Source organism: Arachis stenosperma, chromosome 3, assembly GCF_014773155.1.
Source record: "Arachis stenosperma cultivar V10309 chromosome 3, arast.V10309.gnm1.PFL2, whole genome shotgun sequence".
Classification (NCBI taxonomy): domain Eukaryota; kingdom Viridiplantae; phylum Streptophyta; class Magnoliopsida; order Fabales; family Fabaceae; genus Arachis; species Arachis stenosperma.
In genome coordinates, this window is record NC_080379.1 from 3,636,425 (window position 1) to 3,695,324 (window position 58,900).

Below are 58,900 nucleotides of genomic sequence, written 5' to 3' on the forward strand. Positions count from 1 at the left end.
TTTTATTATTCAACTTATACCTATCAAAGAGAAATAATATTAACATTTAAATCATATCTATCTTATATAAAAATAAATAGTAAGAGACTATAAAAAACAGAGTAACCTAAAAAAAATAAATGACATAAGAGCGAAAAAAAACTGAACAAGAATCCCAAATTGTAACATTATATAATAACCATAAGAAAGAGTGAGTATAAAAGAGGATGAATTATGTTTATAGCTAATAAAGAGAAATAATATTAACATTGAAGACATATAGTATCCTATATAAAAGTAGAGAAGAAAAGAATATGAAATTATAGAGTAATCTAAAGAAAAATAAATGTCATGAGAGTGAGAAAGAAAATGAAAAAAAAATCCTAAGGTATAATAATAAGGCACGTGAGAAATATAAATAAAATAGTTAAAAGTAATTCAATTAAAATCAGAAGGATTAAAAAGTAATTTAAGTCAAGTCTTCTTTTTCATGGTTGGTTGAGTCACTATCATTTTTTTCTTCATTTTTTTCCTAATAAATACAATTATACAGTCACTTACTACATATATTTAGCAAAAGCGGTAGGAAAAAAAAAAGAGATATGAAATTATGTGAGGAGGGATGAAAAAATTATATAAAGTGAATGTTGATTTATATAGTGATATAACAATAAGTAAATATAAAATATGAAAATAAATTAAAATTTAACTCAATTTATACCTATTAAAAAGAATTTATTAACATTGAAAGAATATAATAACTTATATAAAATTAAAGAATAAAAAAAATATGAAAAGTGATGTTTAAAAAATCCCATTAATATTAAAAGCATAGATTAATCTATATAATATTAAAACACAAATAAAATTGATATATTACGTATCAAATACAATTTAAATATGTAATTATAGTCCAATAGTAAAATTTATCTTTGTCAAGGAGAAGACGCAAGTTCGATTTTCACTATTTGCCCTTTCCATTACTCAAAAAAAAATTCGGACACTTTCTTAAACCTAATAAAAAACTATTTGTTGCATAGCGGTTCTATAAAATCGCACATTGATATCTAGAAAAAAACTATATTAGATGCATGGACTCGAAAGAAAATTCTGACTCTTTCTTAAACCTGATAAAAAACTATTTGTTACATGACGGTTCTAGAAAACCGCACCTTGAGATCCAAAAAAAACTATATTAGATGCATGGATCGCACCTCGAGATAAAAAAAATAAACTATACTAGATGCGTGGCACCTTGAGATAAAAAAAATCCTTGGATAGCACAATCACTATCACTGTCACTATATTACATGCATAACAGTTCCAAAAAATTCTTTGTAAAAGGAAAGGTTTTTGGATAACGCAATCACTATCACTATATTAGATGCGTGACAGTTCTAAAGAAACGCACCAAGGAAAGGTTTTTCTACGGCGCAATCACTATCACTATATTAGATGCATGACAGTTCCAAAGAAACGCATCTCGAGATAAAAAAAAAACTCTTTGTAATAGAAAATGTTTTTGGACAACATTGAAAGCTTATTCATTACCGCAATCACTATCACTATATTAGATGTATCACAGTTCCAAAGAAACGCAATTTGAGATTAAAAAAATCTAAAAGACTCTTTGGAATAAGAAATATTTTTGTACAGCATTAAAAGCTTATTCATCAATGCAATCAATTTCTACGAGAAATTTAAAAAGTTTTTTATATAAAAAAATATAAACGTTGAAATACTCTGAATTAGTTGGATTCTATTCTCTAATAGACTATAGAATTTGTATATAATATTAACTAAAATAGTTTTAAATAGTTATATTTTTTAATAAAATCAAAAAAAGAGAATTTTAGAATTATTTTTGTTTAATTTTAATAGAATCTTTAAATAAAAATAATTCTATTAAATAAAAATTTTTACTTATAACTCATATAAATATCTATTTTGGAATCTATTTATTTTCTAAAAAAATATTTTGAATAGAATACTAAATTGGTGATCTAAAAATAATAAATTTTTGAATTTCAAATCCTGTCATCCCTATCTCTGACTAATAGGTATCGTAGAAAAAATAATAAAGGATCAATTGAAACCAATTCAAATCGAATATATATATATATATATATATATATATATATATATATATATATATATATATATATATAGTATTTTAAGAATTTATTACTTCATATATATGTTTATCAAATTAAAAAAAAAAAAGAATTGTGGCTATCAACTGAATTCTTTAAATATTTGTGCAAAATATTAGTAAAAACAGAGGAAAAAAAATAAGTGGTATGATATTGTGTGAAAGAGGAGATAAAGAAGAGGTGTCAAGTAAATGTTGATTCATATAAAAAATATAAGAAAGAATAAGTATGAAATAAGAGGATGAATTATATTTTATTACTTAATTTATACCTATTAAAGAGAAATAACATTAACATTAAAATCATATCGTATCATATATAAAAATGAATAGTAAGAGACTATAAAAAATAGAGTAACCTAAAAAAAATAAATGACATAAGAGTGAACAGAAAAATAAAGAAGAATCCTAAATTGTAACACTATATAATAACCATAAGAAAGAGCGAGTATAAAAGAGGATGAATTATGTTTATCTATAACAATATATAATGCCAAAACATGGAGGTTTGGTGTCCAATTTTCTATTTCCTGTTTTAACCCTACTAACATAATTCAAAAATATTTTACAGTTACTTATTTCACTAACATATTTTACTAACAGTTACAAAAACTCACGCGTAACTTCTATTTAATTTTTACTCCCACAATCTCTCTTTTTTTTATTTTTTTTATTTTGTTCTGATTTTCCTTTATCTTATGAAATATTCTCTGTACTGCACAATTATTTATCTATAACAATATATAATGCCAAAACATGGAGGTTTGGTGTCCAATTTTCTATTTCCTGTTTTAACCCTACTAACATAATTCAAAAATATTGTACAGTTACTTATTTCACTAACATATTTTACTAACAGTTACAAAAACTCACGCGTAACTTCTATTTAATTTTTACTCCCACAATCTCTCTTTTTTTTAATTTTTTTTATTTTGTTCTGATTTTCCTTTATCTTATGAAGTCTTCTCTGTACTGCACAATTATTTAAATAAGTTTTTGTGACATCTTAAACTAGGTAAAGACGATGTCAAAATATTTATTTTCGAGGCCATATATGAAATGGAGAAAAAAAATTAGAAGCCAACAAGTGTTTAACCAGTAGTGATAGTTTTTTATATAGATCTTATTATATTTGGAGGTATTCATTTAAATTATGTTTTGTTTAATTTTATATTAGTCTTTGTTTGTATAGTAATGTTTTAAATATATCTGAGAGTACTATATTCTGATGGTCTGTCCAATAGTTTAGCCTCATTATAATTATTTTATTAGAATTTTTTTAATCATAAAAACTATATTTTTTATTTTTTTTATAATTTCATCTATTTTACTGGTTCTTTTTTTACCTCCTAATACACTTTGTTATATTTCTCTTGCTGCCATTATGCTTTTTACCTTCAACGCTATCGATTTTATCACATCCATCGTTACAAATTTTATTTAGTTTTATTGTAGTTACTACGTTTACATATAACTTTTACCTATATTTTTTTCTCTTTAATTTACTTATCCAATTAATATTTTCATGGTTCTTTTACTTTTTTTTTAATTTATTCTCAATATTTCACCTACAAAGATAGTGTTCTATCTTTTTCTCTTACCAAGGAAGAACTAATTTTTTTCATATTATATGTATTTTTTTAAATATATCTGTACCTATTAATGATGAATTGAAAAAGTCTAATATTTTGTTAAATTTATTTTTTTTAAATCAAGATAATATTATTTTTTAAATTTTTAAATTATTAATTATACATAATATTATATTTAAAATTTGAGTACATGAATATTTATTTTTAAATTAAACTAAAAAAAATAAATTATATTACAAAAATATAATTTATTTTGACTTCTATAATATCATTTGTTTGGCATATGGCACTGGTTATTTGATTAACATATAAAAAATGTAACATATAAATACTTGCTGATAATTAATTACGATGGAGTGAAAAGAATGTAGAAGGAGAAGAAAAAAACGAGAAAGAACAAAGTAATATAATAATAACGATTAGACAATGATAGATATGCGTATAGAGAATAATAATAAGAGAAAGAATAGTGTTTGATATAGTAAGGGGATATAATAAAAATTATAAATTAATAATTTAGAAAAATAATGAAATTAAAAATATTTAAAAAATTAAATATAAAATAAAAAATAAAAATAAAATATTTAAAAAATTAAAAAAATTTTAAAAATTAAATGTTTTATGTCTTACTTTTTTTTAGCAAAACTTTAACAACTCATAAAAGTTAACGAAATATATGGTTATAAATTAAAGTGATAGACAAGATTAAAATTTGCGATAATAATACTTGGTGATAATTAATTACGGACGGTCAGATGAAGAGAAGATGGAAGGAGAAAGAAAAAACGAGAAAGGAGAACAAGGTAACATAATAATAATAACGGCGATGAGACAATGACATACAGGTATGTGTATAGAAAATAATAGCAAGAGAAAGAATAGTGTTTGATATAGTAAGGGATATAATAAAAATATAAATTAATAATTTTAAAAAATAATAAAATTAAAGATAATTAAAAAAATTAAATATAAAATTAAAAAAAATAAAATATTTTTAACAATCGAAATTAGGCATGAAGATAGAGAATGCTTTGAATATAAATTTTTATCTCGGCTTCAAATTAAACACTAATTAAAAATAAATAATTAAACTTAATAACGTTTATAAATAGTTAATTTGTAAATAATGTTTCTAAATTTTTATTTTGATTTTATTACACATCATTTTTAATTGAATAATCTTGAAGGGTTTATATATTTATTTTCATGGTCAATAAATCTGACAGTTTTCCAAGACTAAAGAAATTATTGATAAGAAGATGTATGCTGAATTACGAAGGATTTTTTTTAGATACACAATTTTTATACTCTTCTATTTTGTTTATTAATTATTCTTATATTTTGATATTTAAAAACGAAAAAAAATAAGCATTCTCATTTATTCTATTTTTTCAGTATTTATAAAAAAATAAAGACCTTTTTGTATGTAGATTTATATTTTGGCCTACCACTTAAAAAAGATGAAGACAAATATAAATATCCATGACATTTAAATAAAAATTATCTTTTATAAATAACTAACATGTATTTTAATTTATATATACTTTTTTGATTCAGAATAATGTTATTATCATTATTTTCTGAATGATATTTTAGTTTATAATAATTTTAATTTTAATAAAATATTATATAAATAAAGTCACATCAACATTAAAATAAAAAAATACTTATCTAATAAATTTAAAAAATAATAATATATTAACAAAAAACTAACATTAATTTTTTAAAAACAATAGAAAAGCGGCTGAACAGAGTGCCTGTTGAGCCGCTAGTAGCTAATAAAGAAAAATAATATTAACATTGAAGACATATAGTATTATATATATATATATATATATATATATATATATATATATATATATATAAGTAGAGAAGAAGAGAATATGAAATTATTGAGTAATCTAAAGAAAAATAAATATCATAAGAGTAAGAAAGAAAATGAAAAAAAAATCCTAAACTATAATAGTAAGACACATGAGAAGTAGAAAAAAATAGTTAAAAGTAATTCAATTAAAATCAAAAGGATTAAAAAGTAATTTAAGTCAAATCTTCTTTTTTATGGTTGGTTGAGTCATTATCATTTACTTTTTCACTTCCTTCCTAATAAATACAATTACATAGTCACTTGCTACGTATATTTAGCAAAAGTGGTAGAAAAAAAAAAAGAGATATGAAATTATGTGAGGATGGATAAAAAAATTATATAAAGTGAATATTGATTTATATAGTGATATAACAAAAAGTAAATATAAAATGTGAGAATAAATTAGAATTTAACTCAATTTATACCTATTAAAAAAATTTATTAACATCGAAAGAATATAGAAACTTATATAAAATTAAAGAATAAAAAAATATAAAAAATAATATTTAAAAAATCCTATTAACATTAGAAGCATAGAATAATCTATATAAAATTAAAACACAAATAAAATTGATATATTACGTATCAAATACAATTTAAATATGCAAATGTAGTCCAATAATAAAATTTCTCTTTCTAAGGAGAAGACGCGGGTTCGATTCCCACTATACGCCCTTTTCACTACTCAAAAGAAAATGATGACTCTTTCTTAAACCTAATAAAAAAACTATTTGTTGCATGGCGGTTCTAAAAAATAGCATCTCAAGATCCGAAAAAAAACTGTATTAGATGCATGGACCGCACTTGAGATCCAAAAAAAAAAAATTATATTAGATGCGTGGCAGCTCGAGATATAAAAAATAAAAATTCTTTGTAAAAAGAAAAGTTTTTGGACCGCAATCACTATCACTATATTAGATATATGACAGTTTCAAAAAAATGCACCTCGAGATAAAAAAAAAATCCAAAAGACTCTTTGTAAAATGAAAGATTTTTGAACGGCACAATCACTATCACTATATTAGATGCATGACGGTTCCAAAGAAACGCACCTCGAGATAAAAAAAATCTTTGTAAAAAGAAAGATTTTTGGACAGCATTGAAAGCTTATTCATTAGCGGAATCACTATCACTATATTAGATGCATGATAGTTCTAAATAAACGCACCTCGAGATAAAAAAAAAAAAAAACCAAAAAACTATTTGGAATAGGAAAAGGTTTTTGGACAGCATTGAAAACTTATTCATCAACGCAATCAATTTCTACGAGAAATTTAAAAAGTTTTTTGTATATAAAAAAATACAAACGTTGGAATATTCTGAATTAGTTAGATTCTATTCTCTAATAGAATATAAAATTTTTATATAATATTAACTAAAATAATTTCAAATAATTATATTTTTTAATAAAATCAAAGAAACGGCATTTTAAATTTATTTTTATTTAATTTTAATAGAATATTTAAATAAAAATAATTCTATTAAATAAATATTTATACTTATAACTCATATAAATATCTATTTTGGAATCTATTTATTTTATTAAAAAATATTTTGAATAGAATACTAAATTGGTGATCCAAAAATAATAAATTTTTGAATTTTAAATCTTGTCATCCCTATCTCTTACTAATACGTATTGTAGGAGAAGTAATAAGGGATCAATTGAGACCAATTCAAATCGGATATATATATATATTATTTTAAGAATTTATTAATTCTTACATATGTTTATCAAACTAAAAAAAGGAATTGTGGCTATCAACTCAATTCTTTAAATATTTGTGTAAAATATTAGTAAAAACGAAAGAAAAAAATAAGTGATATGATATTATGTGAACTAGAAGATAAAGAAGCGGTGTCAAGTAAATGTTGATTTATATAAAAAAATATAAGAAGTTGTAAGTATGAAAGAAGAGGATGAATTATGTTTTATTACTCAATTTATACATATTAAAGAGAAATAACATTAACATTAAAACTATATCACATCTTATATAAAAATAAAATAGTAAGAGACTATAAAAAACATAGTAATCTAAAGGGATAAGTACTTTTTTCGTCTCTAAGATTTGATGTCAAAATCAAAATCGTCCCTAACATTTTTTTGTTATTAAAATCATCCTTAACGTTACAAAACGTTATAAAATCATCATTTTCTACTTCAATTTTATTTTTTTGACCAAATTACCCTTCATTATTAATACAAATAATATTTAAAAAAAAAAAAAGCAAAACCCCACCCCACCCACTCCCCAGCATCTCTTCGGTCTCTCCCCCCACCCCTCCCCCAATCCCCTTCCTTCTACTATTCACCATCACCCTCTTCTTCTCACCTTTGCCGCGGCAATTACCACTGCCGGAGGATACCCACCCCTCCTCCCCTTCCTCTTCTCACTCTTCCCTAGTTTCCTTCCAGCTTCTCACTCTTCCCTCCTCCCCTTCCTCTTCTCATTCTTCCCCAATCCCCTTCCAGCTTCTCACTCTTCTTCATTCTACCAGGCAGACAAAGCATAACAAAAGGTAGAAGTCAGAAATTAAATTAACAGCAACATAGCCATCACCTTTTTCCGTTTACACCTCCTCACTCTTCCTTTCCTCACCACCATCACCACTACCACCATAGCCAAATCATCATCATACAATTACTATAATCACAAGCAATTACTAATTTACTATAATCAAAAGCAGTATCACCAATAATAAATTAACAACAACAATTATGAAGGTGAATCAACAATGAAAAAGCAAAAATAAAAGCAGAAGCAGAAGTAGAAGCAAAAGGCAGAAAGTAAAAGCAGAAAAGCAGAAGTAACAACAGGACTCGATGGCGACAGGACCTCACTCCAGTGGCGGCGACGGTACATGGCTCGGTTTCTTCCTTGGGAGGCGCCGAACCCGCAGATAACCGCCACTGATGACAATGTGAGGAGCAGAGCCACCGTCAGTGATTTCGCGGAGCGGAAGGGAGAAGTGCATGACTAATCCACCACCATTCCTGGTGGAAGTCTTCCCTTGGAATCGAGACGGAAGACAAAGCGGCGAGGGCTTGCAGGGGTAAGTGGCGGCTTCGGAAAGAGGCAGAAAGAACTCGAACAGCGAACAGCGGAGGGTCGGGAGCTGGACGGCAGCGGCGATGCCTCCATGCAAGCTTGCGACGGCCGGTGGCTGCGGGTTGGACACAGGGGCGGCAGGTGCACCTCTGAGGCAGCCTAAACGATGGCATGACCTCCCCCCTTCCCCTTCCCCCTTCTTTTTCCCTGCCCCCACCCTCTGCGTGATTCCCCTTCCCATTTGTTTTCTTTCTTTTTTTCTTTTTTATTTTATTTTATAATTTTTTATAATTTGTTTTAATTTTTTAATTATTTTTATTATTTAATATGGATAATTTGGTAAAAAAAAAAATTGAAGTAGAAAATGATGATTTTATAATGTTTTGTAACGTTGAGGATGATTTTAATAACAAAAAAATATTAGGGACGATTTTGATTTTGACCTCAATCCTAAGGGACGAAAAAAGTACTTATCTCTAATCTAAAAAAAAAATGACGTAAGAGTGAAAAGAAAACTGAACAAGAATCCTAAATTGTAACATTATATAATAACCATAAGAAAGAGTGAGTATAAAAGAGGATGAATTATATTTATAGCTAATAAAGAGAAATAATATTAATATTGAAGACATATAGAAGACATATAGTATCCTATATAAAAGTAGAGAAGAAGAGAATATAAAATTATAGAGTAATCTAAAGAAAAATAAATGTCATGAGAATGAGAAAGAAAATGAAAAAAAAAATCCTAAGCTATAATAATAAGGCACATGAGAAGTAGAAATAAAATAGTTAAAAGTAATTCAATTAAAATCAAAAGGATTAAAAAATAATTTAAGTCAAGTCTTCTTTTTCATGGTTGGTTGAGTCACTATCATTTTCTTCTTCACTTTCTTCCTAATAAATACAATTACATAGTCACTTACTACATATATTTAGCAAAAGTGGTAGGAAAAAAAAAGAGATATAAGATTATGTGAGGAGGAATAAAAAAATTATATAAAGTGAATGTTGATTTATATAGTGATATAATAAAAAGTAAATATAAAATGTGAGAATAAATTAGAATTTAACTCAATTTATACCTATATTAAAAGGAATTTATTAACATTGAAAGGATATAGAAACTTATATAAAATTAAAAAAAAGAAAATATGAAAAATAATATTTAAAAAATCCTATTAACATTAAAAGCATAGAGTACTCTATATAAAATTAAAACACAAAAAAATTGATATATTACATATCAAATATAATTTAAAAATACAAATTAGTCCAATAATAAAATTTTTCATTGTCAAGAAAATCCAAAAAAAAAACTATATTAAATACATGACAGTTCTAAAAAAATGCACTTCGACATACAAACAAAATTTAAAAAATTCTTGAAAAAAGAAAAAGTTTTTGGATAAGCATTCAAAACTTAATCATCAACGCAATCAGTGTCACTATATTAGATGCATGTAGTTCTAAAGAAACGCACTTCGAGATAAAAAATTATAAAAAAATTTTTGGAAAATAAAAGGTTTTTTGATGCCATTGAAAGCTTATTTACCATCGCAATCAATTTCTATAAAAAATTTAAAAAGTTTTTTTGTATAAAAAAATACAAACGTTAAAATACTCTGAATTAGTCAGATTCTATTCTCTAATAGAATATAGAATTTGTATATAATATTAACTAAAATAGTTTCAAATAGTTATATTTTTTAATAAAATCAAAGAAACAGAATTTTTAAAATTATTTTTATTTAATTTTAATAAATCTTTAAATAAAAATAATTCTATTATATAAATTTTTTTACTTATAATCAAATAATATTAACGAAAAAGTGATTTGTCTGGCATTAACTTTAAAAAAAGAGCTTAAAAATATTTTTGAATTACAACGTATGTCTATTCCCTTTACTTTAAATGGTTTTTGAAATTCCCCATCCATTGGTACTTTTAAGATTAATTGTGATGCTAGTTATTTTGGTTCGGATGATAGTGTTAGTTTTGTTTGTATTATTAGATATTGTAATTGGAGTTGGCAAAGGGATGTTTGAGAATGATTGAGAGTAATAGTATTCTTCAAAGGGAATTATTTGCTATTTGGAGAGGATATCTCTTAGTTTGGGATGTGGATCAACGAGATGTTATTTGTGAGACGGATTGTGTGGAAGCATTTAATCTTGTTACTCAAGATGGTTTTGGGTTTATTGATCCATTAGTGCTCAAAATAAGAGATATCATGCATTAGAATTAGCGTATTGACTTTCGTTTGATTATGAGAGATGCAAACATGGTGGCAGATACTATGGCAAAGATGGCGATGAAGTTACAACTTTCTCATGTAGAACTTCCTTCACCTTGAGAAAAGTTTAAAAATAATTTTAAACAGGACCCTCTATTTAAGCAGTTTTTTTGTTTTTTGTTTTTTGTTTAATTTATCTCGGTCAAAAAAAAAACCAAAGAAACTAACCTCACTTTAATACTTAAATTTGACTTGCAATTTAATTTGGTCCCGAATTTGACAGAATGTATCAAATTATTCTTCAATATACTTTTATCATTAAGCTATTAATTGAAGATTGGTTTGAAGTCTAGACTGATGTTTATCGTGTTGGAATAGTGAAAATAATGTTTTTGTTTTGAGAAAAAAATGAGACTAGAAATGACATAAATGACTGCCAAAACCAAGGCCAACATCATTTCCAATAATTTAAAAGAAAGTAAAAAGGAAAGAAATAAAAAAAAATTAAATAAATTTTTATTTTTTTAAATATATTTAAATAAAAATAAATAAAAAATTATTACAAAAGAATAATTTCACTCTTATATTATAAAATATATTAAAAAAAATAATATTAAAATTAGAGAAACGTAATAAGTTTTTTTTTTTCATTCAATATTAAAGAAAAAAAATTGGTAGATCACTGAATCTCGTCTACTTTTTTATATTATCAATTTTTTTTCTCTAATTTATAATTTTTCTCCACAACTAAATAATAAAAATAATTATTTTCCTTCTAATTTTCTTTCTTCCCTTTTTTTTTCCTTCTCATTTCTTCTCAAACAATATTAGCCTTAGAGTAACTGAAATATACTTAGGTGAATAGGTGCTAACTTTATATACGAAACTAGAGTGAGATTCGCGCCATGCGTGGAGAGATAGATTATTTATACTATATAGTATATTTTAATAAATGTTATATTAAAAATATTTTAAAGAACATATTATAAATAAATTTTGAAATTATTTATTTTAAAAAAAGACATAAATTATTTATATTAGAGTTATATAAAACTGTATTTTCATTTTTTTTCATTTCTCAATTTACATTAATGGCTACACTTTATCTTTTTTTGTAGTTTTTTTGTTCGTAAATAATTAAAAAAATAAATGAATAAGAATGAAAAATATATAAAAATGTTATATTAAATTTAAGGAATTTTTGACAATTAGTATGAGAGATTAAGAAATGAAGAGTAGTAAGAGTGTTAATATGTATAAGTTGTAGAATTTGAATATTTGTAATTGAAATTTTTTATAATTATTATTATTATGACACTTTTAATGTATGCATGTTTATTGCATTTAATTAATACTTGATGTTTCAATTGAATAATAATAGATAAAAGTTTTTTGTTTTAATTTTTTAAAAATATTTTACTAAATAGTGATTGATTGATTTTCATCTTTTGTCAAGTCATTAGAATTGCTGATGTGGCATCATTAGCAAAGAAAAGACGGCTTAAACTCATTGTGGATATTATATTAAATTTAAGGAATTTTTGACAATTAGTATGAGATATTAAGAAATGAAGAGTAGTAAGAGTCTTAATATGTATAAGTTGTAGAATTTGAATATTTGTAACTGAATTTTTTTGTAATTATTATTATTATGACACTTTTAATGTATGTTTATTTCATTTAATTAGTACTTGATGTTTTAATTGAATAATAATAGATAAGAGTTTTTTGTTTTAATTTTTTTAAAATATTTTATTAAATAGTGATTGGTTAATTTTCATCTTTTACCAAGTCTTTAGAATTGTTGATGTGGCATCATTAGCAAAGAAAATATGGCTTAAACTCATTGTGGAGAGAGTTGATATCAGCTTTTAAATAGATAGATAGATAGATAGATGCAAAAGATTTCATTTTCATCCTACATAGCAAACAATTACAACAAATTATACGATTTTTTTTCTATTAATTAGCTATGAGTAGCAACAATTAGAATAAACATGTTATAAAATAATTTGTACTCACCTAAAGTGAAAATTGAATTGGCAATACTTCTTAATCTAAGATATAGCTTTCTCTTCAAGGATTATAAAATTATTATTGAAGTAATTTTTTTTTCTAAAATTATCCCATGAAGTATTAAAAATACAAATAGACTTCTCAATTTCTTTCTCAATAATTTGATTTAACTAATGGATTGGACAATCTTATTACACAATAAAATTGAAAAGATATCCATATTTTTTTACAAACTACAAAATTACTATTCATGTGATTTTTTGACCCAAAAATTATCTTTTTTTACCGATTTTTATGATTTTAAATATAATACAAAATATTTTATTTAAATCCTACGATTCGTAAACAATTACAAAAGAATTTTTTTCTATTTGTACCAAAAATCAATAAAAAAAAAGAACAGAATATGTTATAAGACTCTTTTGTACTAACCTGAACTGGAAGCTAAATTGGCACTCCTCTTCGATCGGAGATATTGCTTTCTCCTCATTCTTGCTTGTCTAAATTGGATAGATCTAAGTGTTTCAAATAATTGTATTTCTAGATTTTTAAAATAGGCATCAAAATCACCTTATGAATCAATTTACAATAAAATAAAGAAAGTGTAATAAAAATTATGTTAAACAAACCAAGCTGCAGAATCATATGTTAGAGGCACATATCTTCTTGTCTTCTTTTTTTTGAAAGGATTGCTCTACGCCTCTTTAATCTAGCAATTTTGGGTATTAACTCTTCTAGTCTGTACCACTGCAAATCCTTCTACAACAAAGAGAATAAAACATGATCAAAGAATGATAATCCATTCCAAGTAAATTGTGGAAGCAATATTGCACATGTGGAATAACAATTTGAAAAAGAGGAACACATAAATGTAAATTGTGGAATAATTTTAAATGCACATTAATTTTAGTTCTGACTGTTGGACAGAACCCGTTAAAAAAAGAGAAATACGTAAACCTGTGCTACTTGCAATGATTTCACAATTAAAATATTATTTATAACAATAGAATGAGAAGAGTAAACGACAAATTTAAAAATCTTTAGAAAAATATATGGGAAGAATGGTGACGTTGGCCTGAGATCGAGAATCGAGCTCCGACAGAAAACCGCAACAGGAGGAATGAAGTTTGGTCTGGTTTCTGTAATTTATGTAATGCGGAGAGGTGCGAAGAGGAAGAGGGTTTCTAGAAGTATGAGAAAGATAAGGGGTTTTTTGGGTAAATGTTAATTTGTGTTTTTGTTGTTTTAGAAATAAGGATTGATTTGGAAAAAGTTAAGTTGTTCGTTTTTATTATGTTTTTTAGTTTTGTTTTGTATTTTATTTTTTGTTTGAAAATAAGAGTTGATTTGGCAAGATTTTATTGGTTGATTCTAATATTTTATCAAGTAAGTAATATTGCTGACATGGCGTTCGTAGAAAAAGAGGAATAACTTTAAAGTAATGTAAGTAAACTTGTGTATCTACTTTTATATACTAAGAATAGATTGAGACCAAATTAAAATGCTAGTAAAATTTGAAAAACCAAATTCAACTTTTGCTAACCAATATGGATGTGCCAACACTTTATTAATAAATAATATTATATACACTATTTGTGCGTACACATCTTTTATATATCTTTTTTAATACATCTTCATTTGATTAAAAAAATAAAAAAAAATTATCATTTATACTATAATATATATGTGAAATTATACGAGCGTCATTTTAATTTTTAAACAACTATAAGCCAACAAAAGTCTTCATCTTAATTCCTCGCCCCATCTTTAATATCCTCGGTTTTATTTTGTAAAATTAGCATATTTTGTAAAAGACGTATTCCATGTCACACGTTCAATTTTCAATTGTAAGGATAAAATTGAGTATCCTATGACGAAGCATTGAATGGTTATGTTTACTCGAGTCTTCTAACATGTTTTGTCATATTTCAATGAACTTTCCTTATGCTGACACTTGGTGTTTATAACATATTTGGTTTCTATTTTGGAACCTCAAGTCAAAACTATAGTTTGGACAAAGACAACAGAATCAGCATTATTCCAATTGCACAAGATCATTGATGTCAAATCAATGAACTATTAGATTAATGATTCGCCAGTTAAAAAGAGTACCACAATAATGTCAAAAATCAGAAGCAACATCTCCAGCCTAGTTCCCCAGTCCGGTTTGTCTTTAAAGAAAACTGGAGAGGCCATTCCAATTTCCTAAAAGATGTTTACATCTCTGCCATTTTCTGTTTTTCTTTTGGGGAAACAACTCTTGCCTACAAGTAACAGAAAGCCAAAAACTCTTATGACTATCTTAGTTCCTTTACTTCTGGTTCCTTGTAAGACCGAGCCTTGCCAAATTTTTGCAGAAGACGCGAAGTCAAATCAGATAAAACACGCATCAAGTATCTCATGAGTGCATTCAACTGAGCGAAAAGAATTTCCGCTAATAAATCAATTTCTGATTGGTATTGCTCGTAAATAAAAAATGCAGTGAATGCAAATACCAAACCTGCATAACACAATTCAGACTAGGTAAAAATGAAAGCTCTGGAAGCCATCAGAATGTTCTAGAGTTGCAAAAAAAGAATCCCATACCTATCCCTACAAATGTTGTCAACTTATGCGCTGACAAGATCAACTTCAGAAAGTAAAGTGGAATTGCAATCTGCATTGGAAGATAGAAAAGTTAAACCCTCCACCAAACCAAAAGATGGAACCAAAGCAGAATACATGCATCCTCAATAAAAGGATAATGCTTGCATAACGTCAACATATAATAACAACAACAACTACTACTACAAAATAAATTGCATTAAATAAGGAAGAATTTAATATCCATTTTTTTTAAGGAAAAGGAGGTCATAATTTTTACCTTGAAGAACGTCAACCAGTCTTCCCCTTGACGCAGTCTCCTTATAGTTTTATAATTGTTGTTCCACTGATTCACTGTAGTTGTAATTGAACCCTTCATTTCTGAATTAGATATCTTAAAACTAGAGGAGGATATCCTTTTTGTTTGAAACCCAAATCTGCCATGAAAGTGCCATAAAGTTAGTGCTTGTAGAAAGTTTTCCCTTTCCACAATTCTACCCCAAGACAATTTCAAATTAGTTAAATGTAGAAATATGGATCAACTCCTATGCTTGGCACTAATTGTGGTTAGACATGACCAGCTTATATCTTTATGCTGAGATACAGACCATATCACTCCACAATACTAATAATCCATGACCAAAAAACAAAAACGTTGTTTGGGTAGAAACTGAGGGAGGACCAACTGATGAACCATCAATCAACAAAGAAACAGACTAATTAAAACAATTCTGATATGCAATGCCAGGTGATTGAAAGCAGCATGAGTAATTTTCTAAGAATCAGACAGGAATATAAGAGCCTCAGTCTTTATGAGAATGCACTTACAGGTTTGCTGGTAGAGTACCCCATCCAAAGAGAAGAAATGTGACAAGCATCAAGAATTTCGCAGCAGATGATATAAAAGTGCTTCCAGAGAGGAAAAACCAGTAAAATAACAAAACCATCACAATGAAACATGCAAAGGATGTCTTTTCATTTCTCCACAACAAAACATCAGCCACTGAAACAAAAAATGAAAACATTATTTTGGCTTGACAAAATGTTATTGAAGACGATTCAGAATAGTTTGCAAATTACAGGTGTATCAACAAAGATTCAGCTTAACTATGTGGGGCACAACTTGTGATTGTAAGAACTTATTCAGAAAATAAACCCATTTGCTCATCAATTTCAGAGTTTGTCATGAAACTGTATTCCAAGTAACAATAAGTATGGAAATACCAAAAGTAACAATAAAGGAAAAATAAACTACTAATGCAATCTGGAGGATGCTGGGAAGCAAAGGTGGCAAAGTATGCAAGGGAGTGAAGAACAAAGGTTTTCATCCTACCTTTATATTAAAGAGAAACAAACAAACAAAAAGTTTTGGGGTGTGCTGCCAAAATTTTGTTCTCTCACGTTTTTGTTGCACCATAATTTCATAAGATCCTAAAGTCACTTCTCATTCTAAGTTTCGGCCAAGGGCTAAGCATTCCCTTTTAAAAAAATAAAAAAATAAAATGAACTACACAATTTAATAGGCATGATGTTTATTGTTGCAGGTGGTGCACTACAGCACTAGTACTGATGCCAGGGTTAACATAACTGGTATATGTACATGCACTATGCACATCAAACCAAATTTAAACACCCATAGTTGTTAATATCAAGTTGAGAGGAATTATCAAGAACTTTATTTTTTAAAATATTAATAGTTCTCAATTTCATTATTAGATAGGAAAAGCTTTATACAAATCATGTACCATATTATTTTCTAGTGCTAATATGTATGATTTTTTATTTATTTTGAAAGAGTAATTTTCCATTTCATATTCATTCACCATCTCTTTAAGTTATGCATGGATGCAGTTCCAATAGATCAAACTTCTGGGTCATTTTCAACAGTTTTACAGTAGGAAAGAATATAGATTGGTAGCGTCTATTCTATGAAGGAAAATGGAAATTAATTTAGATTGGAGAGGGTCGTACCATAGTTATAACTAGAGATAACACATTTTAAAATAAAATTGACGAGGAGGGCAATTTAAAATTTGCAGAAGTTCAAATCAGTTTGCTTTTTGGAGACAATTGATTGTAATGAATTAATGTTGTGGTATCAGATAGAGAAGAGAAGGAAGCAATACTAATGCTAGTCTATGTATGCCATAATGAGCTTAATAGTGAAATTCAGCTAGTCCTGATGATGCATGTTTCACTTCTGTTATATGCATGTAATCACTTCCTCTCTTTCCCCATACTATGTGCTTTTTGACAAAAGTAAGCACTTCTCTTCACTCACATGAGACATTCATGACATGGGAGCTCCATCATACCATAACATGAACCATATGAACACCATCAACCAACGCTTGACACTTGGCTCAATGGATTGCTTTCTCTTCAATCTTTATATTTTAAGAGATTTGCAAATTATGACTTCACTATTCTAACATGATGGGCCAGAGGTCCATGCAATGTGCCTCAAACCATTCCATTTAATTCAACAGTTGCTTTGCTTAGGTATATAATAACATTGTAAAATAAGAGAATGCATTATGTTCCAACCTTTTCCACCTCCAAGCAGTTTAGCTGCTTTTGACTGTTCAGTGGAATCACAGCATCCTGAAATAGATAGCTCTCTGGCTAGATGAGAGAACGAATCTATGGTTAATGTGATCCCTTCCTGTGTTATCCAATATCAGGGAATATTAAAGAAAGTAAGAGAAAAATTTTCAATACCATAGATGAAAACTTCCAAATAGAACATCATATCTGTTAGAACAATTTTAAACTTTAAAGCATCATAGAAATGAAAAGAAAGTGATTGCTACTGGTTGATCAAGTATACTGTTTACAGCATTCGTAACTTGTCAAATACTATCTAAAAAAAAGTGATTGATCAATTATAAGAATACATCTTTAATTAATGTCTTAACAACAAGATTAACAAAAATAAATGATAAAAAACTGAGATATATGTAAGAAGACCATCTACTTTAATTTTCTTGTTTCTATTGTCTGTGCATGCAGGAAAGAAGTGGCCACTTTTCTTCAGTAAGCCATCATTCCATTGCAACACATTTTGCCTCTTTGAAGGTTGCAGTCATACCCCGACATAATTCATATTAAAAAGGCCAATAATGAAATTTAAGAGAAAAAAATATAAAGAAAGGAGATGGTGATATATACCTCAAGGGAGATTATTGGTAAGTATGCAAGTTCTCTCCGAGCGGCGGTGCAGCTGAAAGTTCTGGTGTGTGTTGCTAACTGAAAAAAATGAACTAACAAAGGATAACTGAAGCCTCCGGACCCCAACTTGTCATGCATCCACTTTAAAACTGAGAGAACGAATTGCACCAAATTGACAGGAAGTTTGGTGAGTGGCCTACAATTAATGCAAGTAATTATGTGTCTTGGTTAAAAGCATAAGAGGCCATAAACCACCAAAAAAGAACAACCAGAAATAGTTTCTTCTGCCTCCAGCAGTGAATAAAGCAGCAAGCCAGAGATATAAATATCCCAAAGAATGTCAATAAGACAACAAAGAGATAGGCCAACTTTGCTCAGTGCCTTAATGGAGGAAATATACAAGACCTAGTTTTACAAGACACAGATTATCTAGAGGATATGTGACATATCCTAGATTGGCAGGAAAGAGCTAATTCAATGGTTTTTGTGATAGCACTTTTCCAAAGATATGAACAGAGGAAATCTTATGTTACAAAGTCATTCCCCCCTTCCCAAAACTCCCCCGAGTGAATATTGTTAAACATAAACAGAAAACATCAGAAGGATTCATAACAACCCATATATGATATATCAGAACAGGTTGCTTATGTTACCTTTGATATCCAAGACCTTCCAACAAAAGTGAGAGAAATTCCCAGAACTTCATAGGCTCAAAATTAGTAATAAAAAATGCCTGAAGATCAAAAGTAAACACCGTTATACATGAATTGAACATCGAATAACAGTGGATAATTGAATTGTATTATACCTTTCCAGCCACAGAGACTGTTTGAAAGTTTAAGGCTTCTTCTGCACATATATGGGCATGAGCAACATTTTCATAAAAGGTAAAGTCTGACATATTATCGCCAGTCCCTATAATATACTGAAATGAGAAATTGTTACCGAAAGAAAAATGGATAAATAAATGAGAACATGACAGCCTGCATGCCAACTAATATGAATACACTATTTCAATAAAGATAGTACGTACAATATTATGTTTACAAACATATGCATATGAAATGGGTATTAGCTCAAACAGGTCTAAGTCTTAAAACTTCAGTACAAAAGACATGACAGAAATATCAATCACAATCACTGATCCAGTGATTCACTAGGTCAGGTAAGCTTCAGTAAAGACACTAAGTTGAAAGGCATAGTGCAGATTTAGCATGAAGGTCTTTCGTTTTCCCTGGAAATGTTAAAACCCTTGGCTTTTAGAAAAGGAAAAGGATGGGGGGGAAAAACTTGTTTTCATTTTGCTTTTTGAAATGACAATATCTCGGTCCTTCTTTTGGAGAAAAATAACCAAACAAACATGAAAAATAGAATACCAAGATGTTCCATGAACGCTAATTTGGTCCATTTGGCACAGACTTGCAAGGAGAAAATATGGAAAAGGGGGACATTTGTTAAACTAATTAGCAATTTTCATGTGTTCTGCAAAAGTGACACAGGGTATTCATTTCAAAGTTCACACTCAATAAAATGCCGGAAAAGATATTTTTATAAAGTTTATCATTACTAGTGAGAAAATTTTGTTCTGCACATTTCAGAATATCTTCTATAAAGTCCAACAAATAACTAAGACAAATTGGTGAAAGAAGTAAAACACCTTTGCAAATCCAAATCTTGCCAAGTCAAGAAAAAATGGCACAAACTCCGTGTCACCAGGTCCAAAAACATTACAAGGACGAAGAGCACATGTCAACAAGCCATCAATGTCATTGGCACTAAGGATCAATGCCTCTGCTTGAGCCTTAAAGTCACTTAACACGTTTTCAATCTGCAATTCACATCCACCTATTAACACTCATTTGTTTGTAAATGGGAAACATCTAACCCTTTTTTCATTAAAAAATAAAGTGAAAAGCTGTCTCAACAAAGCCATACTTTCCATGGATATGGCAATGATTCATCTCCATTATGTATATCATGGAAACCATCAAATACTACATCCGCAGAGCTGTTATAAATCAGGCGTTTCACTTTACATTCTCTGCAAGCACTAATGACATTCTTGGCACCTAAACGAAATATCAAAACAAGTCAACTTCCAGCACAAAAATTCAAAAATTACACCATAATAAGAAATTTACCAATGCCAATAAACAGGAAGATGTACCTTGCACTATAAGAGTATAGCAACTATAGAAGTCATTCGGATTCAAGCCAGCAACATCCATATAAAAGACAACCGAAGCACCTTCGATAACTGCAGAATTTGCATTTCCATAGCCGTCAGCAATATAATATATCTAAATTGGCTCTGTTTATTTTCGTATATATGATTACAACATGTTATCAATATTTTACGTTCGAAACATATCATAATCATAAATCTAAGAAATAAGCGTTTTGTTTTTCCAGCTACAACTGCATGGCAAACGTAATTCAAAATCATGAATTAATTGAAACAGGTATACTAATAATTAAGAGAAAAAAAAAACAAATCGATGTAAAGATGAATTACGATCACGTTCCTACATTACTATTCGAATCAACAGAAACATAAAAGAGGAATGATTGAGGCGTCTTGTTTTTATATATACCTTTGGCTACGTTGAGTTTATCCCTAAGTTCGAGGTGAAAGTAAGAGGCGCGAGCAGAAGAGAGAGCATCAGAGAGAAGAGACTCGGAAGCGTGGAGCTGAATTGACTCGGCGGAATCGGCGACTCGGACGATCCAGTTACCGAAATTGAGAAGCTTAAGTACCAGCGATCTACCGAGGAAGCCTCTGCCGCCCAAAACGACGCACGTCTTAGGGTTCTGCAAATCGGCGAACCTGTCGTCCACCGCCGCCGCCATCGCCGATAAAATGAAAAACTATGAAGAAATCGTTAACGTCAATGTCGTTTCATGGTTTAATTTGTCGTTCGATTCAATGCGCAACGCATAATGAAGGAAACAAAAGAAGAGAAATAAAAAATATGTGTATATATATTGGAAGAGAGAGAAAGAGAGAGAGAAGAGTTTTGTTGAATGATGGCGTGAGAAGCATATAAGCGGAAGCGTATACCCGTGGTTTCTTCTTCTTCTTGTGGTTTCTTTTCTTTGGCGCGGAAACTGTTGCTCCGCTTTATCTTTCGGAAACAGTACTCTAAACTAGTGTCTGAAAATAAAATATCGTCCTTTAATTATTCGTAATTAGATTTTTTTCTATCAAAAAAAATATTTAGTTAATTTTAATAATTTTTATATTATAAAAAAATTAATTTTTAAATTAAAAATAATATAAAAATTTAGTTATAAATTTAATAGAATTATAAAAATTAACTAAATAATTAAATTTAAAATATTAATTTAGACTTAATATATTAATAAATTATAAATTTATCACTAATTCACTATTTATATAAAATTATTTTTATGAAAATATAATAATTGGGATTAAATAATTTGATATATTTAATTAAATTATATTTTAGTTAAATATGTAAATAATATTTTTATATAAAAATATTTGTATGTGAATAATTATTTTAATAGATATTAAAGTGACTACTAGTTGTTATTTTTTTATTTTCAAGTGAATTGTTTTTTGGATTCTTGTGTAATAATTATCTAAATTATTGTTCTAAAATGTCGTTCATCTTTAAATTTTGTAAAATTTAAAATAAACGACTTTTTCTTCTGTTTAAATATATCTACTTAATTTTTTAAAAAAATAAAATTCTGTGCTAATTAAATTAATATAATAGAAGAGTGAAACGAAGGATGACAAAACAATGATAATAGAAAAAGCAGAGAGAAAAAATAAAGCATCTCTTAGACAAGGCAATAACGCAGCTAAGTGAGGAGCTGAGGACCTATGAATCTTAATTGTTATTATGCCATTAATCTTATAGATATGATTACAATTTTTTTTTAATTTATTCTCACTTAAACATAATATAAAGCATCCTTCATTACTATGTGAATTACTACAAAGCCACACTAATATATCATTGTGAGAGAAAAATTGAACATAACAATGGTTAGATGAAAATGGGTCTTTTCAAAATGATGATTATAATAATATTCACATCCTGATTAAAGTAAAATTTGTCTAAAGTCACTACTATGATAAATCACTTAATGACTTTTGTTAGTTTGTACTTTGCCTCATTCTCATTTCTGAATAAAGTTGTTGGCCTTCTTTTGCATTTATATGGATAAATTTAATTTTGATGTACTTTTTAGTATAAAATAATTTTATACGTTTTTTTAATTACGTAATGTTATATCAATAAAAATAACTATTTTTTATATTAACTATGTAAATAGTCATCTAAAAAAATAAATATGATACGACTGTATGAACTATTTTATAATATCAATGTATTAAAATTAAACTTTTACATGATATCAACCATCAACCATAATAATAATGATGCTAACACTAATGGATCAATCAACTACCATTACATTTAAAGTACATTACATAATAAAGAGATACATTTTGATTTCAAACTTAATTATAGTAGCTAGCATCATGACGTGAATAGGCATATGTTAATGCAATAGTTAATATTAAGAAAGAGATAGTAGTTATTTTTAGATTGATAACACAACCATAATTGAGGTTTTAAATTTTAATACTCTGTTTCCGTTAGTTTATAATAAAATTAGCCAAATTAACCGTTTTTCCTCTAATGAATTAATTTCTATGTATATATTATATTATCTTCTAATTTATAACTTGATATGATTTTCCAGATAATAAATACTCAAATATTTTACTGTTGTCATAATATATTATTATTATTAGATGTCCATATAATTCTTTTTTCAAAGTGTCTACAAGTTATTTTTTTAATATTTTATAATTTTGATAAATGCAACCAATACTAATTAGGGATAAATTACTATGTGTTGCCACCTTATCTTGCAAATTTGTACGAGTAATGTCAAATGAAATATATTCGGAATATTGTATGGTTACTCACATGGTGTCAATTATTAGATTATATTTAAGTAAAATTCCCACTTAATTTAACTATTGATATCATATAATAAGTCCTCAGTAGGCCTAAATATTTGCTGAAAAATCTAAAATTTTTTTACTAATAATAACTAGAACTTTTTAATTAATGCTTTAAAGACACAGTAACGGGCATGCATATCCAACACCTAAGTAGTCACCAAAAAAAAAATATCCAACACCTAAGTAGGAGTGGTTATCCAACTATTCTCATCAATAATAATGCCTCCAAATATGAGATAAAATGGGGGCAGGTGCATAAATAATATTAAATATTTTCTGTTAACAGAATAGAAGATTATATATAGCACATAGTAAAGTAAGTGTGTCTTATATTCTTGGAAGATGTTGATGGTGGCATTTGTCAATTGTCATTTTCTTTTGAAGAGATGAAAGCAAAGGTGGTATGGTGAGGGGGATGGAGATGTCCAAGCAACCAAAAAAAAAAAAAAATAATAAATATAAATAAATAAATAAGGAAAAAAAATATTTTGGTTAGGTGAATCAATCCATCAACTTTAAAAGGTGTGAAAGCTAGTTCCACCATAACATGAGTAAGGCATATAGTGCTACTAGTCCTAAAGTTTCATAATATGATTATAATACTCCACATCAATTTGTCTTCCTCTAAAGTTACTCAAGTCACTTCTTAAATTGAAAGGACAAGGAAAATTGAATGATGGCATTATGGCCAACGGTCAATATATTGTAACAATGCTTAATTAAGTAAAGAATTCAGCTAACATGTACTTTAAAAATATATGATAAAGTTATTAATTAAATTTTTTTATGAAAAAGATACAAAATATAAATTTTTAATATATTTATTCTGTATTTATTAAAATAAATTATTTAAAAGAACTAATTTGCCCAAGATCTGAACTCCATTTCAAGGTCTACCGCTGGCCAATGGATTGCTGCATGCAATGCGGGCAGAATTCAAACCCCGACATTTGCTTAAATGGACGAATAAGTTGACCACTCGACCAACCTAAATTGGTTAGTAAAAATTTAGTTGAATACATAGATAATGGTAATTGTTTCACCATTGATCAATTCATTTCAAGACACATGCATTTGAATTCAAATTTTGATTGGTTAAATTATACATTTAATATTTTAAAATTATATTAAAAATATAAAATCTTAAACTTTTAGTGAAAACTTTTTCTTTTGTTTAAACACATTTTAACCAAATTCATCAAAATACTATATATCTCTAGCCCTGACATTTATTGTTTTTTTTTTCTCCCCCTTGTATTTACTACCATTAATTAGTTTATGTTGGTAGCTAAAGAAACAAGAATGGCCCGCATTTACTAATGTGACAAATGGTCTATAATTAAAAACTAGAAAAGTCAAAGACTAGTATTTAAGTATTTAACAAAATGATCAAATCAATCTGGTGAACTATTTATATCAGCAAACCAACTTGAGCTGGTCGAATGGTCAGCTCATTCATCTGTTTAAACAAGTGTCAGAGATTGAAATCCCGTCTTGTGCATATAGCAACTTATTGGAATGAAAAGTAGAATCGGATTAAAAATGGCAATTTTTCTATTATAAAATAAGTCATTTTCACTCTATTGAAACACACAATGCATCATAACATTATATCTTGAAAAAAAAATATCAACTGTATATAAAAGAAATTATAAAAAGAAGTGCATAAAACATTTCTTCATATGATCTAATGTACAACCTGGTATTTATGTCACAATAACACTATGGATCAAATCATCAAAACAGAGTTTTCTTAAGCAGCAAGCATATGCTAACATGAGGAGAGTGATGACTAATGAGATTCTTCCATTCATGATCATTTTGTGACACCAAACCTTAATCTAGTTTACAAAGATAACTCTCAATTTAACCCAAAAGAGAATTATATAATGCAAAATTATATTGAGAAGATAGCATCAAGTAAACAATATTCCCTGATGGATGCATCACCTCTAATCTATACAGCATAAGTATCCTTAGCATTTGAAAATTTATAGATAAGATATATATATATAAAAAAATTTTCTAAAAATTATCCTTCGCTTGCCGGATAATTCGCAGCGCTTCTGCATCATCTGCCGTGACTGCAATATTTAACTTCCGCCGGATTTTGGTGCTAAACGTGCGAAGGAATGGATTGCAAGCCTTTTCTACCTTCAACGTAGTTGGAATCTGCAGTAAAATTATCAATTTTGTCAAAGCAAAATACAAAGATCCAAAGTATACTAATAATGAACAATAGCGACAGATTCGCGAAAAGAATGCACTTCGAAACTCTGAATTACCGTCGGCAAGCCTTTATTCCTAAGGTGTGCTACATGTGCAGCATACAATTGAAGTTCCTCGTTTTCGGGTTCTATAGACAATGCAAACTCAGAATTACTCTGCAAAATTTCAAAGAACCAATGTCAAGGACTTAAGGTTTCACCACACTTAAGCTTAGAAAAGTAGCAGGGAAGATTTAAGATGAAAGCAGGAGAAACTAACCAGTGTGTGCTCATGGCCACAGTATATATTTGTATTATCTGGCAAAGACATGATCTTTTTAAGAGAAGATAACATCTGTAAACATGGATAAAATTATGGAATTGTCGAGCAAAAATGAGTCAAAAAGGCACCATACTTTTAAAACATGCAATTGTATATTTGTATTCTCAAGTTGCAGATTATTGAATGAAATACAAGCTTTGAAATGAACTATGGATCAATTATTCTCGAGTTTCCAAATCATATACTTCCGGAAAAGGGATAAAGCAAGATATACAACAACACACGAAATATATATTGTGAAATGCAATGACTTGTAACAGAAGAAAGAAATCCAAATCCTAAACAAAAAGGATAGAAACTAAATATAACTCAAATCAACCTGTTCAGCGGTTCCTTCAAAGAGCTTGCCACATGATAGGCTGAACAAGGTGTCTCCTGTGAAAATCGCTCCGGATCCAGGGAAGTAGAAACTTATGTGACCTGCTTATAATATACAAGTCAAGCTAAACTATTAAAAACTAATGTGAATCGAGGTGCAAATTAAGAGTTCATTCAATACAAGAGCAAACAAATAACAATTTAGATTTCATGGAGTCAAAATTTCAAATTAGATGACATGGGGAAACTGGTCGATATAAAATCATATTAAATAGACAAGTAGACTGAAGAAGACTAGAATAGCCAAACAAGAAAACATTGAGCTGATTTTTTTTTTCTTTTATCAATCGATCTTAGAAAAATAAAGTAAATAACAATACAAATCAGTTATGAATGTAACCTTGGGTGTGACCAGGTGTAGCCATTATAAGGACCTCATGGCCTGCAAACATCCATGTATCTCCATCACTCAAAGAGATATCGATTCCGGGAATTTTGTCATTGTCTACTTCCGAACCAATTACCTGCAATGCAACAGGAGAAGACTTAGAAATAGTCGAAGTAAACCTCACTTGAACTCTGCCCATTACATATAGGTGGTTCCTTGTTCAGAAGGCTATACTTTTTAGGTATATCAGTGGCAATGAAGTTTGAACAAATCAATACCTAAATCTATCACCAACAACATGCTCGGTGTCCCTTGTTCAGAAGGCTACATTATTTAGTTAAGACGATTTTAACATTTTGCAAAAAGTGCTTCTAGAAACGTTTATTGAAAATATAATAAACTTCAGCAGAAGAAAAAGTATCATACCTTTGCCCCATACCTTTCTTTCAACTCTGTATTTCCACCAGTGTGATCATGATGGTAGTGAGTGTTCAGTATATACGTCAAATTTCGATCTTTCTTGCTCAAAACATCTATGATAGGTGCCGCTTCAGAAGGATCAACGACACCAACTGTCCCGGTGTCTGTATCATGTAAAAGGTATGCATAATTGTCCCCAAGGCAAGGCACCTGAAAAATTAAAGGAAAAAATAAGATAAGACAGGTTAATTTTCAAGCATGTTGCCTCGAAACATCTTACTAGATTATGTGACTAAATAATACTAATCCAATTGCATCATGAACCTGAAAAAGTAATAAGAGATATCTCACCAATTCAATCTGCAATGAGGAGGAAATGTTCACTACACTGCAAAACTGGTCTACTCTCAGTGACCGACTCGCTCCGCGCAGTGTTTTCAATGGTAAAGAAAAGAGTCTCATAACTCCGTATAGAAGACTCTTTCGAATGCAAAGTTGTCTCACATCTGGCCACACGCAGAAGCCATTTCTATCCTAAACCACATAATAGTAAACAATAACAAAACTATTACAAATAAATATCAATAGTCATCTCTTTTGGCCAAAATAAAAGTTAAAATGGAATTAGAACAGGGAAACTTGATAGAGATTAGCTTTTTCTTATAACATAGAGACATAAGTGTTAGATTACAAGAACTAATAATCCACCAACAATGACAATAAATGCAAAAGGGTAAGCCATTATATATAAACAAACCGATCAAAAGTAATGATATAACATCCTAAACACTAAATTAAGTAAAATATTGTTACAATCAATGAAACTAGCAATGTCAGTATGAATAATACTGATGCCACAGTTAGATAAGAATTTAAGAAGCTGCATGACAAAAAGGCCTTAAAGATAAGAACCCAATCACCTTAAAAGCTAAACTACAAAAGGAAATCCAAACACTTCCAAAGTTACAAAACTATAATTGGAGTAAAATCAGTTCATCTTCATTGCTACCAAGTGCCAACCAAAGTTATAACCCTTGTAAGAGGCTATAATACAATCAAAATAATGAAGTAGATCATCATCAAACTCTCAAACAGAGGGTGCAGTAAGTCCCTCATAAAGTAAAGGGAAAAAATTCCCTATTTTTTTATTTTTTTTTAAAAAGACTTCTTCACGTATATTATCTTTTTCATGAATTTACCTTCATGGGATGTAAAACAATTCCAATCTAAGACCAAAAAAAAAAAAAAAAAACTTCATAACTCATCAAATGTGGTACCACAAAAATAACAAGAAGGAGAGACCAAAAGTTTTTTTTTTTTTCCTTCTAGTGACAAACAAAAAGGAAGAACTGTTTTAGGTGTTCATATTCTCTTGTTCGTCCATACAATTCAGCACAACCCAGAGTTTTTTTCTTCCAAAAAATGAAACTTTAGTCATAGAATTCTCCAAATTTTGTGAAATAAAGAGATAGAAAGAAGGGAAGAGAATTGACAAACCTCAGAGGAAGAAGGGAAGGTGGGCATTGCAGAAGAAGGCTTAGAGAGCATCTCACTGCATCTGAAATTGTGATTGAATTGAATCGGAATTGAAATGAATAAATGAACGAAAAGAGAGAGAGAGAGAGAGAGAGAGAGAGAGAGAGAGAGAGAGAGAGAGAAGCAGTTATGTTGTAATGTTGGCACACTCTTTTAGTTTACTGTTGAAAAGGAAATTGCTTTTTCTTCCTACCACCCTTTGTCCTCCACCATCTTCATTTAAACCCCTCTTCTTTTTTTTTTCTGATGAATAAACACCCAAAATTTAATTCTAATTTTTTATATTGTAAACTTTGATCTCCAATAAATTTATTTAATAGTTCCTTTTTTTTATTATTTTACAACCGTTCTAATTTATTTTAGAATGTGTTTGTAAAAATTTAATTTTCTCATAACAAACTATTATAAATTTATTTATTTAAAATATATTTTTTAAAAAATTTTTATAGAATAAAAATTTGTCAGAAATCAAAATATCTTTTCTAAAATTCTTTAACATTAATTTGAGTTTATTCTTTTTTAACTTATTATTTTTTTATTCTTTTAAAATTAAAATAATACTATCAATATAATATTTTTTATAGTATTTTTTTGTCTGATAAGTCAAAAATTAATTTATCATGAATTTAAACTTTATTTAAGAATCTGTAAATAATTAATAAGTTATTATATATATATATACAAAATAAAATTTAAATTCTTAATACTTAATTACATAGATTAGTAAAATAACACTAGAAACTACTCCTACTACTACTAATGAAGGTTTAGTAATGAATCTAATGATGATCAATGATCAAATTTAATTTATTGCGTCACACGTGAGACGCGTATTCTTGTATTTCACGTGGACAACTAGTCCCCTTTTTTTTTCTCTCTTAAGATTCCAATAATTATTTTGTTTTTGGAATGCAACCCACTCAATTTGATGTTAACCAACCGGTGTTCCTTTTTTTTAGGTGAACCAACAAGTTTAATATGACTAAGAAATAAGTAATGCATTGATTGATACAATGGTTTCATTTTCAACATCCAAAATAAACTATAAAGAGAACAAAGAAATTATATCTTGAAAATTTATCAACCTAATCATATAGGGTAAAAAACCATATTAAGTCAAATGAGTCAAAAAATAACGTAAATACGCCAAAGCAAAAATCGTTTCAGCAATAAGCCAGACCGTATTTTTATATAATTCGAACCAGCTTGGTTCGAACTCTAAATGGTAGTAAATCGAACCTAGTTAGTTCGAATTAGTTTTTTTTTTTTTGTAATAAATCGAACCAGCCTGGTTCGAATTAAGAATGAACGTAATTCGAACCAAGCTGGTTCGAATTATAGAGAGAGAGGGTTTCCGTGTAATTCGAACCGGGCTGGTACGAATTACACCAATCATAGTTCGAACCAGACCGGTTTGAATTAGTGTGAGACTGACTGAGCTGTGTATCTATGGACGAGGCAGATCCGAATCGGCCAAAGAGGTTCGGCCTATGTCGCCAACCCGGCCTATGTCACCAATCATAGTTCGAACCAGACCGGTTTGATTGTTTATGAATAATGCAACACTTTCCGTAGATGCACAATTTAATAAGAAAAAAATAAACACTAAACTGTTTCAAGATTCGTTGATCATACAAAGTGAATGTCCCACAAGAGAAATAAAAAAAAAAAAACATAGGTGAACAGACTATAACATAATAAAAAAAGTACAAACCACTATCATACATGATTGAACTTTAAAGAAAAAAATACATGAAACGTGAATCATCTAAACAGATGCGACCCAGTACCACAGCGACGGGGTACCCGTGCCCTCTGACCTCGGCGGATAAACGGCTCCTCATCCTCGATGTCATCCCCGTCATCCGGTGGGGCAGGCTGTGCTGGTGGCGCAACATGCAGGGGTGCCGCCGAAATCCCTGCGACAGACTCTGATGCAGCGGTGAAGGCGGATGGAGGAGTACCTCCGAGACAGAACTGGTGACCAGCGGATGAGGATGGAGGCTCATTCAGATCAACATCTAACGGGGCCTGTGTGCCTGAGGTCTGACCACCACTGCGCGGAGTCGCGTCCCCCTGCATGATGGCGGTGATCTCCTCAAGGAAGCGTGGACTCCCAAAGTCCCCAACAAGCGTGTCTGACCCAATGAAGTCTGACCACTGTGATCCGGAGATGCGCCAAGGTGTCCCCCCCTGCTCAGGCTGGTCATCGGCTAGCACACCAACGAAGTAATCTCCAAGAGGGCCTGATCCAAGTACAGCGTCACCTGTGTCAGCCCCGGCACCCATCCATGTACCATACCACTCACCTGCATGACCATGATCGTGTGTGGTAGTACCAGCAGATGCAGCAGCCCCTGAACCACCCCCACCAACGTGCCGATGCTGATCGTCGGTGTCGTCCCCATGGTCAGCACGACCCCTCGCCCTACCTTGCTGGCCTCGTCCTCCGCCTCTAGCGGGACCAGCGTCGTAATCATCGTGCACAGCATGGTCAGGCCACCTCCACTCACGCTGGCTCCTCCGTGTCCCCACACCCATCCGCCTCTCAACCCTACGCCTGTCCGGCACGTCCTCAGGACGATCCATGTCTGGAACTCGCCCCGGGCCCCGCTGTGAGGCCTCTGATGCCACTTTATCACAGCAAAGTAGATCAGCGCCGTCACAGAGCGCCACAACGCCATATGCCTAGGCTCCAAAACCTCTGGATGCACAACCTGAAGTACGTCGGGAGTACTATACGGCATCCATAGAAACTGCAAAAGGAACTCACCCTTGTCAGGGCAACTTTAGCACACAACTAGAAATGCTAGATTCTAAAAGGACACTTGTTAAGTAGCATACTCACCTCCCCATCCTGTAACCGGTCTATCCTGAGCCTCCACATCTGCACTCTAGGACCCTTCTCGCTCACGGAAGGGTTGTAACCTGACCATCTGCACCATACACATTTGTTACATGAACAGAAATATTAATGACTACGCCGTTATGTATGTCAAATTGAAATAGAGAAGGCCTAGTATAGTACCTGGATGCCAATGGCCAGCTCGACTCCTCATATCCTGCAGGCCTAAACCGAGGAAACCGCCAAAAGATCCAAGACTGGAGTAGCTGAAGCGGGCCCGCTAACTTGACAACATGTCTGTTCGCCACTCGGCACATGCACCGGTACAACCAAGCCAGTGCGGCAGAACCCCAGCTGTAGGTACCCAGCTCCTCCAGCCTAGCTACGTACGGAAGCCATCTGATGTGAATCCGGTTCCCTGACTTGTCCGCAAACAGCTGCGTGCCCAACAACATCATGATGTACGCACGGGCATAACGGCGCACAGTCTCATCATCTGCATCCTCAGGGCACTCCCCGAAGGTCTCCTGAAACCAGCTGCAGTTCACTGCGTACTTCTGAACCTGGCTGGGAGGAGGTATAACTCCGAGCAACTCCTGGAACCAGACCCAGGCTGGACGGCCACCGTCGATGTATATATGGAACTCGGACAAGCACCCGCTCACGTAACGGCCGTCCACTGGCAAACCCAGCTGGTATGCCACGTCCTGGAGTGTGATGGTGCACTCTCCGAACGGCATATGGAACGTGTGCGTCTCTGGACGCCATCGCTCTACGAAAGCACTGACAAGGGCCTCGTCTAGCCGGAACCATCGGTCGTTCAGCCTTGCAAGATGGTATAGACCTGCCATCTGCAAGTACGGAACGTATCTGTCATCAAGTCGCATGCCCTGCTGCCGCCGCATGCTCCTAATGCATCGCTGGGGCTGCTCACAAAATGAAACGCTCAGTTAGAACCGGCTTAAAATCCAACCACAACCATAAGCAGCACGATAAATCATCAACATACCGTTCTGCTAAATAAGACCGCATAACATTACATTAAAGATAAGCAACTGGAAAACAAATCACCAACATAAAACCACTAACGGAAATCACCTACCATAAACCACTAACATAAACCGTTTGCATAAACCACTCGCAAAAACCGCTAACACAAACCACCAACATAAACCACTAACGTAAACCACTAGCATAAACCGCTAACTTAAACCACTAACATAAACCATCTACATAAACCACCAACAAAAACCACTAGCATAAACCGCTAACTTAAACCACTAACTTAAACCACTAACATAAACCACTAACATAAACCACTAACATAAACCACCAAGAGATACCACTAACTTAAACCACTAGCATAAACCAATAACTTAAACCGCTAACTTAAACCACTAACATAAACCACTAACATAAACCACCTACATAAACCACTAACATAAACCACTAACATAAACATAAACCAAACACATAAACCACTAACATAAACATAAACCACCTACATAAACCACTAACATAAACAACTAACATTAACCACTAACATAAACCACCATCTAACCCACATGCAAAACCACTAAGCCACAAATACCGCTAGAATAAAAATTATTTCCATACTAACCTCCTCGTTGATGACCCCGGCTATATGAGCGACTCCGCCCAAGCGATATAACCGTGCCGGATCGTCCCCCATGAGCAGAGTATTCCGTTCAGCTATTATTAGGAGAGAGTCTCGGTCGTTTTCTCTGAGATTTTGTGGGGTAGGGGGGAGGAATAATAGTTCGAATGAGGGTGATTCGAACTCCTTATATAGCCGAACCAATGGTAATTCGAACCACCTTGGTTCGATTTATGAAGGATCTCTCCAAGGGTAATTCGAACCAACTTGGTTCGAATTATATGCAACGCACAATTGGCCGTAGTTCGAACTAGCCTAGTTCGAATTACGTTGGACTTGAAGTTCGAACCACCTTGGTTCGAATTACATTGAAATCTGCACTCCTAATTCGAACCACCCTGGTTCGATTTATTCTAATACCTAGTTCGAACCGTCCTGGTTCGAATTACATAAAAATCGAGTCTGGCTTATTGCTGAAACAATTTTCAGTTTGGCGTAATTAGGTTACACCATTCTTCTTGTGGCTTAATTAAGTTTTTTACCCAATCATATATGAATTTAATTTTTATGTAAATACTTTTTTATCCATATATTCAATCATGTATTACTATATTATCAAAATAATTAACTTTTAAACTCATTTATCCAAATGAAATTTGAATTTTTTAAAGAGGAAAATTAATAAAATGATAAAACAAAAGATTAATCACTATTTAATTTATTACTTTCATCCTACATAATGAGTCTTGTTATTTTAATTTAATGGTGATTGAATATTTAATTTTTTTACTTTATAAATTTTTTCATTTAAAAAAATTGATTTATCTAAATATATGAATTTAATTATATAATTATATAAAAATGTTTACGTGGTAAATATGTTAAAATTAAGCACATCGTATATATGTAAAAGAAAAGGTAACAGTACTTGGTTTTATTTGTTAACTTTGGTTGGATAATTAGGTAGAAATTAATGTGCAGTCAACTTTACATAAAATTAATAATTAAAAATTTTTAGATAAAAATTTAGTTAAATTAAGTAAATTATATAACGACTCTCAACTATTAATTTTACGCGAAGTTGACTGCGAAGTTGACTGTAGTTAAATTTTTATGTGACTATTAAATGGCTTGAGACACAAGATTTGGTTATGAGACAGATTCACGTGAATGTGGGGAAGTTGAGGTGGAGAATAGAAGGAGGAGCATGTTTTCTAAAGTGATTAATGTGTTATGAACGTAGAGAAATTTCCACATGTTGTTAAATGATATTTATAATAATGTTTAAAACCTGTAATAAATTTTTTGTTAGTGGTGTATATATTTGAATATAGGTTTATCACATTTTTGAAACATGTAAAAATTGTGTATATGTATTAATATATTTTACTATGTGTGTGTTTGGATTTCAGTTTGCAAACGGGAGTTTGCATAAAAGTGATTTTGCAAACTTGCTTTTGATGAAAAGTAAGTTTGTGTTAACGTGATTTATGTTTGGCAATCTTTATATCAAAATTAATTATAGTAAAATAAATGTTGTTTGGATTATACTATTCAAAATCACTTTTAGGTGAAAAATGACTAAAATAGACATCAACTTAAATAATTTTTTTATATTATCCAGTTATTTTAATTTAGATATTTGAATAACTTTATTAATTAATTTTATAATAAAATTAATATTTATTTATTAAAATAAAAATAACATATAAAAATTAGCAAAATATATTTTATATTAAAAATAAGAAATATGAATTATATATATAAGTATTTAATCAAATATATTACATTTTTTCAAATTTTAAATATTAACGTGAAAATATTAATTTAGTATTTTTTTACATTTTATTTTTGTTTTAATACTCTCAATAATCTTATTCTTAATATTATTTTAGAATTCAACATATAATTTTATTAATACATATGATTAATTTTTTTATTTAATTTATCTTTTTTTAATGGGATCATAATTTATATTATAAAAAAATTACAATAAAAAATTGTATATACCAGAATTATAATTATACAAAAGAATACTAAAAATAATAAAATTAAATATTTATCCTGGTAGCGATGAAAATAAATCTAAAAATTCTTGATGATGTATTTTATATAGTATATTTTTAGTTCTTTTAGTACTCTTTTTTAGTACCTATAGTTTTTTACTATTATTATTATTTATGGTTAATTTTTTGTTTAATTTACTTTACCTAATGTGATCAATAAATTATATTATGAAAAGATAATAATAAATATAATATACAAAAATCACAATTATAAGAGCGTATAATATTAAATAAAAATTTAACAAAAAATAAAAATAATAAATAATAGAAAAAGAGAGCTCATATATAAGGAGAAATAATAAAAATTCCATAAATAATACAATAACATGTTTCAAGGATAAAATTGGTAAAGAAAAATAGATGCTTAATGTAAATAGCTAAAAGCTCGTTAGTGAAACGCAAAAGCTAGAAATTGTTGCTTCTAGCAAACTTGGGTTTGACATCAAAATCACTTCTGCGTTTGCCAAATCAAAAGTTAGCCAAACAAAAAATTGAAACTTTCAATAAGCTTAAACGTGCTTTTTCTCTTCAAATGGGTTTGCCAAACACACCCTATGCCGATCTTATAAGATTGGTTAGAATAATTTTAACTTTCTAATAAATTTTTTTGGGTCAAATAATATAAATGGAAGGCAATAATACTATATATATATACTAAAAATCAATCATGTATCATTATCTTTATAAGAAAAAAAAATACAAAATAACCTTTTATTTAGGTATATCTATAAACAAATTTCGCAATACAGATAAAAATGCAAAAATACATTGATCATTAACTTTTAAACTTTTGAAAAGTGTTATATATTAAAGCTCCACCAGAAAAAAAATATAATGATACATACAAATACACAAGAATTGATTTAGTGATTAATTTTAGCATTCATGCAATATAAATAGAAAGCGAACTTACAAATAATAATAATAATTAAATTTGCCCAAAAAAAAAGTCTGTATTTGGCCAAATCTTTGAACAATCCCTCCCACCGACCGTGTCTTTCACAAATTGCCGGCCAAGGGCAACCATGTAATTTCCTCTGTTTGCACTATGTTTCCACTTTCCATCACCAATACAACCCATTTTGGTATCTTAGGCATAAATCAATATGAACAGGTAACATTGATTGCTTAGCAATGATTAGCTGTTTTTTTTTCTCTTAAATAATATTTTTTAAAAAATAATCTTAAACCTGAAGAAATTTGTATACTGTATTTTGAACATAGTTTCTTTCCTTCCTCACTTAGCCATTTGACATATTTTTGTTCCCTTCATCTTTTCCAAGAGGTGTGACGATTTTTAATAATATTCTCATTTTTTTTGAAAAAGAATAACAGATGAACAGTTGAATAGAGTAGATAGCTCTTCCGTGTTTCTCGCTTTTTTATTCAATTTCATACCTAAAACTTACACTTAGACTACTATTGATTTTGAGAATAAGACAAAATAAAATATTTAAAATAAGACATAAAAATCAATATTTTTTTTATTTGGTGATAAACTGAATATAAAATAAAATAAATAATAAAAAATTTACTTTACTTTCATTTTTTCTTTTACATAAAATTTAAAAAAAATAACATAATAAAAAATATAATTATAAAAAATTAAAAATAAAAATAAACAGAAAAAGAGTGTCACAAAACACTATTTTTATTCATATCTCATTTATCAGACACAATTTTATCTCTTTATCCTGTATTTATAAACATACACAGCCATATTTACGCATAATTAACTCTCTAATTATAGTGTAATTAAATTTAAGTGTCTAAAATATGATTATATGAATGAAAGAAAAACTGAAAAAAGGTACCCTTTAGAAAGATGTGTCACCATTTAGTTTCTTTTTTAGGTAATTAGGTGTGAAGACATAATAACAAGAATAATACAGAATATAATTAACATTGACATGGCTATTTTCTTTTATTGTTTTTTTCCTGCCAGTGGTACTGGTACAGATACTGAGAAAGTTATATAATTCACACTTTTTGAGTAGAGCCATCATAACTGCATGATCTAACAATTCAATAGAAAATCAAAGTTAACATAAATTGCTGAAGCCCATATCTACTCAATATGGTACAGTTCAGTACAGCTCATCATTTCAGTGCAATTGCAGCTTTGGTCCTACAATTTCACTCACAACCCTCAAAAGAAAAAAAGGGAAAAATAATTGCATAATTCTGGAGGCATTTTCGTTAAATTTAATCCGCATTTTAAGAATATCTATCTATAATCATTCATTTTTCAGATTTTAAGAATTACTATATAAACAAAAAATGAATAATTATAGATAATAGATATTCTTCTGATACACATTAAATATGTTTTAAGATCGTACAAAATAGTTTTGAAAAACCTTCAAGAGTGATAGCATAGATTTTTGCAGAGGACAACCACCACAAGCTGAAGCAGTGCACAAACTTTCAAAGTTCATCCTGTTGTTAAAGCCAAGTTAATGCAAATAATAAATAAGAGTAATGGAAAACAAACAAGAGTTGACAATTGACATTTATGTCAAAAGGAAAACAGAAAAAAGTTGCCAGGTTGCACAGAACTCATTAAGTTTTAGTGCAATGAATCTAAAGGTAGCCTTGAGAATTTCAAAAAGTTAGCACTACTCTACTATTTTAAAATTGTAGTACAATAACAACTGGGATGGCCAACAAGTTATCCTCATGATTGATACACCTTACTTAAACAGTGTTGTAACATATTATATACTGGTGAATACAGAGTATTAGGAGCTAAATTCACAGCAAACGTATCAAAAGACTTTGTTAAATGTGCTCCAAAAACATTTAAGGAAAAAATCCTCTGCATATGGCATCAGTCTGGTCTATTTTTAAGTTCTTATTACATTATTGAAACTTAGAAGAACCTCTTTTTTTAGTTACTTCTTTTGCTAAAATTTCTTAGGCAGTGGTTGGAAGTTAGAGCAATCCGATTTTTCCATAGCAATAATTTTCTTAGCATAGTACTTCATTATCTATATTCCATCATTGCATACTTGCCATTTTATAAGGCACCAAAACAGATACAGACTTTACATAGTAGTCAATGACCTTGTGGTCACAGCCTTATCTCAAGAAGGGTATAAAGCTACATTTGAATAGTGCATTATCTGAGCATTACACTTCTGTTTTTTCCTGTGCACATGCAACCTTTTTCTATATTTAAATACCTTGGTTCCATTTTAGCTGGATGTGGAAGAGTTTGTTATTTGGATGGCAATGAGTTTAATTAGATATTATTCTTAGTTCTGTAGCAACTAAAAGAGCATAAATAATTACCAAATTGCATATAAGATAATACAACAAAGTACTAAGAAGCATTCACATCAATAAGGAAAGAGAAAAGAGAGTTTTAGGCTTACATGATAATCCATGTACTCATGGGGATCCGGCTGCAAAATAAAGTCCAAAAATCAATTACCAAACTAAGAAAAAGAAAAAGGTCTATAAATCAGAATTTATTTAATAATCATCCACAAAATCAAATTTTAATTCTCAAGTATTATTTTTATACTTGTATCTTTGATCTCTCAGGGAAGAATTTTTATGTTATATTTTTTTCAGGGACCAAGTTGTGAGCTTCCTACATAAATTATTCACTCTTAACACTATTGTCCAATAGTTCCCACTTCCATGATTGGTCCAGCTGGTACTTAGTACTTACAAGATCATTGTCCAATGTTTTCAGCCTTACCTTCTTGTTTTGAAGGAAACAGTTTCAAAAAGCACAATAATAATGAAAATGATTTTGCTTCAACCATCAATCATCATCCTGTACTATATTTCATGTTCACCCCTCGAACACAAAAGTTAAGAAAGGAGGGCAAGAAATCCACCATATGTCCCCCACCCTCTTCTCTCTACCATTCTACTTGCTCCGATTCAAAATAAATGTTTCTTTTGCCAAATTGTTAACAGAAAATCAATGTATGCGGATAAAATTATGTTCAAATACATTGATTTTTTGCTATACCAATTTGGTTAAAACGGCATATTTTTTGTTTAGAGTAATTCCTACCAAGCAAAAGTTGGAAAATTCAACCAACACTTTGCTAGTGAATGTCAGCAAATACTTAACTTCCAATCCCGCTACGTTACCACCAACATTTCTGCCAACATCTGCCAACTCTTATTTATAACTATGTTTAATAGAAGTGTCTTTGTGGATATGTCTAATAAAAATATCTTTTTTATAGCTGTGTTTAATAAAAGTGTCTTTATAGATATATTTTTTGGATGTGTCTCTTTATATATGTGTTTAAAATATAATAATTAATCATTGTTGGCAATAAGTTGGCAGATAATATGTTGGTACCCTATACTTTTCCTTTAACTTCGGAATAAAATTAGGGGGAAAATAAATTACCCTTCTACGGCGCCGCCTATCTCCATATTTATGATCCCTCTCCCTCCTCCTCTTCTCGCCCTCTTCTCTTGCTCTTTGCGCCTCCTATATAGTCATAACATAAAATATTACATAACAAGTATTGATATTGGACATATCAAAACATTGTTTAGGTATTTAGACTTCTCAAATTACCTCTTCTTCCCTAGCCTTTCTTTCCTTTTCTGCTTCTTCAAAAGCTTCTTTTTCAGCCTGAAATTTTTACACAAAATAAGAATGCAAATAATCATGGTTCCAATAAACCAAATAAAAGATATGAACACTGAAAGCAAGTGCTCACCTCTTTATTATTAGCCATATATTCATCCACAATTTGCTTTGCATACTGTGGGTCATCACAAAGTAAAATATTGTCGAAAATTGAACCAGCCTTCACCTGTGGATCCGAATCATAATATTATAAAGCTTCAAATAAATAATAGATAAATAAACAAGTCAAGAGACCAGTTAACTTTGTTGGCAATTGAATACTTCAATCAACATAGAGGATGACATAAAGCACCTGCCACACTTCGATGCCCACATATTTTATTGGTTTCAACACATAAAGATCAGGATCGTCCTCGAATTCTGCAGAAAACAGGAAATCCAAAGAAAAATTCATGAGAGCCAATGTTAATTAGTCACGAAAAATATTAATAAAGTTTCGGGTGCTTTGTAAGAAAGGATCAAGTATTGATAAATATGGCCCAAGATGCTGGATAAAACCAAATGCTATCAAAGTCTGTAGTATCCAAAGGAAGCCACATGTAAGAATTTTTTTTCTCTTATTTTTTTACATTCATGAAACTAAGAAGTAGTTCATTCGTGTTACACTACAACCTAATTAAAGCCATTAACCATTGAACCTTATATCTAGATCCAAATGACAGATATCCCATGTTTACAACATAAACTTACCTGGGTTGTCAATCCATGGGATCTTCCACTTTCCCTTGTAATTGGGGTTCTTGATTTTCTGAGTACAACAAATTACAGCAATTAGAAACGCCAAGATACATGAACATCTATTCAAATGTTAACGAATGTTGCTTGAACAACCTTGCGTTTCCATGGCCCTTTGTATGCTGGATTGGGCACTTTGGAGGGCTTCCATAGTCCATCTTCATCCTCATCCCAGTCAGCAGGCTACTCAAACAAAGTATCAAAAAAAAGAAGCAAACTAAGAGCTTTTAGCAAAGCCTTCTATCTAAATAAAGATCTTACTCTTAAATTATGAATATGGTAAGCAAATAAACCTTCTTGGCTTTAGGATCAGGAATTTCAGCTGGGATTGAATCATACCCCTGCAATATCAAGATAATGAGAAGCACACGTCAAAATATGGCAACTATACATAAAAAGATTAATCAAAATCTGTGTGCAGCACCTAAAACATTTTGAGAGGTCTTCCATTAGATTTCTTTTCACCAACAATATATTGTCAAAAGACATTATATCCTTGTTAGAAGTTACTATCTATTTCCCCAACAAATAAAATATCTGAAAGATAACAAGTGTCTGAAAAAGTTTTGAAAACCAATAATAACCTTTGACAGATGTTAAAAGAATAACTAATTAAAAGCACTTGTAATACAGAAACCAATAACATTTTGCTAAATTAGCTCCGGTACTAGTTGAAGTAGACATTCTCTGTTTATCAAGTGAAGACTTTAACAAAAGGAAATGCATGTATATTGTTTTCAATCTTGCTGAAAACTTTAACAAAAGTTAAATTAAACTAAACATTATTAAAAATGAGATTTCAGCGAAGAAGGGGACAAAAGTACCTCTGGTTTGACTTCATTAGGATCTTCAATGTACTCTCTATCATCCCAGTCTGCCGGCTGTAATAAGGAAAATTTTACGACTTTACAGGAAAGGTAGATTGTAAAAGAAGATATACCAAAAGAATCCCATCTCAAATGAAGCATCCTATAGAATATTTGGTTAAGTTGTTTTGCATGTATGCCTTTTAGATCCAGTCAGTAATAACTAATAACAATTATTGAATGTTTGAACTTTACTCAATTACTGAGGGGGGGGAAGCCACCACAACGGTTCATACACAAAATTCAAATGAGAAAGAAGACACACACAAAGGGCAAAACATAATACCTTTTTGGCATTGACATCCTTGATCTTCCTTGGAGGAAGGATGTCCCAATCTGTATACATGCTTCCAGAGTCTCTTTCTCGATTATCAACAAGGACACTATAAGAGGCATCAGGCCTTAGAATAAATGTATAGAAATGAGTCATTTTGTCTGTTTCACATTGTAGATCCTTTCTAATGGGGTAGTTCTGCCCCTGGTATGATAGTATAAGATGCAGCTTTTTGGTCTGTGTGCCGCATATATCTGGTCCAAACATCAGACTGCATTAAGAAAAACCAATCAGTTGACTAAAATCACATCAAGGAAGGAGTATTAATTCCTCAAAGGCAGCAATGATGTACAGTATAGACTTCATGTCTCTATCTTTTCAGCTAAGTTAGTATATAGTAAGTTCATGTTTGGAATTCCGAGTGACATTTTCTTAAATCACAAGAAGTTACTGCTTATATCTCTCACATATCAACACTACTAATTAAGGAGGTTGTGAAAATTTGATGACGAGGGTGAACAAATAAGCATAAAATTGATCAGTGTGCTCATCAGAAATGATGAGCTGAACTCTGCAGCACATTCTTCAAAAAAGCAACTTTTCCACAATCTAATGTATCATGTTGAAGAACTTCTGAATCATAAGCCACAAACCAAGTTAAACATACGAATAAGAAATTCACGAACCTGTACGGAGTATCCCCACCAAACTTCTTCTGATTGACATAACCAGAAAGAAGCTTGATGTAACCACCGCCGCATTCAATGTCCTGCTCAAACCTAATAGAATACTGGACCACCAGTGTCTTGTTCTTGTTGCTCAACTCCGGTATCTTCGCAGATATGGCATAATGCTTGGCATCATTATATGTTTGGAGACCTGCAAGGATTGTGGGATAAGCTTATCCTAGCTTTGAAGCAACTTGTAATCAAAAGCTTCCTATACCTATCATTTTCTAAACACGCCATAGAAATTTTAAATTATTTTGGTCAAACCCTCATTGCACTAATCTGCATATAGTGTAACTAGAACTAAAACAGCTGCTATTCTACTGACAAAATAAAAGAGTTTTATCCCATCATCCAATCAAATATTTGTAATGTAAGCCTTTTGTTTTCCCCCGGTATCCCCCAGAACTAATCTTAAGTGTTTGTCGCTGCTGACCAATGGGCTGTTGCATACCCAAAGTGGAATTCGAGCTCTGAACACTTGATTAAATAGACGAGTGAGCTGACCACTCGAGCAATCTAAGTTGGTTTGTATTGTAAGCCTTTTAAGATGGTGCATAGTTAAGTCAACCACTTTCTTCCAATGTGTCAGCATATGATTAAACATGTGTAAAGAATGAATCATCATTAAAATAAAAAAAAATCCTAAATATTAGAGTAAGAGGGTGCAAAATAAGTTATAGCTCAAATGACATAGTCTCCCACATACTCAATCAATTAAGAGATTGCGGGTTCGAGTCTCTTATCTTTGGTAAAAAAAAAAAAAAATGGTGCAAAATGATAAACGAACCTTTGTCATCAGGATCTCCAGGCCATTTTCCTGCAGTGTGCTTAAAGGTACCAGCTTTTCCTTCACTCCTTTTCCAATCTGATAAAACCCAACGACTCTTCCATCCATCTTGTTTTTTTCAACATTCAAAGTTTGAAGCCAATGCTAGCTAGTTAGTTAGTTAATTGGTTACAAATAATAACAACCCTATGCAGTTGTCATTTGTCAAACTGAATCAACCAAACTAACTAACTCCAACAGAATCAAAAAGAAGTATTATTAAAAGTTACCTTCGAATCTCTCTTCGAAGAAGACCTCAGCGAAGGAAGAAGAAGGGAAGTGAAGAGTTGCAAAGAGGAAAAGAAAGAGCTTAAGAAGCTGCTTGCTGAGATTACCCATCTCACTCATCTCAATTCAGTGTTGAGAGAAAGTTGCTTTAAATTAACGTGAAAATACGAATAGTACTTTCTAGAACAACAACCCACTTCCACTTCCATTTTCTCCCACTTCCTTTCTTACCATTAATTAATCAACTTAAATCATTCTTAATTAGTCTAGATTATTACTATCCCAGAGGGAATATGATTGCAAGTAATTAGTTGACTTCATTTACAAATGTGTTACCTCTTTACTATGTGAGGATGCAAACTATAATTATTAAATGTCTTTTTTTTTTTAAGAAAATGGCTTTTTTCCCTGAAAAGCTAAAACTAAAATTTTTTTCTTCGTTCCTAATTCAGCTTTTGGTCAAAAAAGGGTACGTGGGTCATCTATTATATATATAAAACTAAAAGTAAGGTTATTGTAAATAAATAACACAATTTTTTAAGTTTTTATATAAAATTATCATGTTATTTATTGTAACATTATAGAAAAAAATATTTTAGAATTATATTTATGTTAATTGTTATCTTAGAAAATAGTATTGTATAATTAATTTAGTATTAATATCATAATTTCACACACTAAATTATTTAATTTTATCAAAAAAATTATAGCATAAAAAATATTAATTCATATTAATAGTTTAAATTATAATATTATATATTTTATTTTAAAAATAAATTTTATTTTACAAAAATTTATTTATTTATTTATCTATTTATTAATTTATTTATAATGTATAAAAAAATTAAGAATGCTAAGAGACCAAGGGAATTTATTATTTTTGTCCGCTGTTAATCATTAATATTTAAAAGTGTGAACTAAAAATATGTTATTGGATTATTAGACCAAAAAAGTTAAATTAATAACTAAAATAATAACAAAAAATAATAAATTTTGATGACCTTTGAATATTTCTCATAAGAAAAATCAAATAATGACATAATGAACTTTTGACATATTAGATAATTTTTAACATTATCACATCACTTTTTATTCTTCTTATGTAGTATTTAGTTTTATATTTTGATATCTTTTTACTCTTTATTTTTATATAAATTAAAATTAATGTTATTTCTTTTTAATAAATATAAATTGATTAATAAAATTTAATTTATTTTTTCGTTTTATTCTCATCTTTATTTATAATTGCTATATAAATTAACATTCATTTTAAGTAATTTTTTAATTTCCTCTTATATAGTTTTATATCTCTCCCTCTTTCTCTTTCTATTCTTACTAATATTTTAAACAATTATTTAAAAATTTTGGTCGATCACTACGATTTTTTTATTTTATTTTACTAAACAATTTGCTCACTGTAATTAATTTGGATGATAAATTTTTTAAACACCATAATATTTGCGGTTCTTATAATGTTTTGAGCTTTTTTTTTAAATCTATTTTTGATCTAATTGTGTTTGTTAGTTATATACCGTTTTTATCACTTATATATTGTGTTTTTTAATAATATATTGTAATAATAATGTTAAAAATATTTGATGCCATGATTCATGAAAAATAGATATTTTTAATTATTGAAATATTATATTTATATTTGTGTTATATCTAATAATTTTACTCTTGCACTAGTATTTAAGTTTACTAGACATACAAGGACGGATCTAAAAAGTTTAGTATGGAAGGGCCGAATTTTAGATAAATTTTTTTTCATTTCACAAAAATAATTAACATATAGTTGTTGGAGTTCGTTTTTCAAAAAATTATCAAAATATATATAATTATAAATTTTTTTCATCATTTTATTTTTAATATTATAGTTACATAAAAAAATATAACAATATCAATAGTACATTATAAAATTATAAAGTACCAATAATTTATAGCGTGTTTAGTTAAAAATGATCACATATCTTATTAATTAAAATTAATTCTTTCAAAAATTTTTAAAAATTTGAAAATAAATAATAAATTATTAATTATTTGAAAGACACAATACCTTTATAGAATACAAGATATAAGATATTTTTATAAAAAGTTTTTCTTTCGTTAATTTAGAAGAAAAATAAGTATTTTTTATAAGAAAAAAATATCTAAAGTACATAATGTAATTACCAAAATATAACTACGTAAGTTATTATTAATATAATAATATAAATTTTAAATATGTTAATATAAAATAAACAAATGATTTTTTTAAATAAATATAGAGATTATTATATAAAAACTAATTTGAAAGTTATAAAGACTTGAGGGTGTAATATTAAATTAGTTAAGTGAAAAATATTAGTAAATTAAACAATTAAAACATAAATCTATCACATAATAAAAAATAATACATATACAAATATTAAATTATATAATATTTTTTATTTTTTTAAATACATATCTCATATATAAATATAGTTTCTAAAAATTTTGAGGTGTCGTGGCCACTACTCGCCCCCCTCTAGATCCGTCCCTGTAAACATATGTATTAGATAATAGTGAAATCTCTCGCACGTTAAAATATATAATGTCTTTGTAATTTTATTTAAATTTAATATTAATTTTTTTTTTAAAATTTATATACAAAAATTAATTATTTTACTATAAATTAGAAGACTTGGTCAGTAACATGATGACTATCAATAATGGCATGTAAAATGTTACATGTAGCGTCGTAGACTGGTTAGGTAGCTGCTGTATTCTAAAAGACCTAAAAATCTTATTTGAAACCAGTGTAGTTTAATGTGTTTTGATAGAACCATTATGTTTATTATAGTAGTAAGTAATAACCGTATGAAAACATATTGAGTTACCGTTGACTAATAATGAATGACAAAGCCGAGTTAGACTCGCAAAGGAAGACAAATAAACGGGTGGACTTCAACATGAACATGCATTAATAAACCAATGAGAGTTTCTGTTTTAATAAATGTAATGCCCAATCAATATCAATCAACTGAAATAATTATTATATGAGTATGACAAGGATTATTCAAGGTAAATAACTAAATATCTTGCTTCTAAAAATATTGCAATAATCTTTGATGACTAAGATAATTAACCGTAGTTTACTTTGGCAATCATGGTTTACTTATTGTAACTTAACTAATCTTTCATTAAATAAATAAAATTATACTTACTTACTTTGTTGTTCTTACAAAGTTAATAAGTAAAACGCTGAATATACATACACTAGTGGTATGGGTAGGCCGAAGCAAAAACATTACTGGAATCAAGTTACAAAAGAGGCAGACGGTACATGGAAGTGCAAGTGGTGTGAACGCAAGTTTAGTGGAGGTGTTTCTAGAATTAGACCCCATGTGGATCGTATTCCAGACAAAGGTATATCTGTATGCTCCTACAGCATCGTTTCTACTGAGCGTCATCGTTCACAAATACAACCACAATCACAATCAACTTCAAATAGAATGAATCCAATAGAAGGTATATACGTAAGAATTATTAGAGATATAATTATTAATATTATATTTTTTATCAGTTTAAATTTTTAGAATGAATAATTTTATGACTGATATTAAAATTTTATGTCTAAAAGGTTTAGGAATTTGATCTTTTTGGTAAATCCCAAAAATAATAAAAAATTAGCATAAGGGAGTGGTTTCTTAATATAAGTGATAGTTTCTTGTACTAAAAATATAAGTTGGTTGATTATATAAATTACACAAAATTTAAGTTGACAAGTGATTATATAAATGGCATAGTCTCCCCATACTTAATTAAGAGATTGCGAGTTTGAGTCTCATATTTTTAGTAAAAAAAACAAAAAATAGCAGTATAAATAAATAATTATATATCTTATACGTCCTCTCATGCCTTCCCCAGCTCCATATTTTAGATTTGTGTGAATTTAAACTATAGTGCTTTTAGTTTTCTTTTTACGCAACTTCTGTTGAAGTATAAAAGTCTTTAACTTGATCTTGAAATGGCAGATGCCTTATTTGGAGATTCAATGGAGCATCCAATTAGTATTAGTGAACCCATTAACTTCCCGGGAGGTAAGCACCCCTTGCTCGGTTGCTCCTATGAATTCATCATTTGCGTTGGATAACCAGATTTCGTTTCCTTCTATGATAATTTGAGAAATCTGAAGAATTAAAGAAAAAAAATTATAGGTAAACGGTAATCCTAGGAAGAAAAAAAAAGTCAGAACTTACCTTATTTAGTATTAATTAACGGTAAATAAGAAGTTATAGTTGTTTTTAGCTAATTTTTTTTAGTTATCATGCATTTCTGAATAAATAAATAAGTCCTTGAATTTTTATCCTGAAAATGAATAAATTTTTTACTAAATTAAAATATAAGTAAGTTTGAAATTTGAACTTTTTGTAATAGGCTCGGCAGCGGTGGCTCAAAGCAACAATGGTTTTGTAAGTGATGAGATTAAAAAGTTAAATGAATTGGTGCATGATCTAACACTTAAAGAAGACGGCATTAAGGGAGAGTTAGAGTGGCTCAAGTCACAGAACAAGCAGAGCAAGACACAAGTTGATGATTGGTTGAATAAACTGCAAGAATTGAAAATGAAAGTTGATGATTGCTTGAAGCTTGTGAAAGATGCACCTGTGATAGGAACTCATAATATGTACGAAAGCTATCCACATTATCTTAGACTTCAGATTCAGCAATTAACTGCACAAGTGAGTGAGCATATCAAGAAGCGAAAGCCTCTGGTACTGTCAAATGAATTTGTTGGCGAAGATTTTGAGAGAAATGCTAAAAGGATGTGGAAACTTGTTGGAGACTACCAAATCTTTATGATTGGGATACATGGAATGGGAGGGGTGGGTAAAACATGTCTTGCAACTCATATGGAAACTCAAATCAAAAAGAAAGGAGCCTTCAACCACGTCATTTGGGTCACGGTGTCCCGTGATTATACCATTTTGAAGCTTCAAGAAGACATCGCCAGAAGAATTGGTGCAAAGCTTAATGGATATGATGATGAGAGAACAAGAGCAGCACATTTGTCATCTGCATTATCTGAGAAAGGAAGATGGGTGCTTATTTTGGATAACGTTTGGAAAATTCATTGATCTGGAAAAGGTGGGAATCCCTCCTTGGGGAATCAATGGCTCTAAACTGATTCTAACAAGTCGGTTGAAACATGTGCTTCGACAGATGGATTGTCCCACAAGTAATATAATAACAATGCATCCTCTCTGTCACAGTGAAGGTTTGGAGTTATTTCTTTTAATACTTGGTGAAGACAAAACACCTGCAACCTTTCCTCCTAACATATTAAAGATTGCAGAATCTATTGCATGGGAATGCGATGGTTTACCACTTGCAATCAGTGTAATGGCTAGAACCATGAAAGGGATTCATAACATTCAACAGTGGAGACATGCATTGAATAAACTCGGAAGACTGGAGATGGGGACAGAGATGGAAGAAGAGGTATTCAAAATATTAAAACTGAGCTTTGATAACTTAATGGATCGTTGCTTGCAAAATTGTCTCTTGCATTGTGCATCATACTCTGATATCACTAGAGATAATATGATAATGAAGCTTGTTGAAAGTGGAGCCATAAATGGAAGGAGCTTGAGAGAAATTTATGATGAAGGGCATTCCATACTGAATCAACTTCAACATCATTCTTTATTGTCTGAAAATAAAAGGTATCTGAGGATGCAGAATTCATGAGAAACATGGCATGTCATATACTGAAAGAATCTCAGAGATGCATAGTGAGATGTGATCAAAGACTGAGAGAAATACCTCACTTGCAGGGATGGACTGCTGATTTGGACTTAGTTTCTTTGAATAAAAACTTAATAAGAGAGATTCCGGTGGGCATATCACCCTATTGTCCAAGCTTATTAACCTTGATTCTCAGAAATAATGACATCAGTAGCATTCCAGAATGCTTTTTCACGCATATGAAAGCTCTAGCAATACTTGACCTATCTCAAAATCACAGTTTAACCTCTCTGCCAGATTCGCTGTCTGACTTGACTTGTCTTGTTTCTTTAGTTCTCAGATACTGTTTAGAACTGAAATATGTGCCTACATTGGGAAGGCTTCAAAAATTGTCAAGGTTGGTAATTTCAGGCACTTCAGTTGAGGTAGTTCCAGACTTGGAAATGTTAACCAACTTGAGATGGCTTGATTTATCTCACAATGAAGAGCTGCCAAAAGATCTTACCAATCTCTCCATTGATTGTAATGCGTGTTTGAAAAGCTTATGTGATGCTCTATCAAATACTGCTTCTTCTTCTTTGATGAACATAGAAATTCAGAGTTGTGCAGAAATGAAGAGCCTGTTTTGTTTATTTGGTAATTGTTCCTTTTGTAATAATCTCAACAACCTTCAATCCTTGCAACTTCGTTGTTTGCAGAGCTTAAGAGTAATTTGTAAGGAAGATGTTGCTGACACTGTCTTACCATGTGCCATCTTCTCTCATCTCAGGCATTTTAAGATCTCTTATTGCAATGAGATAGAAACGTTGGTAACAGCAGGGTTATTCTCCCAACTTCAAAACCTCCAGACATTAACTGTAGACAGTTGTGATTCATTGACAGAAATATTCGCAGTGAACAGCAGTGATGTTGATATTGAATTATTGATGATGGTGCTTCCACCATTACACTCACCAACTTCACCACCCTGGAGTTGCTTGACTTGCCAAAATTAGAGTGTGTGTGCAAAGGAATTATATTCTGTCCATGTTTGCCGAAATTGGACATTAAAGGCTGTCCCAAGTTAGGAAGTCGCTCTCCATTTCAAGTCTCTTCTTCATCATCATAGTTCATTATTTATTATTTAGACAGAGGAAGTGTAGTTCGAAAGTTTACATGAAAGAGAGAGTAAATACTCATGTGAGCTGGTATTGGATTTTCACTCAAACTATAGGAAATGAAGATAGGTGATAGCTTATTATTTCCTTAAATCTCAGTTCATGACATGTTCAAAGCAGAAGACAAACGAAAAAAAAGATCATTATTATTGCTTATATCTTCAAATGTCTCAACTCTCAATTTGTATGTCATCCGAACATTAATTTAGAAGGAGGAAAAAGAGGGAAGGAACAAAAAAAAAAAATCCGCATCACAACATACATTTTCAACATTTTTCTTTTTCCCTCATAAATTATTAGCACTCCATCTATACCTCAAACCCATGTAGGATTTATGTACAATATAAAACACAATGAGAAGAATCCTTCTTCTTCTTACACACATCTTTGGTATGGAGTATGGACAAATTCTCTCTAAAGAAATACTTGTATTTTAATTACAGAAAGTATCTAAGTCCATATCAAAATGAACCGTGCCCTGTACCAGTTTTCTAGTAACTTCAGTCCCACGCCACCACAAAGAATGAATACCTTAATCTCTGCTACACAATCATTTTTCACCTTTTGGATTTTGTTTCTTTTGTTTGGATCTCAAGTGATGGTTGTGATCCAGCAGTGAGTGCAGCAGCAGCGGATTCAACATGTGTAAGAAGATACTCATATATTTTCTTCCTCAACCTCTCAATTGTCTCTGCTGGTATCTGGCATGGTACTTCTCCCTCATTCTTCTCTGATCCTATCCCATCCAACCAATCATTCACACTCTTTAGTTGACCCAGCATGCCCGCAATTTCACCATTATTTGACAAACTAATGTCCCCATCAGTGTCCAAGAATCTCTCAACAAATCCAAGAAACCAGTCTCTAGACCTTAATTGCAGCATGTCAGCCAAATTAACCACCTCATCAAGGCCATTTCCTTTAGTCCATTGTGGTAGAGGTTGGACTAGTTGCTTGTTGTGCCCGTTTGCTAACCCATCGACTGATTTTCGTGGAGTTCCTTGCGAGGCAAGCTTGGTAATAGGGCGAGTTTTTCCTTGAGATTTTGACGAAGTGTCTTCACATGAATTCTCAAGGATCAACATTGGCTTACTACTTCCCAGGATGTTCTTTTGATTTTGAGAATTGCTTGAAGCTTGAAGCTTGGATGGCTGAGGTTCTAGATTGTAGACAGAAAAGGATGATAGATTGGTGGCTAAGGCACCCTGGATCCATGAAGTTGCAAGTTTCTGTATATGTGATTTGACTTTTAGTGCTTCTTCCATTGTGCTACTTTCGTAATCCGGAGATGAAGCATCTGGAATTGGTTTAGATAACGAGTCAGCAATTGTTCGTGAACTATTCAGGCTTGAATGAAGAGTTAAGAACTGCTCTATCGTGGGCTGCGGGTTTTGTTCTTTAGCAGAATTGCTTAGTTCTGCATATAAACTGACATAAAAATCAACCAAAAAGTGTGTCAAAAAAACTTGGCGTGATGCATTGCTGGATTGTTATCATCATGAAGGGAGAAGAGAAGATGTCAAAATATTTTATATAATACTTCATTGGAGTATAATACAAGTTATTGTGACTATATTTTTCATATCTTACAGATGTTCTTTGCTTCAATAGATTAAAATAATAAAGTTACTACAAGTACCAATATATCTTGATTTCAGTGTACATGAACAATCTAAAACCTATCAATATTATGAAAAACTAGATCTAAAGATCTGAACTAAATTCATACCTTAGACATTGTAGCAAACTCTCTGCAGTAGAAGCCTCTTGCAAAGCCTCTGTTGCTGCCATCTGTGCTGCATCTCTGTACCTCATCACTTCCTGTCACACATGAAGAAGTATAAATAATAAGAATTAAAAGCCACATAACTTCTTTCCCAAACAAAAGGATTCAATAATAATAAACCAAATTTACCATTTACTATTTCAGAATTGGAAATCAAATTATATTTCAATCACATGATGTATAAAACCTGTCTGTTTAACATTGCAAAAAGGACAAATGGGAGTGTAAATGAATCAAATTCAAAAGGATGTAATGAAAATTGCAAGTGAATATTGCATTCAGTTATCCTCAGCACTCCACAGTACTTGCATAACATAAACACATTCAGAGCTACAAGAGCCAAAGAAACTAAACTTAGAAAATGAGGAGTTTTTTCAAGGGAGTATACCCTTCCAAGCTTTGCAATTGATGAGGGGAGTGAAGACCATTGCACACTTGCATCTGTCACTTTTCTACTATTTGGAAAAACCTTGACCAAGTTCCCGGGGAATCCAGATTTAGAAACCTCAGATGATTTCTTTCCAATGGAAACTCTTGGCTTGTTTGACTTTTCTTGTTCTTCCACAGTTCCATTAGCACTAACTTTCTTTGTAGATGTTTGAGCCTTGTGCTCTTCCTTAGAGGACTTTGTGGGTGCTTGAATCTTACCCTCTTCCTTAGAGGCCAACTTTTCACTTGAAGTACTTCTCCTTGGAGTCTTTAGCACCAAAAAATCAAAGGGTAAACATACTTTATTGATTGACTATCTCAAAGTAGTGTTGTTTGATTAGCATCCAAGGACAAAAATATGGAGATGATGAAATAATCGAGGGAAAACCAATATTGTCTCCATATTTTCTGTCCTGTGATGCTAACCAAACATAGGCAAAGAGACTCTAACCATATAGCAGAACATTCAATATCCATTTGAATGAACCAAATGAAGGAAACTATGAAATTAAATCCATTAAAGGTGTTGTGATTTGTGAATCATACTTACAGAACTAAGAACTTCTTGTTTAGGATCACACTTGGCTGCCCTTAATTTAGGTCTCTCTTTAGTCTTGACCTCCATGATATTCCCTTCCCAACTCTTTCTCAGAACCTTAGCACCAAGCTCAATTCCCTGAACCAAATTCCTGATTGGATTCCCCATCACAATCCTCTTCGCATTCGGAGAACTCGCCCCACGGGCACCCTTGATACTTGCCTGCTGCTTCACCCCATTTGCAAACTTCTCAAAAGAAGTAGGCAGTGAATAGCAACTACTTGGTGAAGAAGGAGTAACAGACCTTGAACTTGAATTCAAGGACTTCAATCTTGCCAATGGCTCCTTCTTCACCTCAACAGCAATATCTCCTCCTGTTTTTGTCATGGGAGATTTAGACCTGCCATTACCAAACATCACTGGTTTCTTCTCTTCCTGTTTTTCCCTCTTAACATAAGATTTTGGGTTTGTCTTTGATCTCTCTGCTGCATCACCATTACCAGAACAGAAACCACTGTTATTCATATCAACCTTAGCACCTTTGCCAAGGAACAATCCAGGTGAGTTGTTTTTGGTTGCATTTGCAACAATATCTTGTGGTGTTCCAACACAAGGGTGTCTACCAGGGACAGGTCTAACACCATGAAGAATAGGAACAGGGGAAGCTGGTTCAAGCCTTTCAACAAACACATACTGGCCAAGTTGGATTTTGTCACTGAGAATGAGATCATCATCTTCATCAGGAAGAGAAACATAGGTTGCATGAGATGAATCAGAGACCTTTAGGTAGAATCCATGGTTTGAGAAGAGATCAAGATCATCACCAGTGCCTGCAAGTGCTGGAACAATGCTCACAACTTGAAGAAGTGATGACCTGTGTTCACCACCAACTTTGATATCTGTGTTCATGTGTTGCATCAGTTTCAAAAGCACCCCAGGAACAAGATTTGCCATTGATAATGGATTCAGTAATTTGCATCACTATACTAATTTACATTCAAGAACCAAGTTTGGACAATTTAACAAGGAACCATTGAAGCTGTTTCCAAGAAAATGGTAACTCCTATAGAGTACCAAATCTGAAGAGAAAAAAAAATGTGTGACCTTTGGCCTTTGGGGTTTTAATCATAGTAAAATAAAAAAGGTTCATTGTGAAACACATCACATTTGGAAAAGTTATGGTTTTGGTAGCAGCTTTTAATATGAAAAAGGATTTGCCAACCATAGCATGAAGAGAGATTTGTATACTATATGGTTTTTCATGAGTGGGGGTGCCTACAGCTATGACATAAGAAGGAGAACCCACTTAGTACATACACTATTTTTAATTATGCTTGTAAAATTGTATATAATAATAAAGAGCTGAAAATACTAGTTATATAAATATTGACCCTCTCCATAAAAACTGTAAGATGCTATGTAATAGGGTAAACTATTATTTTAGTTCTTAATGTTTGGGATGAATTTTAATTTGATCTTTACTATTTTAAATATTCTATTTCAGTCCTAAAAACGTTTGAATGTCATATTTTAATTTTAAAAAATTTTTAAATGGATTTAATGTTGTCCCACCATTAAATTTAATACAAACAATTCACATGTTAAAGAGCTAATAAAATTTCAGTGTGTAAATAAAATCGATTCACGAATAATTACTAATATATTTTTTTTTGAAGCATTGTTAGGATTTGAAGTTTTGTACAAAAAGAAATTAAAAAGAAGAAGTGTTACAAGAAATTTTGGGTTATATTTTTTTAACACATAAAAAAAGATATGACTTAACTAATGTGTTATTATCGTTTACGTCACTCATTTTATTAACTATTATTATCAAAGTATGACCATATTGAACCGTTTAAAATTTTTGAAATAGAAATAAATCATTTGATATATTAGAGACCAAATTAAAATTTGACTCAAATATTGAGAACTAAAATAATAATTTATTGTATCTAATTGAATTATGTAAGTGCTCAATATAAAATAGAATAGAAAAGCAAAATATTCATGATGAATTATCCACATTTATCATAAAAAGTAATTGAAAAGGTGAATTACTTACTTATTTGGAAAAAAAATTCTAAAATTTACATGGAAACAAATTTTCCTTCCATGCAAAAGTCCAAAAAAAAAGGTAAAATGATTGGAAATGGCTTGGAGTTGGAGTACTGTATACTTCATTATGGTATCATGCATTTCATTTATCAGCAAGCAAAATAATTAGAAAGTGACACAACTCAACTCCATTATAGAATCTACCTTCATTATTATATTGGAGCCTTATATATGTTTTCTTCATGTACTTTGGATATTACCAAAACTTATAAAAAAAACTAGATATAAACTATAAAGTACTATAAATTAAAGTTGTATTATTAATTTTTAGACTTATAGCTGTTAAATGATATAATAATTGATAGCATTATACTTACACATAATAATGAAAACATGCATTGTAATTCAATTATTTAGCTATAATCTCATTTAATTTGATTTATTATACTTCAATTCACATGGGTAAATATATAAGAAGAATAATAATAAATATTTATATATTTGTATTTATTATTGATTAAAAGATCTGTCAATGTCCCAAAAACACATAAAAACAATACACATGCACTTGAACTGATACAAAAATAATGACGAACCTGACCCACACTTTCACTTTGGCTGGATAAGAAATTAACATAAAAATTAAAGTACTGAAAACTATGAAATTCAGCTAATATAAACTATCAAGTAAGAAAAAAAAAAAGCACCACTTCACCAATATATAGTAAAAGATTAAAACTTATTTTAAGAACAAGTAATATATAGTAATGAGTTTAATTTTTTTTATGTAGTTGGAAACACTTAAAAAGGTGATACATATATATCCTTATAAATATTTATTATTTGTAGAAAAATATTTTAATATTAATTCCAGAGTACGTACTAGAAAATTAAAAATTTCCTAATATTTGTGGCTTGCATTATAAGTATGATAGATAATATTTTTATAAAATGTTTGTATTATATATGCAGTTTGCATGTGCATGTGCATGTGCAGAGTCACGCTGGCTAGTGTAAATTAAAGAACAAAATAATAATGTTGTGTTATAGTGTTACTTATTATAAAATAAAATAAAAATGAAAAGAAATGTTGTGCTGGATCTCCAAGGTATACCATATGTTATAATTTAGTAGATCTTATAGTAATAATTAGGTTGAAATCCGTACAAAAATAATAATATATAGAAACTTTGAAATAATACCTTTACACATGTGGTTCTTAGAAAAACAATGCAAATTATTGAATCATGCATTTCCATGTAGTTAGTCATATATCGTTAATAATAATGGCCAGGACAAATTAGATATTCTATAACTTAAATGATATATTTTTTTATATTTATTTAAAAATTATAAATTTAAATTTCACTTCTAATTTTACAAAAATAGAAAATAAATGATCTTGTCATAATTTTTTATTTACAAAAACTTGGATACAATATAAATTACCAGACTTTCTTAAATGGTTGTATTCCAGATAAGATATATTTTAGATATAAAATTAATTCTATATATTTCAAGAATAAAAATATATTTTATCTTTAATTAAAAAACAGTATATATTGTAATTCATTGATATAAAAAATTATGTTAAATAATTTATATGATTAAATTAAAAGAGTCTAATTTTAATATAATGACAGTTATATATATAATTGTTTAATTATATTTATTTTTTTTAAAAACTGATCATACAATTAATGTATAAAATAATTATTTTTATTAACGTGATATTATATAATTAGAAATATATATAAAACTACTTTAATTTATATTGACAATATATTAAAATTAAATTCTAATTAAAAATAGTAAAAACATTATAAAAATTAGTTTGTGCTTTAATAAAAAAAAGTATAAGCATATTATTACAGTTCATTCGAAAAATACTGTATATTTATATTATGTCTCCGTATCTCAAAAAAATTGAAATTAATAATTTAATATATTCAAGTATTTCGTATTATGTTTCGTGTTTTTTGTATCTGTTATGTTGTGTCGTGTGTTGTATATATTTGTATTAGTATTGATATTTCGTAGATATACATGCATGGAACAAAAATCAACAATGGCTATTTATGCTAAAAAAGAAAGATAATATCCAAAATTTTATTCGCTGCTGATAGATATTAATATTAAGCTAAAATTTTAATTTTAAAATGACACTTATTTATGGAGGGAGAGGATAACATATATTATTCATTATTGCACGACAGATATATTGTAATGACCTTACACCTACCTGAGCTCGAAAGAATACAATCAATCAATTGATGTAAATTTAAGCCAAATAATAATTTTTATGTACGCAGATAAAGATCTTGGTGTCCTTTCTCCATTACTTGTGCTTTTTAATGAAATTGAAGTGCTACTCATTAGTCCTTAACTGCTACAAAAGAAGGAACTTATAGAATAGATGCTACAACCATTAATAATGCTTTTACCTTATAAGTTTTTTTGTTTTTTTTTTACAGTATTTCTAAATTTAGTAGATTAAAAATTAATTTATTACGAATTTAGATTTTAAGACTTTAATGTTAATTAATAAAATATGGCTGTTATATATATAAGTTTTTTTGGTATATAAGTTTATATAAATTGGCCTAAATTTAACAAAAACAATTCTTAATTTAGATTGTGTGTAAACACGCGCTTTTTTAACTCTTGAATAGTGTAAACGGTTCTTTTTTCCTTAATCAAAATCACAATGCTCAAAATTTAAATAAGAATAAAAATCTCTCAAAATCGTCGCGAAAAGTAAAGGAAGTTGCGAAGCTGAATTCGAAAAGAATTATGAAAAAATGAAATAAAAAGATGAAAAAGAATAAGCAGCTGAACATGAGGAGAAAGAAGAGAAAGAGTTTTGAATTATGCAAAACTTATTAGCATATATACACCGAAAATTCTTAAACAATACACTTAAATATCTTCGTATTACACCGAAATTTACTGCAAATACAGAAAAATATTTCATCTAATGCTGCATTTTTTTCTTATTCTTCTTTTCCTTATTTCTTTCTTTCTTTTAGTTGAATGAATGTAAGTTCATCCTCTTTCAAGTAATTTTGCAACATTATGTGTTTTTTCTTCTTCTTTGTTTGATTTTTTTTGTTTTTATTCTTGTTAAGAGAGTTAAATAAGAAAAAACTTGAGAAGGTAAAATAAAAAAGAAAAGATGAATAAGAAAAAAAGAAGATGAAGATGGTGATGATGATGATGATGATGAAAAAAAAAAGGAGGAAACGGCAGATGATGAGGAGGAGGAAGAGAAAGAGTTTTGAATTATGCATAATTTATCAGTACAAAAACACCAAAAATTCTTAAACAATACACTTAAATATCTTCGTGTTACACCAAAATTTGCTGCAAATACAAAAAAATGTTTCCTCTAATGTTGTAATTTTTTTTCTTGTTCTTCTTTCCCTTATTTCTTTCTTTCTTTTAGTTGAATGAATGTAAGTTCATATTCTTTCAATTAATTTTACAACATTATGTATTTTTTTCTTCTTTGTTTGATTTTTTTTGTTTTTACTCTTGTTAA

At 30.0% G+C, this 58,900-nt stretch overlaps 6 protein-coding genes across 6 annotated transcripts; 2 read left to right on the forward strand and 4 right to left on the reverse strand.

Annotated features, from left to right (window-relative positions):
• Window positions 1-14,927: 14,927 nt before the first annotated feature.
• LOC130966609 (3beta-hydroxysteroid-dehydrogenase/decarboxylase) lies at window positions 14,928-21,756 on the reverse strand. Its single transcript, XM_057891425.1, has 12 exons — window positions 21,241-21,756; window positions 20,814-20,903; window positions 20,582-20,715; window positions 20,304-20,474; window positions 19,455-19,571; window positions 19,300-19,379; window positions 18,647-18,842; window positions 18,023-18,140; window positions 16,304-16,478; window positions 15,756-15,912; window positions 15,479-15,548; window positions 14,928-15,392 (listed from the first exon to the last, which is right to left on the reverse strand). Exons 1-12 carry the CDS (start codon window positions 21,494-21,496, stop codon window positions 15,190-15,192), a joined length of 1,767 nt encoding a protein of 588 aa, XP_057747408.1. The 5' UTR covers window positions 21,497-21,756; the 3' UTR covers window positions 14,928-15,189.
• Window positions 21,757-25,318: 3,562 nt separating this feature from the next.
• On the reverse strand, window positions 25,319-29,049 carry LOC130967666 (probable hydroxyacylglutathione hydrolase 2, chloroplastic). Its single transcript, XM_057892625.1, has 8 exons — window positions 28,828-29,049; window positions 27,682-27,864; window positions 27,337-27,540; window positions 26,923-27,046; window positions 26,524-26,624; window positions 26,142-26,216; window positions 25,940-26,038; window positions 25,319-25,826 (listed from the first exon to the last, which is right to left on the reverse strand). Exons 1-8 carry the CDS (start codon window positions 28,876-28,878, stop codon window positions 25,680-25,682), a joined length of 984 nt encoding a protein of 327 aa, XP_057748608.1. The 5' UTR covers window positions 28,879-29,049; the 3' UTR covers window positions 25,319-25,679.
• Window positions 29,050-37,413: 8,364 nt separating this feature from the next.
• LOC130969115 (calreticulin-3) lies at window positions 37,414-43,922 on the reverse strand. Its single transcript, XM_057894709.1, has 14 exons — window positions 43,688-43,922; window positions 43,419-43,526; window positions 42,587-42,779; window positions 41,913-42,171; window positions 41,585-41,641; window positions 41,054-41,101; window positions 40,857-40,943; window positions 40,716-40,773; window positions 40,318-40,385; window positions 40,096-40,191; window positions 39,951-40,007; window positions 39,777-39,860; window positions 38,773-38,802; window positions 37,414-37,834 (listed from the first exon to the last, which is right to left on the reverse strand). The coding sequence occupies exons 1-14, from the start codon at window positions 43,803-43,805 to the stop codon at window positions 37,823-37,825; spliced, it is 1,275 nt and encodes a 424-aa protein (XP_057750692.1). The 5' UTR covers window positions 43,806-43,922; the 3' UTR covers window positions 37,414-37,822.
• A 3,008-nt stretch (window positions 43,923-46,930) lies between these two features.
• Window positions 46,931-48,784, forward strand: LOC130965329 (disease resistance protein RFL1-like). Its single transcript, XM_057890096.1, has 3 exons — window positions 46,931-47,174; window positions 47,681-47,746; window positions 48,084-48,784. The coding sequence occupies exons 1-3, from the start codon at window positions 46,931-46,933 to the stop codon at window positions 48,782-48,784; spliced, it is 1,011 nt and encodes a 336-aa protein (XP_057746079.1).
• Window positions 48,785-48,899: 115 nt separating this feature from the next.
• On the forward strand, window positions 48,900-50,389 carry LOC130965330 (probable disease resistance protein At4g27220). The gene is made up of 2 exons (XM_057890097.1): window positions 48,900-49,148; window positions 49,373-50,389. Exons 1-2 carry the CDS (start codon window positions 48,900-48,902, stop codon window positions 50,387-50,389), a joined length of 1,266 nt encoding a protein of 421 aa, XP_057746080.1.
• A 292-nt stretch (window positions 50,390-50,681) lies between these two features.
• On the reverse strand, window positions 50,682-54,559 carry LOC130970300 (uncharacterized). The gene is made up of 4 exons (XM_057896337.1): window positions 53,317-54,559; window positions 52,726-53,034; window positions 52,281-52,372; window positions 50,682-51,979 (listed from the first exon to the last, which is right to left on the reverse strand). The coding sequence occupies exons 1-4, from the start codon at window positions 54,256-54,258 to the stop codon at window positions 51,109-51,111; spliced, it is 2,214 nt and encodes a 737-aa protein (XP_057752320.1). The 5' UTR covers window positions 54,259-54,559; the 3' UTR covers window positions 50,682-51,108.
• Window positions 54,560-58,900: the final 4,341 nt, after the last annotated feature.

Bases quoted from the DNA above. Each gene is read 5' to 3' on its own strand.
- LOC130966609 (XM_057891425.1), bottom strand. From the start codon at position 21,496: ATGGCGGCGGCGGTGGACGACAGGTTCGCCGATTTGCAGAACCCTAAG. The intron at 20,716-20,813 runs GTACATCTTCCT...TATTTCGTTTAG, and splicing joins CTATACTCTTATAGTGCAAG to GTGCCAAGAATGTCATTAGT. The intron at 19,572-20,303 runs GTGTTTTACTTC...TTCTCATTTCAG, and splicing joins CAAGATTTGGATTTGCAAAG to TATATTATAGGGACTGGCGA.
- LOC130967666 (XM_057892625.1), bottom strand. From the start codon at position 28,878: ATGCTCTCTAAGCCTTCTTCTGCAATGCCCACCTTCCCTTCTTCCTCT. The intron at 27,865-28,827 runs GTTTGTCAATTC...TATGTGGTTTAG, and splicing joins CCTTCCCTTCTTCCTCTGAG to GATAGAAATGGCTTCTGCGT. The intron at 26,625-26,922 runs GTTACATTCATA...TATTATAAGCAG, and splicing joins TACACCTGGTCACACCCAAG to GTCACATAAGTTTCTACTTC.
- LOC130969115 (XM_057894709.1), bottom strand. From the start codon at position 43,805: ATGAGTGAGATGGGTAATCTCAGCAAGCAGCTTCTTAAGCTCTTTCTT. The intron at 42,172-42,586 runs GTTCGTGAATTT...TTCTTAATGCAG, and splicing joins GGTGGGGATACTCCGTACAG to TCTGATGTTTGGACCAGATA. The intron at 41,642-41,912 runs GTATTATGTTTT...TCCTTATTACAG, and splicing joins AGGATGTCAATGCCAAAAAG to CCGGCAGACTGGGATGATAG.
- LOC130965329 (XM_057890096.1), top strand. From the start codon at position 46,931: ATGGGTAGGCCGAAGCAAAAACATTACTGGAATCAAGTTACAAAAGAG. The intron at 47,175-47,680 runs GTATATACGTAA...TTGAAATGGCAG, and splicing joins TAGAATGAATCCAATAGAAG to ATGCCTTATTTGGAGATTCA. The intron at 47,747-48,083 runs GTAAGCACCCCT...TTTTTGTAATAG, and splicing joins ACCCATTAACTTCCCGGGAG to GCTCGGCAGCGGTGGCTCAA.
- LOC130965330 (XM_057890097.1), top strand. From the start codon at position 48,900: ATGCATCCTCTCTGTCACAGTGAAGGTTTGGAGTTATTTCTTTTAATA. The intron at 49,149-49,372 runs GTATTCAAAATA...TGAAAATAAAAG, and splicing joins GGACAGAGATGGAAGAAGAG to GTATCTGAGGATGCAGAATT.
- LOC130970300 (XM_057896337.1), bottom strand. From the start codon at position 54,258: ATGGCAAATCTTGTTCCTGGGGTGCTTTTGAAACTGATGCAACACATG. The intron at 52,373-52,725 runs GTATACTCCCTT...CATGTGTGACAG, and splicing joins CAATTGCAAAGCTTGGAAGG to GAAGTGATGAGGTACAGAGA. The intron at 51,980-52,280 runs GTATGAATTTAG...TTTTTATGTCAG, and splicing joins AGTTTGCTACAATGTCTAAG to TTTATATGCAGAACTAAGCA.